The 72,089-nt window shown below is 39.2% G+C and overlaps 3 protein-coding genes across 3 annotated transcripts in view; 2 read left to right on the plus strand and 1 right to left on the minus strand.

The window, feature by feature from the left end:
- Nucleotides 1-3,349: 3,349 nt before the first annotated feature.
- si:dkey-251i10.1 (uncharacterized protein LOC100038774 homolog) lies at nucleotides 3,350-5,750 on the minus strand. The gene is made up of 4 exons (XM_044370559.1): nucleotides 5,526-5,750; nucleotides 4,177-4,663; nucleotides 3,942-4,082; nucleotides 3,350-3,789 (listed from the first exon to the last, which is right to left on the minus strand). Exons 1-4 carry the CDS (start codon nucleotides 5,634-5,636, stop codon nucleotides 3,632-3,634), a joined length of 897 nt encoding a protein of 298 aa, XP_044226494.1. The 5' UTR covers nucleotides 5,637-5,750; the 3' UTR covers nucleotides 3,350-3,631.
- A 4,378-nt stretch (nucleotides 5,751-10,128) lies between these two features.
- LOC122996128 (GDNF family receptor alpha-4-like) lies at nucleotides 10,129-36,690 on the plus strand. The gene is made up of 8 exons (XM_044371693.1): nucleotides 10,129-10,678; nucleotides 21,711-21,977; nucleotides 22,115-22,207; nucleotides 22,309-22,678; nucleotides 28,710-28,819; nucleotides 29,340-29,474; nucleotides 30,867-31,003; nucleotides 33,707-36,690. Exons 1-8 carry the CDS (start codon nucleotides 10,624-10,626, stop codon nucleotides 33,905-33,907), a joined length of 1,368 nt encoding a protein of 455 aa, XP_044227628.1. The 5' UTR covers nucleotides 10,129-10,623; the 3' UTR covers nucleotides 33,908-36,690.
- Nucleotides 36,691-68,462: 31,772 nt separating this feature from the next.
- cdc23 (CDC23 (cell division cycle 23, yeast, homolog)) overlaps nucleotides 68,463-72,089 on the plus strand; it is a 6,237-nt gene continuing 2,610 nt past the window's right edge. Inside the window, exons 1-9 of the mRNA XM_044370642.1 lie at nucleotides 68,463-68,606; nucleotides 69,141-69,213; nucleotides 70,069-70,206; nucleotides 70,337-70,379; nucleotides 70,476-70,581; nucleotides 70,694-70,826; nucleotides 71,087-71,264; nucleotides 71,362-71,459; nucleotides 71,694-71,775. Coding sequence (XP_044226577.1) covers nucleotides 68,494-68,606; nucleotides 69,141-69,213; nucleotides 70,069-70,206; nucleotides 70,337-70,379; nucleotides 70,476-70,581; nucleotides 70,694-70,826; nucleotides 71,087-71,264; nucleotides 71,362-71,459; nucleotides 71,694-71,775 — 964 coding nt within the window. The 5' untranslated portion in view covers nucleotides 68,463-68,493. The remainder of the gene's footprint in view (nucleotides 68,607-69,140; nucleotides 69,214-70,068; nucleotides 70,207-70,336; nucleotides 70,380-70,475; nucleotides 70,582-70,693; nucleotides 70,827-71,086; nucleotides 71,265-71,361; nucleotides 71,460-71,693; nucleotides 71,776-72,089) is intronic.

Below are 72,089 nucleotides of genomic sequence, written 5' to 3' on the forward strand. Positions count from 1 at the left end.
AAACTGTGAAGACTTATCTTGCATATACTTTATACAGAAGTATTAAGCCTTAATACAAAAGACTAAAAAAAGTGTGGAAGAATAAACTGATTGTTGCTAAGTAAGGATGATTTTTGTAAATGTTACCAGCACTTTTTTTGTAATTTTCACTCTCTGAGGTATTGTACAAGTTCAAGCTGTTTGTGAAGTTTGATTATGAAGGAATAAAAACTAGTACTTTCCTGTACTTCACAGAAAGTCTTGTTGCTGTTTTTCTTTGTTTCTGTTCTTTCTCCTGACAGTTTTCATGTGGTTTCTCATGAATAAGCTGTCCAGAAATATATACAAAAAAAAAAAAACAAGTTCACAGTTTATGCAATAAGGCGTATGACTTTTAACGGAGCTGCTCTGATAAAAACAACAAACTGACATCAAATGAATCCATAAAGCCAGATAGATAGATAGATGTTATTCTTGAAATTAATACAATCAACTACAGGAACTGTTGTAGCTAAATTAAGCTCATAAATAATATTAGTCCGGGCTGGATTGTATCCCAGAATGCATTGGGCAGAAGGCAGGAAACACCATAGACAGACTGCCAGTCCATTACAAAACCAACACCTATTAATAAACAATTACAGTCACATTTCTTTTTCACACCTACGGGCATTTCAAGTGTGCAGCTCACTTGACTCTCATGTGTTTGGGACAGTGGGAGGAAACTGAAGCAACCAATATGTAAACTCCACACAGAAAAGATTTTCCAGGAGCCAAAGCCGGAGTCCGTCCTGCTCACGGATGAGGTGATTGTTTTAACCTCTGAGCTGCCGTACAGCTCTACACTGACGGGTCTGAGGCCTTCTTTAATTCGCTGTCACTGTTTTGCACTCTGACCTGGAACACCATTGATATTATCTTTTATTGACACTCAGATTCACTGCAAGATTAACCAAGCAATGAGTCTTAAACTGTACTGTTACTCCTACAAATAAATAATAATCAGCATCATCACAAAATGACATAAATAATAAAAATATCTACATTAATAGTGACGTACAGTTAAGATTAAATTAATGTCATCCAATGTCAGCAAGGCTGATAATATAACTTAGTCAACTTTAAATTTGATATTAAATTGTTTTACAATCGGTAATAATGTTTTATGATGCTACGCAGTTGAGGCTCCTTACACTGAAGTTATAATCTGGTTACATTAGAGAGTGAAGAAGGGGCCTTAAAGAAGATAAAGAAGCTCTGTATTGTATTCTGATGCTGGAGTTGGGCTGCATTGAAATGTTGGTTTGAAAGATTTATTTGGTGAAAGTGTTTATGAATTCAGAATGAGCTCATTTGAGGAGAACAATGGATGCTTCCCACTGGCTTAGCTTTTTCTTTTTTTTCTTTTTTTCCTTTTCTCTTTTGTTTTCAGGACTCATTCATTTTTCTTCGCTTTCAAGTTTATATATTATGGCTGAAACCACACATTGTCAACATCAATGAAAAACACAGTCGGCAGCCTAATTATCAAAATGATTTGTGATTTTTTTTAAAAAAATACAAATTTTTCATTGTATATAAAGTTAACTGCTGTTAAAATGTACTATTTTAGAAAGTCTATGACACACGAACCATCAGTGTTAGAGGTGAATTCATTAAAGTATATAAATGATTAATTAGCTGCTTTGTGGCCACCTTAATAACCAGACACTGTTCATTTATTTAAGCAGTACTATTCTTTATTTAGTGATGGTTTTAATGCATTATATTGTCAGGTGTTCATCTATTTTGTACAAGGGAATGGGGGCAAAACAGCACAACACCCAAAATATGTATTTAACATCTCTAGACTTTGATTTACATTTCATAAAAGCAGCAGAACAGTGTTCAAGTGTATTGTGTTGCAATGAATTATAGCACAGGTGAACACGCTGTTACCTGATATCACTAAATATACTGATAGGGAGACACTTCAGATGTTTTTGTTTTGTTTCTTTGCTCCCTTGAGTTTTCACTCCTCATTGCATCGCGTTGGTTCATCGACTGAACACGACACGCCTACTACATGGTCAGGTTCAGGCATGAGGAGTGACTGGTTCGGGTAAGAATATCCGAGGGGGTGTCAGTTGTAAAGTGGGTGTGTCGTGTAGTCTGCAAGACTGCAGATGGATCTTTTCTCCCTCATTGAGAAACACGAGCATGCGCAGAGAGCACGGGAGCGCGCGTGATTCACCCTTAAGCTTGAGACACGCGCCCCCTGCTGTGAGTCTTAAGTATTTCGGGCCAAGAGGAGGATTAAATCTGAGGCCTGTACCTTGGGACTTCCGTGTTTGTGTAGTGTCACCCCTGATGTCTTCTCCTTGAGCCGACATTGTAGCGGAATAAAGATTTCCTGGTTTGCAGTATCGTAAAACATTAAAAATATATATTCTACGTGACCATAAACAACGTGTAAAGCTTGTAGGAAGTAATGTACCTGTGAATGGAGAGCTCAAACTATTTAATCTATTACATTAAATCTGATAACATCAATTTACAGACGCCTGTTTTTTGTTATCTTGCATCACATCTACTCTAGCGCAAATCAAATAGGCGTGTTTGACTCAAGCTTGTAAGCTCACTGGGTGTACATATATGACTAATTCAAACATCTAACCCAACCTTTACCACCCACTGCATCTGTCACACCTTTTGATCATGTGTTCTAACAAGTTTGTCAGCTTTGTTCGTGCTCTGTGTGTCAAATTTCATACCGCATTTAATATGTAGTAGTGACTGCTGTTGAAATATTTTCACACACTGCTTCAGTCTTGAGGAATACATTTAGTGTAATGCCACTAGATGTATTTTCATTATTGTGAATTGTAGGGTTGGTGTCAAAATCTCACTTTTTCATTATGATCATAAGATTTTGGGTATCCACTCACATCTTCATCAACTTATGACTACAAAAATGTAGTTCTTTTTATATTGAATGCCTCCCAAGAGCTAGTCTACATTTCCTTGCAGTTTGTGGTCAATAACTTAAACTGCATCCCTTGAAGACATTTAGATTTGGTCAGGATCACAACCGAAACATCAAGTTTGGTTAGTTATTTTTAAAAATCACAAATTTAACAATTAAGAAAAACAAAAAACAAAACAAAAACACTGTCTGCTGCTGACTATCAATTTCTTGTTTTCATGAGACCAAACACTCAAGTGTTCAACTCTACAATCCTAGTAGTGAGCGCGGTCAGACCAGGAAGGCTCAGGAGGAGATAAGCGTGAGTAAATATAGCAGTTGGGTGTAATCCACTTCGTGCATTTCATTATCCAGTGAGTGCTCATCTCATGCTATCACAGTAGAGGAGACAGTTAACATCAATGGTTTAGAGTTTGTTCCCCAGAATAGATTTATTCAAGTTGGGACCATACAAACCTAGTGAATGACAGGAGGAGGAGGTATCAGATATTTCTTTTAACAGGAATGACATTGGTTTAGAGGGTGTGGAACGTTTAAAATCAAAGATGCACAACGTACAGCCATTGCCCACAGCTAGTGGTGAGACACTATAGTTTGTTCCCATAAATAAGGCAGAATGCTGAGTCCATAGAAATGGAAAGTTATTACATTTAGCCGAATTGGACAGTGATGTGACAACATGAAGAATTAGATGACTTTCTTCAGCTCATCGTACAACACCAGCACGAAGGCGCCACCCATGCCTCTGAGCACGTTGGACCAGGCTCCCTTGAAGAAAGCCTTGCCACCTTCGTCGCGTGCAATCTTACGCCAGCAATCAATGGTCCCGGTGTACATGATGTCAGCTGAGGAAGGAGAGAAGAGAGTAAGTTAGACAAAAGCAGCAGAAATAAAAATTTGGTGCAGTGTAAAGGCGTGGCGGCATCACAAAAATTACATCCGAGTGATGTAATTTAATTGGACTGAAAACACTTCTATAGATTACAAATAAACTTACCTCCTTTGCGTCCAGACTGCATCATCATACGTCTACGGACAGTGTCGAAGGGGTATGAGGTGAGGCCAGCAACAGCTGTCACAGTCTGAGCAATTGCCCAGCTCACCAATATGTGGGTGTTCTTGGGGTCTGGGAGCATACCTGTAAACACAGAGGAATAAAGATATTAGATCTGAGTTACGGCCACATTTCTTAAGAAGGAAAAAAAAGTCAGAATGCATAAAACTCAACATACCCTTAGCTGTGTCATAGATGCCAAAGTAAGCCGCCCTGTAGATGATGATGCCCTGCACAGACACATTGAAGCCCTGGTACAAGCCTCTAAGACCATCAGACTTGAAGATCTTCACCAGGCAGTCACCCAGACCATTGAACTCTCTCCCAGCTCCAGCCTTTCCCACATCTGCAGCCAGACGGGTACGGGCGAAGTCGAGGGGGTACACAAAGCAGAGAGAAGTGGCTCCGGCTGCGCCACCAGAGGCCAGGTTACCGGCAAAGTACCTCCAGAACTGGGTGCGCTTGTCAACGCCATCAAGGAAGATCTTCTTGTACTTGTCCTTGAAGGCGAAGTTGAGGGCCTGGGTGGGGAAATACCTGATGACATTAGCAAGGTTACCTCTCCAGAAGGAAAGGACTCCCTGCTCCTTGGGGATACGGACAATACAGTCCATGATGCCCTTATACTGCTTATCTGCGGTGATCTGCTTACTGGCATGCTGGACCTGGAACGATGAAAAAGAAAGACCAGTTAGGTGTGAAATAGGGAAGCCAATTAACTGATGAGCATGTGACAACCACAAGGTCTCCTTGTTGTGACCTTGGTGCATGTTTAAGCTATAAAGCTTGCTGCAAAATCTACATACAAATGCAATTTGACAGAGCCATCAGTGTTTACTAGCAATCAATAATAATGGCTGCTATGCGGAGTTTTGATCTACCAATCAATTAATAACCAATTAATGAAACATCTAATAAAAATAATAAAATGGCAAGACAGGTCAGAGCGAGTGTAGGAAGGTTTAGAAACAATGTCTTCGAGCAGGCTCAACAGAAAAGGATGTAAAAGCCATTGACCCGGGTATGAATGACTGTTGCCGGGCCTTGCTACAACCATCTCACTTAGCGTCAAGTACATTAGCCAACGAAACCATTTCACTAACATTATAAAAGCAAAAATATACTCGACGTGCTGTGCTGTTGTGACTGCCTATACAATAGTAAAGTTGTAAATAAATTAGAGAAGTTTACTGCTGTTTGTACATAATGTCCCAATGTCATTACAGGCGTTTGTCCTTTGTTAGCTACATCAAGCTAAGGTTACCGTGGGAAAGCTAACGTTAGCATCCCGGCTCGTGTAGGTCATTTCCCCATCCCATGATGACCTTAAACCCTAATGCCCAAGACTCATTTAGTTTCGTGAATTATACGTTGACAACAACGCATACTACTCAGCTGCTTAAAAATGCTGAGACTGCGGATTTGCGATGACAGGCCCGTAAAGATGAGTGCTTAATTATCTTGAATAGCATGTTAGCAGCTAACCGGCTAAGGCGGTTGAACCTCCCGGAAGGCAGCAGATTTTACCTGAAGGAGAAGCTTCACTCTCTCGATTGGAGCGACGGCTGTTTTGGAGATGGCAGCCGAGATACCACCGGCCAAGAAGTCCTTGGCGAATGAAACCGCTGTCTCGCTCATGGTGCTATGTTCTTGATGTGCCTTTTCAGATAACCAGTACACACAACACCCCCACTGCCCTCTAAAGCTGATGGCCTGCACCGACGAAATGGCCGATTGCTAAGCGCCGTTGCGGATTTATGCAACACAATAGCTCGCGATACAATGCGGGAACTGTGATTTGAGCGTATTGGTCGATCCCTAAACGTCACATCCTTCACCAATTAAAAAGCGACATACGTCACTGCGTACTTTCATATGCCCTAGGCCAGTAAATCCTGATAATATTAAAACTACAAGTGAAATAACTTAATTTATACAATAAAACAGACTGTGAGGACTTGCTGTTCGGTTTGCAGCTTAGAGTTTAAATCTCATCACGCCCACAGATCATAGACAGCGGCTCTGCATTTACAGATTTGCGCTATTAATACTGGAGGAAAGTCATAGGGTCAGAGCTCAGTGTGCGGAGGACTGAAATCCCTCAATCATCATCAATAATCAGCTTTAACTGTGTAGACAAGGTGTAAGTTGACAAAGTAATTAATACCATTAAACAAATCTCAGCGAATGTACCGAGCAGAAAACTAAAATAACATTCCTCTGAATTAACATGTCTTATATAACCTAACAGGGCTATAATAAAGTAGTAACTGCTAACAGATGAGCTGTTGTTGGATTTTTTCAGCTTGTGTCTATTTTATGCGTGTGCTGTTTGTGCTGTTAGCAAAACCTGCGAGTTAGCCTCTTGAATGTCACATGTTTCACCTTCAAAATGTTCTCGAGCAACATATAGTGTCATGTCTACACCTGTTCAGCTGGAGCCACAAGTGGATGAGCTCATTTGTTGGCTAACCTGCAAGGTCCTAGGTTTTTACAGACAGATAATATATGTTAATGTGTGTCTTTTATAACGACAAGTGCAGCAAAGGTACTGAAATTCTAAAAGTTTTATTCATATAGTTTAGGTTTGATCAAAGTTGGCCACTAGATGGTGACAAGAGACTTAAAGTTTTCTCTTTATTTAGCTGAAGAGCACAGGCCTAGATACACATACATTACAAATGAGACTGGAATGTTAAAAGATTATGTAACATTGATTTAACTGAAAATATAAAGAGAATAGTGAGACTATCCACAAAAAATAAAAGGATGCGAGGGAAGCGTAATTCATTCTAATGGTATTGTTACATAGTTTCTATTATTTAAATGACTGATTTGACATATTGTTGACTTACCAATGGTCTCAATATTTTGACAATGTAATGTTACCATAGTGGAGCATATGTTCCTGTGACAGTTTATGAAACTACTTGTGTTTATTAGTTAATGTTTTCCATCTTTCATCTTTTTTGTCAGTGCTTTCGTTGCTGCTAGATTCACTGGTTGGGTAAAAATCCAGCTGACCTACTACATATAACTGGTATCCTTGATTTTGCCAGTGTTGTACTGACATATTTTAACTGTGGTAACTGGGTTTCTGGGGGGAAGAGAGGGGGGATACTTTGTGTCTGAGTTTTTTTTTATTCAGCCTGTAAAGTGTGCAGAGACCCCTGGGGTGATATTGCACTAGAAATAAAGTTGAAGCTGAAGTTGTTTCAAGCCCCATTGAAGAACAGACCCAGAGGCAGAATATGATGCCTCATTATGATGCCAGAATGTAGATAACTATAAGAGTAATGAAAATGTATTGAATATAGTTGTCTCCTAGGTTTTGTTGATTATTATACCAAACCATGTTTAGTGGAACCACACAAAACTCAGACTGCTCTAATTAAAACAAAGGCTGTACAGTGAGGTATTTATCCCGGCTCTGGGGCAGGATGGTGTCCAGATGTGGGTGTCTGATCACAACTGGACTCCCATGAGTTCGCCTATAAGGCCAAGAGAGGGAATGAGGATGCTGTGGCATGCCTCCTTCACTCCCTCCTACAACACTTGGAATCACCCAGCAACTTCACCAGACTCCTCTTCATTGACTTCAGCTCTGCTTTTAACACCATTCAACGCCGCCAGATGATCAAGAAACTCCAGTATCTCAACACCCCCCCATTTCTCATCCACTGTGTACAAAACTTTCTCAGTGACAGACCAGTTAGTTAGAGTGGAGCACTGTAACAACCTTAACCTCCATTACCAACAATGGAGCCCCACAAGGCTGTGTCCTGAGCCACTTCCTGTATAAATTCTACACCAATGACTGTATCAGCCCCTGACTCATCACCACATACTTCAAGTACTCTGATGACTCTGCCACACTTGCACTCCTTAATGACAATAACTGTTTTGGGCTACAAAGACTCCATCTCCCACTTCGCACAGTGGTTCAAGAACAATTACTTGCAGCTGAATGTAACAAAGACAGAAGAACTGTTCTTTAACACTTCCAGCACACACAGCACAGCCTGCAGCTCCACCTACAACCCCACCTGCATCAATAATGAAACTATTGAGATGGTGGAGAGCTTCAAATATCTTGGACTCACTTTGGACAATAAACTGAGCTTTGAACAACACATCACTGACATCCACAAACGCTGCCAACATAGCTGCCAACTTTCTGTTGCCCCCCCACCCCTCCGCCCCACCCCACCTTCTGCTACTGCTCTATAAAAGTATAATTCAACCCATTCTTCTCTACTGTTCCTCCTGTTTCTTCACCATGTTAACTGCCTCCAATAGGAACAAACTCGCTGCGCAACATTGTACCATTGTAACATGACCCCATGCACCTCCTCTATCCATTTTTCACACTGCTTCCATCTGGTCACAGATACAGATCCCTGGCCTGGAAACGAGCACGTTATGACAGGAGTTTTGTCTCCTCTGCCATAGCATTGCTCAACAAAATACCTCGATGACTGTTACTTTTTTTTATATGTGCAATGTATATGTTTATGAGTGGGGATGCATCTCACATGGATGTCTCTCATGTAGTTATGTTGTGGATGTGTACTGTATTATGTATGTATGTATTTATGTGAGGCTCCATACAGACGGTGGCAACACATTTCCTTAAAGGACAATCTATCAATCTATCTATCTATCTATCAATCTATCTATCTATCTATCTATCTATCTATCTATCTATCTATCTATCTATCTATCTATCTATTAGGCCAATGCTCACATAACTGGAGTATTACGGTCTGTATAGTAGCCTGTGCATGTCTTATTTCATGCACAGTGTTGACCACAGGGAGGAGCTGCTGTGTTATCATGTAGTCAGAGTCAAACCTCCTCCTCCTCTGATGATGAAGACTGCCACCTCCAACCACAGACCAACTTCTAAAGCTGGAATGGGAGAAGACTTGACTTTGCTGAGAGCACACTTTGAGCAAGTTGTTCAATGTTATTCACTCACATACTGTGCAATATTTTGTGTGATTTGTGAAGAAACTTTAGCAAGAACATAATTTTTACTTTCAGTGGAGTGAAGGTCTTCCCGCTGCCATGGTTACTATTGATAACCATACCTTATTGTGTGCCTTTGCTTTGTTGTTCTTGTTTGGGCGGATGTGAATGTTAATGACAGTCACTGTCCACTTGTATTTCTTATTGCCACTTGAGCATCCAGTTGAGCAGGATGTGTAAATTAATCCACTAATCCCTCTGCTGTCTTTTAATTACAGTGAGGACAACAGGTCATCAGCTTGCACTTTGCAGTTTTTAATTGCTCTTGTTCTCTTTTTGTGAGAGGCAGCAGTGGGTTTATTTAATCATATTATGAGTGCAGTATTTTCTCTACACATTCTGTAATTTCATAACAGAGAAATGTTTCAAACAAACATCTATAAAAGACTGCAAAGTGAAAAAAAAAAATCAATTTTGAGTGACTTTTTAAAAAGTAGATGAGATCAGCAATCATTTTTGTGGATTGATTTTTTTTTAACTGAACCCAGAATGAGGTTTTGTAACGCTTTGTTTCCTTCAGAAGGCACAAACAAAAATGACTTCTGCTGTGTGTGAGAACTATCCACTATCCCACAGGTAGGCTGCGGCAGTTGAACAAGTGGAGATTTCACAGTCCCAGTCCTGCTGTAAGCTGATATGAATGGAAAAGGCTTTGGGGCTGCAGACTGGTCTCAAGGCAGAGGAGGAGAGGGGACATATTTAATTTAACATTTAGGCTCACCTCAGCAGACACATAAAGGCACATATGACGGGGGAGAAAAAAAACAAGCCAATTATTTATAACAAAAAACATGGTCCTATCAGATAATGCTAAATGGAAACAGAAGACAGTTTTTGTTGTTGCTTTATTTCTTTATAGAATGCAGAGTTCAATCAGTGGATGTTTATATTGAACAGTGTCAGCATTTAAAACCATTAAACCACAAAAAAAAAAAAAGAAAAACATGGATGAGTGAGTGTTAATGCTGTTGATCTGCTACACACATCAAAGTAATTGACTTTTAATACAACCAGTTACACCTTCTGTTGACAATCATGTTGATGACTAAACTTATGAGCAGGCTGCTACAACCTAGCTGTTCTCCTGCAGGAATCATTTTAACATCCCATGGGCTTATTCAGTCCTTTTAGGGGCCAATCACATTGCGCCTTTAATAGAGATGCGCCATGCAGTCTCCGAGTCTCTCTGATCTTAACTCTGGCTGGACAACTGTGGAGCTGCAGCGCAACCACATGCATGCGCAAATGCGACACGGCTCGCACTTGAAGACTAGTGGAAATCAGCAGCAGGGAAACTTTTTGGGATAAATGTGTTTTTTCTGAGTACTACTGTTTCAAATCTGCCGAATGCGTTCATTAGAGATGAATATAAGAAACATAAATGGGACAACAAAAATCGCGAGAACTTGAATCGCTCCAGTTGTGTGCACGGTTGAGTTTTGCCAACTTTGTGTAGCGCTGTAAACCCATCCGATCTGTGTCAGTCCGTGCGGGCGCAGCAGCAGCAGCAGAGCAGGCTGGATGTGGCAGGAGACGGGTCATTGAGCTGCAGCGAGCCGGGTGCGAGTTTCCCCCAGAACCCTAACTCTCTCCAATGTTACCGGACAGGATGATGATCATTGGACTTCTGCTCAATGTTTTCTCTCATGGTAAGGACATTTCTCATCTCTCACAGCAGGTCTCTGTGTTTTAGGTGTAGAGGATAACCCACCGTGCATGTATGCTGTTGAGATTTTATAATTTAGTCTGTTAAATCTGCTGGTGTAAAGCTCAGAGTGTGTGTTTCCTTTTGGAAAATATTTTGTTTTCCAGTATCAGGAACTTTGGAAAAAGATGCATGTTTGGCAGAGATTTTCCTGCATCTGTCTGCTGGAGAGCAACAATTATAGCTTATAACAAAGCCCCCATCCCAAATGCACACGATGACACTGGATTTCAGTTATTCAGTTATTTCATATTTTACTCCATATTATTTAGACTCCCCACACTCTGATAATGAGTAAATCATACAGTGGTAACTTTTTTGTAAATTTACTAGGGACAGTTTTTTTTAGAAGAAAAAAAAGGAATAAAGTTGGAAAGATTGAGTGTCTAAAATAACAAATGAGAACACTATTCTAGGCTTGAGTGAAACTTTCAAGTCAACCCTCAAAATGATATTAAACAGGTCCAACCATAAAATCAGGTTCATTCATTATCTAAGAGCAGCCTTACATTTTACATCTGGATGACATCATACGCTCAGGTCTGTTCTTTCTGCCCTGGATGGCTTCCAAAGAGAGCTGTTCATCTCCCAAATATTGATTAGACTGTCCCAGATCATGGAAATATCACGCATGAAATTTTAACTAAATGGTGTTCTCCTTTATGCGAAAGCTTTTCGGTTACAACATCTGTAAATCAGTGACATTTTACATGAAATGTGCATTAGAATTTGATAGGATAGATTAAATATGACAGCAAAAAATGTAACTTGTCGGACTTCATGACTTCATGGCAGTAACATAACTGACCAGTTTGCAGTTTTAGTGTTTTATATAATATATAATTTTAGGCACTTTTATTGATCAAATGGACAAAAGCGGGAGAAAGAAGGTGCAGTAGCTGTCTGTGATATATTAAATAAATTTTTATTTATGTGCTCCTCTTCTGCCACATCCACACATACAGTACCAGTCAAAAGTTTGGACACACTTTGTCATTCAAGTGAATGGGAAGGTGTGTCCAAACTTTTGACTGGGACTGTATAAAGCTTTGCAAAATGAGTTATAATCATTGAAATCGATAACTTGACTGTGGCTGGGTAAGAAATCTTCCAGTGGATCTTTGGTTATTGATATTGAATTATGTCATTTTTGGTCACAAGTTTTTTTCTAAAAGGAGCGGAAATGTTTTATCAGTATTTGAATGTGATGGCAGGTCATGTGTCCTGATCCACTGTTAACACAGACAACATGAAATAGTCTTCATATAAAACACAGCTTCTCTAATGGCTTCAGCTGGAGTGCTCTCTTCACTGCAGCACCACACGCAAATACTGTAATTGTTCTGATTTTTTTCAGTGTGCTTGTAGTACGGCAGGGGAGGGGGTGGGGGGGCTTCAGCATTCAGGAAAATTCAGATAATGTCAGGTAAGGCTGCCCATTAGAGATTAGTATCATAAAATGATAAATGCTTTCTTCTGAATGTCAAACCTTTCAGGCAGCTGGTATATCATCCTGTGTGTCAAGCCCACCTGTCAGGCATTTGTGGAAACACACCAAGCAAAGCAGTGCTATTTAATTGAGATCTGAGTCATTACAAATGCAAATTACAGTAGATAAAGTGCCATGCCATTATACCTAATTGCAAAAGAAATTATTGGATTTAGATTTTGTTAACTGACACCATTAAAGAAAACTTCAGCAGAAGTGGAAAAGTGAAATCTGTACAGAACTCCCTAGACTTTAGTCTGGTTTTCAATAAATCATTGTAAAGCTGCTTGTCAGTCTACTAGAAATGTAGTCTGTTAAGGCCTATAGAGCTGTTTTGTATAAACAGCTCCTGTATACTGGATTTCTATTTCATGCAATGTTATTTTGACCTTGTAATATATCTGACCTTGTACAACTCACCTTAACAATGTCACTGTAACAGTGGGAGCAGCTATAGATGTAGCCTTTCTAAAATGTCTGTCACCGCTGACAATCCACAGGGCTCTGGGCTAAAACTCCTCACTGCAGGACTTCATACTTTGCATCAAACTACATAAGGAAAGAGATTTATAAGCTGTTATTTCATCCGATATGTGCCACTGATTTGACCTAATACTCAAATTACATATCAGTTATTCTCTACCACCTATGTTTTATTGTTTGCATGCATTGTTGCATTCATCTGTTTCCAAATGAATAACAGTGCAGCGGAAAGACATCTCACAAATAATGCATGAGATCACTATGAATGGCCATACTGTACCTTTGACAGATAAATCAATGGAAAGCTAGCTGAATGACATTAAACCCTACTTTGACCCTTTGCTGCAAGGCCTTTGTGGATTATTCCTAAAGTCCCAGAACAGACCGCAACTGGTGATTGAGTGTTGCTATTTTGGTACTTCATTTAGTGGACGTGATTGAGCCGTAACATGAGTGTCATAAATTTCTTAGAGCTCATTTCAGGCTGAGGAAAGTTACACAGGTCTTAGGTGGATTCTGCATCTGCATGCTTGAGCTGTTTCTATTCAGGGTTTGACTATTTGATATACACGCTGAGGGGTTTGCATGCCCTGACCTCCTGTGCTCAGGTTTATTCAAGCCTTGGCTTCTTTATCTTCCCCACTGTGCGATGGACTCTTCTCTTTTCATTCTCTTTGTGCTGAGGCATTGTCTTTATACACTGTGTTCCTGTAATTCAGTTTCGTTGAGGACGACAGCACACAAAGATTAAATTGGCAACATGCCCATTGGACATTAGATAAAAAAAACAAAATGTACTGTCTGAATATGCAATTATTTCAAATATTTGATGTTTTACTTTAAAGAAATCATTTTAATTAAAATTCTCTTAAACATCAAAATCTGCATTTCTGAATGACACATAGGCTACTCAATTCACTGTGAAGCTGCTCTGCAAAGGCAATACTCACTTTGCTTAATGTTAATTTGTTACATTTATATCAATGTGTCATTTCCAGTTATACTTCACATGTTTGTGTGTGCTCTGCATCTTGATTGACATGCACACACTTGATGGCACCAACCATGTTTGCAAAAATCTACGGCCCAATGGAAACCGTCCTTGTTGGTTCGATATGTGTGTCACTTTCTTGCCAAGAAATGATTTGGCACATCGTAATTTAGGACTGCACCAGGCAGCAGAAGGCAGAAGCCTGAAATATTTACATAGCTCCAGACACCCTGACTGGTTGATGCGGCACCTGATGCAAGTATGCATTTTACCTGGAGTACAGAGGAAGGATGTAGCCTGCGTGATGTGGCTGCACAATCCAGCGCCACAGCTCATTAAACAGGGCCATTATCCATGTACTGGATGCACTGGGCAGCTGTTGATTCAGAACATGAAATGATGATTCTTGTACATAATATAGAGTTGTTAGCTTTAGTGATGCCTTAATATTGGATATTTGGAGCCTTACTACATGCATTCAGAATGCTAAACAAGCTGTATGAAGATGTATTTGGAACTAGTTCTTACTCATCTCAGTTGTTTTGGGAAAAGCTACTCTGCTTATTCTTTTTGGGTGGTCCCATCTCTGTTGTAAGCCACAATAATGAGAATGGTCACCCCTTGAGTTATTTATTCCTCACTGCTGTGCATCTTGTTGAAAGCTGCACATAACTCCAGGGCTGGAGTTGTCTCTGTGGGGTGTGTGCCTAAAAACTGATTAAAGCAAGTGTAACTGTGCTGTGCTTTTCAGAGTCTTAGTCACACAGAGATACACTCTTGTTAGCTTGTACAAATTGAGGAGTAAACAAAGGTGTAATTTACTCACGCTTGCAATGCAATTCCTAGCAATTTTGGGCTCAGGGTACAGTATGTGAAACTTTGTTACAACTATAACTTTTTGGAAAGAAGTTAGCAGGGCACTTGCCTCAGCCGATGTATGATTAAATTAAATTGCAGCTTTTTGTGAAGACAGGGTATTTTTACAGGGGGAATAAAAGAACTCAAGGTGTTCTTTGAAGTGGACTTTCTATTTGTCTTCTGCTTGTTATTGTGTGTGACTGTATGTGTGTTCTTCACTGACATGTTCTTGCCGCCATCAGTGTGGTTCTGATGTGATTGTGTGAGGAAAGCCACAGTAGCCGCCAGTGAAAAGATGTGGGATGGACACAGTATGGAGAAATTTTGGATGATTTGGCCAAAATTGGAGGCAGAGAATTTGAAGAGAATAATGAAATCCAGCAGGCACAGTATTCTGGGGGGATTCAGGAGAAAGGAGTTGTAAAGATGAGGGATCATAACGCACAGAAAAATGGAAAAAAAACTTTTAAGTGTAATACAAGTTATTATGAAAAGGGAGTGCAGATTAACTTGTTTACTCAACAATAATTGTTTGGAGGTATTGGGAAGCTGTTTTGTACAATAAATGGCTGCAGTGTAGGTTATCTGTTCATGTGAAAATTAACTTTGAATGCTTGGAAATCAACAATACCAAATGCATCTGTTGTGTATTGACAGCCTAAGTTTATCCCTTTTGAGATACGGTCACATCCACCTTGTGTTACGTACATATGTTTTCCTCTGACCTGAGTTTGCAACAAAATACATGCCCATGTCAAATTCTCGCTGGTCTCATGTTTCCTCATTATTAGTTGTTTTACCAAATAGTAGAATGAGTATACAACAAAACTGGTGATGAGGTAATGCACTCTCGTGTTGTATTTGTTATTTTTGGTAGAAAGTCTGAGTTTAACGAGTTCTTCGCAGGTGTACAGTGTGAGGCTAGCTGGGCAACTGCGCAAGCTAGCTACTGCAGTGTAGACAAGATAGCACCAGAATGGAGGACAGTGCTGCTGTGGCGAAAAGAGGAATCTCCGCAGTGGAAAAGAGACTTAATAAAATTAGAAGGAAAGGATTGTGTCAGGACCACAAAATAACATAAGGGCAGTAAGTCAAAGGCTGCCCGAGAGGCACAACAGCTGCATAAGTTGCCCTTTGAGTCCAAAAACAAGGCAGCAGCTGGCAAGCCGTGCTACCATTGTGGGAAAACAGGGCACCAGGCATAAGAGTGTTGGTGTAAGGACTTAGACTGCAGAAACTGTGTGAAGAAACGTGCCTGTAAAAATAAAAAGACCCAGACATACAAACAGCACACTGAGATGAAGTGACTTCCACAGAAACATGTGAATAAGATGGAGCATGAACAGGACAAGCAGAGTGACTGTTAGTCTGATGATGAAGATACAGTGCAGGTTTTATCTGTTATGGACAATGATGATGGATACTCGGTACTCAATACTGGTATCAGAAGCTGTTTACAAGGAGAAGATGCAGCACCTTACTCTTCGAGTGACCAAGTTGAAATTAAGGACCTACACTGGTGAGGCTACTCCAGTGTTAGGAGTTGTGGATGTGACAGTGGAACACAAGAAGCAGAAAAAGATTCTTCCACTGTATATCATTCAAGGAAACCATTCAGCTCTGCTAGGCTGCAGGTGACTGGTAAAGCTCAGACTGAACTGGCAAGAAGTGTTCCTGGTTAATGATGGAGACACGGCCCCCTACAGGAGATCTTGAAGAAGCACTCCAGAGTTTTTGATGGAGAACTTGGCAGCATGAAGGATATCATGATTAAGTAGTATTGGAACCAATGAGCACAAGTGGGACTACATTGGCTACACCGATTGTTCCAGTCATAAAAGGATGGGGCTTCAAGAATCTGTGGTGATTTAAGTCACTGTGACTGTAGAGCAGTATCTATTATCCTTCATTACCCCTCTTTTCAGGTCGACAGAAGAAACTGTCGACCATAGTGACACAGAAAGGTCTGTACAGGTACTGGAGGCTCCCTTTTGGCATTACCTTTGCTCTAGCACTTTTCAGCAAAAGGCAAAGGACCAGATTTTGAGTGGGCTACCTCGGGTTCAGTTCTACCAGGATGACCTGCTTATCACAGGACCAGATGAGCAGTTGCACTTAAGGAACCTGGATGCGATACTACAAAGGCTGGGGGAATATGGTCTGAGAGCCCGGAAAGACAAGTGTGAGTTTTTTTTAACCTTCTGTCAAGTACCTGGGACACATAATTGACAGCACTAGACTCTACAAGGCACCATCAAAGGTGAAGACTATTGTGGAGGCTCCATCCCCGAGGAATGTGAGTCAGTTGAGATCATTCCTTGGCCTGTTGACATACTATGCAAAATTCATGCTACTGATGGACCATCATCCTCTCATTGCTATCTTTGGTCCTCATATTGGCATCCTGTTGTTTGTGATTGGTCGTAGGCAGCAATGGGCTCTGTTATTGTCCGCCCACCAGTATGACATCAAGTATAGGAAGGTGGACCGGCACATGAATGCTGACAGGCTCTCAAGGCTCCCATTGACTGTTGCACACACTGAGCGAACACAAGCTGAGACCTTCTACTTCAAGGAAGAGACTTCAGTAACTTCGACTCATGAAAAAACACACACACACACACTGACCCAGTCATGTCTGAGGTTATGGACATCGTCACTTGTGGGAGGAGAGGACAGATGACCCTGAGCTTGAAGCCTTACCTGGTGAGATTAAATAAGGAACTGTAAATTATGAAAAGATATTCCAATAGAGTCCCAGAATATAAATATAGACCTGGAAATGTGCATGATACTTCCCCTTTAATGTCTCTTAAGAGAAACTTATGGTGCCATGTTTTTAATCCAGCCTTGCTGTGTGAAATAAAGGCATTTTAATTATTAGAATGAGATGGGGTCACTCATTTGGAGATTTTTTGTTTATTTTTAGGCTTGGACCTAATCTACTAGTTGCTAATGTTAACAAAGACCTCCCTTTCAGTAGCCATCTGCTCTGTCCAATGTTTATATATTTTTTTAATTTAGTGGCTTGAATCAAAATTAAAATAGGCATTCTGGCAGGGAAATCATCATTACTTTTGACTTACAAACATGTGCTCTATTGTGCTTCAGTTTACTTGCTGCCATGTTTTCCAGTATGGTCAATTAGTGCATCTACTTTCACATTAATTCTACAATAATTGGGATACTATATCCCATTTACACAAACCAGGATAAAATTATATCCAGCAAAACTCAAATATTTTAGTCATCATCGGTCAATTCTGGTCTACACAGACACAGAACCAAAGTCACCAGATGCAAAAGAAGACCATAGCAGACTTTTATGTGGAATATTAATGTGCATGTAAATACACTGTATGTACAGCCCAGTTAGGACTTCACTGGTTTTACTGCAGGTGAGGTGAATGAGTGCAAAGACAAGTCACAGGAAAGTATATCCAGTCTCATTTTTGCCTCCTTGAGCCTGTGACTTCCTTCCAAGAAGTCCCTTCTGTTACGATCCCCAAACACACTTCACATCAGAGTCACACTCTCCTGCCACGGTCTCCTCTCACATGAAATTACTACACAACAATCTGGACGCACTGCTGCCCATCCCACACGTTTGAAAGGACGGAAGAGAAATTCGCCAAACTGATCCACTCCCTGTGAACGTTGGTGTGCGGCTTTGCCATTTATGGTGTTAACCTTCCTCAGCTTTGCCTCACATATTCTATTAATCAACCCAGTGAGAAATCAATAAAGTGTATTACGGCTCACATATCACAGTAATTCATCTCCTGTTCAGTTTTCTTTCCTTTCTTTTTTTTCTTCTTTAAAAACACACTGCTCACTTAGACCAACCATTCCCTTAACCCATTTCACAGGTTTCTATGGATCATGGTTGTGGACCGTCTGGTTATGGATCTCAGGTTTCCATGGATCATGGTTGTAGACTGCCTGCTGCCGTGGTCCTGCTTGATGTGGCATGGGGCCTGCTATTATTACTATCAGTCATATTTCTATTGTTATTATTTTTATTGTTATTATTGCTGTTGCTGTGCTTCTCTGTGTCTCTCTCTCCCCTTTCTCCCTCCCTCTCTCTCTCTCAACCCAACTGGTTGAGGCAGATGGCCGCCCACCTAGAGCCCGGTTCTGCTTGAGGTGTCTTCCCATTAAAGGGGAGTTTTTCCTTGCCGCTGTCACAAGTGCTTGCTCATGTAGGAATGTTGGGTCTCTGTGAATTAAAGAGCAGAGTCTAGACCTGCTCTATGTGAAAAGTGCACTGAGATAAAGTCTGTTGTGGTTTGGTGCTATATTAAAAAAAATTGACTTGACTTGACTTGACTTAACCCAGACTTTTACTTTAACAATTTGTTGCACCTCAAACAGATTGGTGTGAGCACATTGTCTCTTAATCATCATGACATTATATAATGTTCAAGTTATTAAAATAATTATGACCTGTCTACTGGACAAGATTTAACAGAGCTGCTTGGCATTTTATAGGTTTTGGTTATTTGTGTGTGTGTGCGTGCGTGTGTGTGTGTGTGTGTGTGTGTGTGTGTGTGTGTGTGTGTGTGTGTGTGTGTGAGAGAGAGAGAGAGAGAGAGAGAGAGAGAGTACGCACAAAGGAAGTCTCTGAAAATAAAATTGCTGATAGTCTCTCTTTATCAGTGGTAAGCCTGAGGGAGCAAACACTGAGAAGGAATAATGAATAAACTGTTCACTGCCCAAACAGGAGATTACATGAAGCCTGTTTAAACTGCAGCTAAACACAGTGGGATTCAATGCTTTAATGTAATTATCAAGGTATCATGATACATAGATAAGCAGACAGACATGTAATCATCACTTTTATACACCTTGGGGAGCTGCGACTGTGAATATGACTCATTGCCCTGTGTGTTACTAGTGTTTTTTCCCACCTCTCCTTTTGGAGTCACTGCAGTATCCTTGGCAGGTTTCCTGCAGCGGCGATGAAGCGTAGCCTCTGTTTATGATATGTCTCACGCCAAAGTGAGATGTGGACCTCATGTGGCGTCTGAGATTGCAAAATATGCAGCAGCAGAATTGGATTGCAGCCGCGCTTTGTGCCGCCAGTCAGCAGGAGCTTAATCGAAGTGTGTGACCGATCTAACACAATGCTGTGTGTGTTTGTATATGAGCTTGTGTGATGTGTATGTTAATGTGCTGAAGCATAAGTACATGTGAGGATGAAATAGGTACGGATATTTGTTAATGGACATGAATTCAGTTCAAACATTTACTCCATTTCCAACTCCAGTTGGACAAAATAATTTTTTAAAATGTTTGTCCACCTACTCCTTAAAAATGACAGGATATAATAAATTAATGAGACAAAGCGGAAAACGTGTGTGTATATTGCCTACCAAGCTATTTTCTTTCTCAGTCTGGAATCACTGTGTAAAAAGTATAATTTGTGGCGACAATTATGTGTCACATTTGAGAAAATTAATTTCCTGAAATGCTCCATCAAAATGCATTTTTATGAAGAGGGCTTTCACTTTCTTTCTTTCATCTCCCTCAAGCTGCTACTGGCCTTCCAGCATTATGTTTTTATGGGGCAACAATCAGTATTATGAGATGATTTGTAGTCTTTCCACTTCTAGTTATTCTGGAGAGAACACTGCCAATCAAAACACCCTTAATGCTTAATTACTATGGACCAACATGACATGTTTTTCTACTGAGAGAAATGTCATTGCTGATATGCAACACATTTGTACTCATAACGTAAAGATATTAATCCTTTTCAAGACATATACAGCAGATATAATTCTACAATACCTTCAAGCAGCATAGTTTGTAGGTGTAACGTGCTGATTCATCTATCAGATAAAAATGTTGTGTCTGAGGGAATGTCAGTGAAAACATCCTCATAATGGACATTTGAGTTGAATCCAGACAGAGGCTCAAGCTGAAAACAAAATTGGAAACAAACTGGTTGGTTTGGTAGGAAATAATTGCTAAATTGGTTACATGTAGAGACAGTGTCTGCCATTGGTATAAGACTTGTTCTAAATGAAAGGGACCTTGTTGCAAAAGGTTTTGCTTCCAGCTGTTCATGTGTCCTTCTACAATGATATCAGAAGTGCTTTTGTACAAGTTAGTTTGTGTTTATGCCAGTATGGCATGAATAAGATGAGAAACTCAACGTGCAGAGACTTGAAGAAACTCCACATTTTCTTGAGAAATCTAATCCATTACAGTGAACATCAAGTGTAGTACTTGCAGGAAGTACTTCCAGGAAGACTAGGCATCCGACACTTGAGAGTTGGCTGTCGAGAAGCATCCTTTTTGATGCAGGAAACTACCAAATTCACTTTCCACAACATCCTTATTTATTCATCTTTTAGGTTTTATTTTTCTGACCAGCTAAATTCAATTCAATTCAATTCAATAATCTTTATTGTCCCTGGAGGGAAATTCTGGTGCAGTATGAAAAAACAAGGGAGAAACATTCTGTGCATACAAAAACAACAAAAACACTGTCAACAACAAGTAACAAGAAACATACTGTACAGACGGCAACAACAAAAACACTGTCAACAACAAGTAACAAGAAACATACTGTACAGACGGCAACAACAAAAACACTGTCAAGAACAAGTAATGGCAAACATCAGGTTTACAAGGTGCTGTGAGTAAAAAAGTGTAAGTAGTGCAATGTACAAAGTGCAACACTATGAGGTGGACTATAATTAATGGTTAATGGCAGCAATTGCCTTAGGAATTGCTCCACACAGTACACTGAAACTCTCAGTAGTTCAAACTACAAAAGAAAAAATGATGGTGCATTAATAAAAAGGCAAAGGTGCAAGAGTTCGTACTTGGTCAACAAGGAGCCCAAATGAGAAGATGACGACACAATTCTGATGATTATAATCATAACATAATCCTATAGTGTTGTTAAATTATCCAGGAGACTCCTGTGTTTTTATGGTTTCCCCCACGTTGCTTCTCTATTACACTTGTGTCCTTTCAATTTAATCTTCCTTATTGGATATTATAGTAACCTGCTGTGCAGTGGAAGGACTGAATGGTGGTATCATAAACCCACCTACTTAGCACAATACACTAACACACATATTGGTGGTAATGTTGACAACCAGCAGCTTTGTCCACTAACAGTATCCACCTCTCCTTTAGGAAGCGTGCCAGTGTCTGCGTCCCTAGACTGTCTGGTGGCGGAGCAGGGCTGCATCCAGGAGCAGTCCTGCATGGTCCTCTACCGACTGCTGGAGTACTGCGCAGCTGAGGAGGCGGTGTCACCCCTCGGCCCAGACGCCCGTTTGGAGTGCCTAGAGGCCCAGAATTCCTTGCAACGTTATCGCCCCCTTCAAGTTTGCAAGTGTCAGCGTGGCTCTCGCAGGGAGGAACACTGCCTCAGGGTGTACTGGACAGTGAGATTTGCAGGTGGGTTGAAGCATTGGCATCTGTGTGTGTGCATGCATGTATGTGTGTGTGTGTGTGTGTGTGTGTATGCGTGTGGGGTGCTTTTTGAGTTCTCACCTGCATAAGCAATGTAATAATGCTTTTCACTACTATTTTAGCATACGATGAGTATGAAGTGTCCCCATATGAAGAACTGAAGTTAAATTTGGTGAGAAACATTGAGATGTCACGTATGGCCTCCATCATGGCAGGTACCACTACAAATACTTAAAAGTTTGCCACAAAAATAACTGTATGTCACAATTTTTATTTCCTGAAATACATACCTCTGTTTTCCTCCTACAACTCCCAGCTTCGTCTCTTTCTGTGGATGGTCAAAACCAGTGTCTGAAGGCGGCCCAGGACTGTGGCCTGTATGAGAAATGTGGCTCCCTGCGGTCAGAATATGTTGTAGCCTGCACCAAGCGAGCAACAGTCTCTGACAACAGCTGTAACCGTCAGAAATGCCACAAAGCTCTACGGCGTTTCCTGGAGCGCGTGCCAGAGGAGTACAGCTTCGCATTGCTCTTCTGCCCCTGCTCTGATACTCTGTGTGGGGAGCGCCGGAGGAAAACGATCGTCCCATCGTGTTCCTATGAGGAGAATGTGAGAGGGGAGGAGAAAGTGGGCAAGCCCAACTGCCTCAACCTGCAGAATTACTGCTCAAGAGACGAGCTGTGTAGGTAAGAAGGTTGTTTGGGTGTATTGATGCAGTACATCAAGTGCCCTTGATAAGGGTCTTTCAGTATAGAACAACACAGAACAAAATAAATGCAACAGTAAAGGCACACTGTCGAGTTTTTGACCACTAGTGGCACCATGGAGCAGTGTTTTGATGAGCGGGTACCAGTTTTGTTTTTGGCACACATGCATATGTACGGCCATTAGCATGTTAGCTATGTTATACACATCTCAGCTAACTGAAGAGGTCAGTAAATCTGTAGTGCACGCATACGTATACTATTATATCTGTTGGTTTTACACTATTCTAGTGATCACCACAATGATAGAAACACGCTAAGAAACATAGCAATGTACCAGAACATTTATTGTAGTGGAATAAAAGCAGGTGACAATTCTTTCGGACCACAAAAACTCAAGAAGGATTATTTTTTTTAGACAAAAAATAGGAATGGAGGGCTCAAAGTAGTTTGCATTAAATGGTGATAATCTATATATTTTATAATTACAATGTATCAAATGATGATGTCGAATGCGAGAAGGATCACTGGTGGTGCTGAACCTAGAGAGGATTATCACCTGACAATGCAGCTCTCTTTGCTTTATGGAGCTTTATAATGATTTTCAGCTCATTGTTTAACCGTCTGGTTGCAACTTCGCTGTTTTGGTTCAAAAACAAGCACTCAAATGACACACACTATAATCGCTATTGCTGCTGACATATATAGACAATGATTTAATACAGTCTGAGAGCGGCAGAGCGCTAGGTGCTACGACATGATACGCTCCAATAAAGGGACAAATACATAGGCTCAGCATTAAAGCATAGTTCATAATAACACAACAGCTTCACCAGAACATGATAAGAGCAATGCACAGACACAGTATATAATAATAAATAAATGTGTCTTACCTTCATGTAGTTACCAAGCTTCGAAGGGGTTTGCTTTTCTCCTCAACTTTGTAAATCACATTGTCAGAGTCCAGCTTCATTAGGATCTATTTCTCCGTCACCATCAGCATAAGTGCCTCCAAATTGTGCTGTGACATTCTGCTCCTGAAGTGATGCTTGATAAACTTCACTGTGGAGGAACTTCTTTCACATGCCACTTGTGTGCAGGAGAGGGTCAAAAAAAATTTGTAGGCCAAGCCTATTGTGTGATACACATAAACAAGTAAACAAGTTCAACTGCTTCAGGAGCAAATAGCAGCACAGTGCACAGTTCTTGCATGTTGCACATCTTTTGCTCACTGGATCAATATCTTCTTGATATATCTCCATCTGACTGTTCTCTTCCTCCCTCTCTGAGGCAACAGGCTGTGACAGTCTGATTGTGTATTCATTCAGTGGAGACCTTTTCAGAGTGTCCCAGTTTGTGGTGAGGTTTGACAACTCAGACTTTAAATTCAACTGTTGCATCTTCATCAAATGTAAGTAGGCTTTAACTTACACTATGTCCTGAAGTGCATTTCGGGGGTAATCCATTGGCTTTTGTCATTGGGAAATTATGAGGATCCAGTCACGATTGATCAGCATAAAGTTTCCCATGCTGCAGGAACCGACGACGCACACATTCCAGTGCTGTATTGAGAATTATGTTGTGGACATAAGTCCTATAGGCTGCCAATGAGTCTGTAGATGTGTCCTCTGCATCACCAGACTCCCCTGACATAGTGTTTCTTTTCCTGATGTGTTTTGCTGGCAATGCGGCCTGCACTTCCATTTAAATTCCTCACTTTGAAATATTTTGTTTACCCATTTCATAAAATTGTCTGCAGCTTCTTTCATGGTGTCAGTAAGTCTCTGACAAAGGCAAAGTCAGTGTTAAATTGCACAGGAACACCTGTGCAGTCAAAAATGTCTCGTACTTTAAAAGTGACTCTGCGAAGGTGTGTGCTTTTAGATGCACAGGTGGTTTAAAGTGAGAACTATCTTGAATCTTGAACAATGTCTCAACGAGGGCCACATACAAAACATTGTCTGGCTGGGTGAATGATCTGAATATCTTCTTCAGTGCAGCATCCTTGAAAGACCATCTTGTTTCACCTATTAGTGAAATCCTTCGGTGTTGGGGGTTCCCACTGACACCTTCCTAAACATTCATTTGCTGATATGAGTCACAAATAAACACTGCAATGTCATTAACCAACCCAAATAATGATGCTGTTGCTATCACGACACCTGTAGTTTCAGCCATAACCAGATTGAGAACATGGGCATAGCACCACACATGAACTTGGCTTGGGGCTTCCTTCGACAGCCATGCAGAGATCCCCCTGTATTGTCCCTGCAAATTTGTGGCCCCATCTGTTGAGTTTCCAATGCACTTCTTCACATCAATTTTGCAAGAGTTCAAAGTCTGTTTAAGCAGTTTTAGAAAGTCTTCCCCTGCTAATGATTCTCATTTGACAACTGCCAGTAGCTTCTCGTGAATGCTGTAGCAGACTACAACACTGCAATAATATTTTGATGTTATGTCTTGTGTTGTATTGATTTGTACTGAATACATTCCAGCCTGGATGACATCAGAAGAAACACTCTCTTTGATTAGCTGCCGGATAGACTCCACAACTGAATTCACAGTTATTTTGGATATTAATGTCACTAATGAACCTCTTCCCTTGCCCGCCTTGCTTTTCTCAAAGCACTCCTGTACATGCTGCTCTAAACAACTGTCACAAGTATTTCCAAAAAGTTCCCATGATGATCAACCGACATGTCAGCTAATGAGTATGCAGCCTCAGATTTATTACCATGTGAGTGGACACTTGCCTATCAGTTTTGCTGTGTTTAACAAACACTCTAGAACTTGTTGCCTCTTGTGCACTTGTTCTTGACGGGCTGACATTTGATTTGAATCAAGCAAACTTTCGATGTCTGCTTGGCTTACCCATGAAAAGTATGTCATTACACATTCCATATGAGTAACAGTTTTTTCATGCTCATTTAGCCTCTGATGTAAGTGCCTCCAATTGTTACATCTGTCAATGAAGGGATTTGTCTTAGTCTTTTTACAAAATGCCAGGCATTCTGCACAAATTAAAGAATGATTCTCAGCACAATAGCTGACCCATTTATGTTGTGATCCATCTTTGCGGCAAAATGCCTTCTTGATTGGTTTGTCAGCCGAATAATGTGGGTGAAACTTGAAAAACAATTCCAGTGTGTTGGAATTTGGGCGCCTGAATAATTCGTATTGAGCATCCTCTGAAGCCACACTTGCACCTGCTGCTCCGCTATCCCCTCATGCTTCAGTTGCCTCCGGCTCCGGTAATCCACTTTTCAAGGCTATTTGTTGTTTATCGTCAGTTTCTGCCACAAGTCCAGTGCTCAAGTTTGATTCTTCAGCCTCTTCCTCTTGTTTGTTTCCCTCGTTGTCTTGTTTGTCTCCCTGGTCTGGCTCTGCGACAAGTTTAATGTCTAAGTCATTGCCCCAGCTAATGTTAGCGCTGCTAGCTAAAGCAGCACTGTTGGTGACCCTAGCTACACTTCCGCAGGTGTAGCACATTTTTCACTCTCAGTCAACAGAGCTTTCTTTGGTTTTTCTCTCTTTTTCTCTGCCCCCTCCCCCATTTGGTCATTTGGTGCCTCAATTCATTTTCTTTTAGCCTGTTGTAAATTTCATACCAGCTCAATTGCCGGTTTCTGCCCTCAACTGACCTCTCCACTAGCTACATCGAGGGGATCATTGAAGAATGTGTTCATTAAAGGGTGCAATGGGGCCAATTTCAAATGTTTTGGGCTGCATCCATAAAATAACTTTTTGAATCAAAATTATCAAAGACAAAATTATTATTTATTATTATTATTATTTTTATCAATGCAATGATCCGTTCTGAGCAGCTCAAGCAGCCCATAGTTGGGTGGGCCTTCTGGCATTTGCCCATTTCCAGATGGCCAATCCGTCACTGTTGGTAACAGATTTAAAACAAAACAAAAGAGAGGAGCTCTAACTACAGTTGACATGAGGTTCTTCTGTTCTGCATGCATGGCTACCATGTGTTTCCTCTTAAGAGTGTGGGAAAAGCACAGAAACACTCACCACCTTTGTGTAGTGTCTTCAGTTTCAGCCCAAGATACACAGTATTACACACTCATTGAAAAGTGTTCCAAAGATTTTGCTCCCCTCAAGTATGTTAACGGAGTGGACAAAATATTAGGAACAACATTTGATATAATGCACTCCAGTACACCGCCACCACCCACTACGTCCTCAATAATAAACATAAAGTAGAATTATCACCTTTCTGACAATGTCAACAAAAACTTAAAAACATTTAAGCTTTGTGAATGTAGGATTTATTATTTTATTTTATTATTTATTATTAAGCTGTTGTATTGGATTGCATTAGATTGCAAAGGTGTACCTAATGAAGTAGCCAGTGACTGCTTTTGATTACTTATGAAATGTCTGAGTGATTCAGCTATAAATTACAAGTAACATTGGTTTCGACTGTGTGTGCACGTTTCATAGATTAATTGTGGACATCGTGAACATTGGGCAACCTCTAAGATACTGTTGGCACTGAGGATATTATTCACACCATCAATACTAATCATTTTAAACAAGTAAAATTGTTTTGAAAAAACTGCTAGGATTACAATGCAATACTACTATTACAATTAAAATTTTGCATACCACAGAAGAAAATTTTTGATTAGGTTCCCAAAGACACCGCCATATTTGGCGCAATCATCCACTCCCATGGTTTCTCATACCACTGTTATGCTGACTATACCCAGCTCTTCCTGACGTTCCCGCCGGAAAACTACACAGTCTCGGCTTGGATCTCGTCATGCCTTGCTGATATATCGGCATGGATGAAAGAATGCCACCTTCAACTCAATTTCTCTAAGACCGAGCTCCTTGTCATCCAAGCCAGTCCCTCTATACAACAAAACATCAGCATCCAGCTCGAATCAACCCAACTCAACCCAACTGTCAGTTTGCCCTATACAACATCAGGAAGATCAGACCCTACTTGTCTGAGCATGCAGCACAACTCCTGGTACAGACTCGTAATATCACGCATTGACTACTGCAACTCCTTACTGGCAGGCCTCCCCGCATGTACGGTCAAACCTCTGTAGATGATCCAGAATGCAGCGGCATGGTCTTCAACCAGCCCAAAACAACACATGTCACCCCGCTGTTGATATCCCTCCACTGGCTCCCAGTTGCTGCCCGCATCAAATTCAAAACCCTGACACTCGCTCACAAAACAGCAACTAAAACAGCTTCTTGCCCACCTGAACTCCCTCATTCAGGTCTACGCTCCTTCCTGCTCACTATGCTCTGCCAATGAAAGGCACCTGGTACACCACAACAGGGCCCTAGCCCAACAGTTGCTAGCTAGACTCTTCTCCTCTGTAGTTCCCCGGTGGTGGAACAAGTTACCAAACTCTGTTCGATCTGCAGAGTCCCTTTCAATTAAAAAGAGACTAAAGACCCAGCTCTTTCGTAAACACCTCTGCACTTGATGGACTGAAGGTAGAGAAAAAAACACAAATGCAAAAAAAAATCTGCTTCTATGCACTCTATGCGTTGCCTCTGTGCACTGTCTGTTGGCATCTACGTCCTGTTGGACTCAAATGTAGCTTTATGGCACTTACTCGTGTTGTTCTCTCCTGACTAGATCCCTACTTGTGTTGTATCAGCTCTCAGATGTATGTTGCTTTGGATAAAAGCATCTGCTAAATTAAATTGTAAATTGTAGGTGGGTGGTGTGGGCGACTGTGGCTGCCCAGGAGGGCCACCATTACTGGCTTTAAAAACTAAGAGCAGGAAAACAACTGCCATTTTTAATACAACATATGGTTTTAATACAAGTGCATAGCTATCTCTTTCTCTGTTTTTTGTTTTGTGCTCTTGTAGTATCTTCCGGTTTGTGTTGTTTTTGTTTTAGCTCGATCCCGAATCTGAAAATAAAATTGTTAACACTTTAAAATGCACACTCTCCTCCCAGTGCTGACACATGAAAAACTGTCTTTACTTCTGTGTTTCTGTATGTGTTTTTGTGTTTGTGCATCAGATCCCGCTTTGCTGATTTCCAACACAACTGCCAGCCTTCCCCTGTGTCTCCCTCTGGCTGTATGCGAGAGAGCAGAGCCATGTGCCTGAAGGCCTACGCTGGACTCATAGGTGAGTTGGAGGAAAAGAAATAGAGACTGAAAGATGGAATAGTTAAAAAAATAGATATAGAGCCACTCAGGGGACTCGTTATTGGAAATCATCAGTAGGTGTCTAAGAGTGATATTTTACTTATATAATTTTTATTTTGTTGCAGAAAATAACTCTACAGAGGTTCATAAATAGTCAACTGCTATAGCTGCTGCACTGGGGATCCAGTAAGCTTTAAAAAAACTTGAATTAAAAATTGCATTTCCAATAGCTCTACAGAAAGATCCAGGTAATATTATTTCCTGTTTCCCACGCTGTATTTTTCAGAAAGTAATTTTGTGTACCTGCAGTTATCAATATCAATAGCTGCAAAACTGGTGACACTGGATCCCCAGGGCAACTAATATTGTTGGTAGGCTGTGTCGCACCTTCCACAGAAGTGTGTTCTGAAAATGAAAATCTTATGGCTAAGTGAAATATTACTTTCAAAGTTTTCAAAGTTGCACTTGTAATATGACTTTTGTCTTCTTTCTATAACCAGGCACCATCATGACTCCCAACTATGTGAGCAACAGCAGCACAGAGGTATCCCAGTGGTGCACATGTGATGGAAGTGGCAACGAATGGCAGGGCTGTCAGCGTATCCTGCACATGTTCAACAACAATATATGTCTGCGTGAGTAAAGAGTCATGTGGCAGACTGTACAATGCACGTACAGGGCTGCTTGTACTTAGCAAGTCACAAAGACAAATATGTCAAAGGTCCAAAACTTGAGATGAACGTATGTAAATATGCTACCTGCAAGTCAAATGCCAGGGCTTCAACCTGCTCTGAACACTTCATTTGCAAAGTTACCTCTACTTCCTCCTTGTGATGATGTCAGATTTTAACGTAGCCTTTGTTGCTAAGGCTGTTGTTAAAAGTCTGCCAAGGGGCAGCTTCTGGAAGCTAACCAATCAGAACAGAGTGGGCTTATCGGGAGGAGAGCCTTAAAGAGAGAGGAGCTAAAACGGCCTGTTTCGGACAGAGGCTGAACCGAGGGTCATGAAGTATAAGATAAATAAAGACTTTTTTTGAACTGTAAATCCTGCATAGATATTCCAGTATAGCCACAGAATAAAAATATAGATCAGTAAATGTGCATGATACGTCCCCTTTAACTTTCTAGATCTTTAAACTACAGCAAAGATGAGGGTGCGTCTAGTGTCACGCAACCATGATTATAATATATATACTGTGTATATGAAACAAATATGAATATGTTAATTGAAAATTAATACAGGAGCTATTTATTATTATTACACTTGGTTGTATTGAAACAAGTATCTAAGAGTTTTAAGTAGAAGCATGAACATTTTATTATTCATACAACTCAATCCAGTAATTTGAGTGACAGAATATTTCCAAACATCTGACACACTGCTCATTTTGATGTCAAGCAGCTCGTCTGCTATTGCTGTCAGTTCCTCCTGTGTCAAGATAATGACAGAGGAAATGTTAGCTTTTTTCTGTCAAACACTAAACTGATCTCGAGATGTGTTTTTTAATGTGCATAATACAGAATTCAAATGTGCCATTATTGATAGAGAGTGCGAACCACTGTACCGTAAAGTTTTCAGATAAATAAATGAACACCAAGAGACATTCTCCCTTGAGTATGGCTTGCTGCCAAATGTGAATGTGGTTTCCAAGTTCTTGTGTAGTCAATGAATCCTTTCTCCAGATCTGATAAACATAAAGTGGCTTCTTGTTGAACTGCTGCCAAACCAGCAGGGGTGTAAAGAGCACCAAAAGATCCTATTCAAGAAGTAAAGTAATTCAGTCACTATAAAATGTACAGTATGTGTTGATATGTACGGTCTTTACCGTGTAAAACTAAAATAATGAGAGTCAGAAGCCTAAATAGAAATACAAGTTAGTTTAAAAGGTAATATTCTGATGATCATTGTCAGCTTTAGCTTGAGCTGTAGCATCTTCTGCTTATAAATTCACAATATTTTAGTGATGCTTCAAGGATGAGTAATGATGTGAACCCAGTGAAGATGGTCCCTGCTGGTTTTCTTTCAGGCGGTGCCATCAGCTCCATGGGAATCTCCGCACCTCCTCCTGTGGAAAACACTCCGGTGCCAGCTTCTCAGCCCTCCACACGCGTCTATAAGGAGAGGGTTCACGTCAGCGTTAACACTCTCCCTGAATTCAACAGCGTAAGAGCTCTCTGCTTCTTCGCTGTCACACCATATGCTAGTGTTAGACATTTTCTACAAGCTGAACTGAAGAAGTGGTTGACTGTATATCAGGTGGTAACACTGAGGTATCACAAGGGACTGCAGCAGTGAGTTGGGCGCAGCAGCTCCCTCAGATTATTTCTCTCCCCTTCCCTCTCATTGTGGTTGAGGATTAACTGTAGGTGTTTACAGCATTAGACTCAACCCTTACTTATAATATTCATGTATGCACACCCATCTGCTCCATATTCCCCATTTTCTCACCATCCTAATCCTCCTCATTCTGCATCTCCTCTTCCCACAATCCTCTATTGCACCAAAACCCTGCCACTGGTGGCCTGCATTTGACACCCAGATATAAAGTTCATTTAAGGATGACGCGTTTCTTAATTATTATGTAGCACTATGAAATCATACTGTAATGCTAGCAAAAAAGTTAAAGTCTCCCGAAAGTGTCCTAGTTTCAAATGTGTTGCACCTCTGACCACATCCAACATCACGATGGATGTGGTTGGTTGTGGTCAAAAGTGTGCTCTGTTGCACCTGTGACCACCCAACAATGACATCAGTGTACTGACACACCCTGGAGTACACTTCTATATCTCTGCAGCAAGCTGAGAAGCAAGATTTTCTTTGCTCTTTAAAAATCACAAAACGGGAAAAATAAATCTCTTTGTCTTTAAAGTCAATTGACTTGTACCTCTTAACTTACTGAAGTACTTGCATTTATCAATGTTAAAAAAGACTAGGTCAAAACTTAGTATATGGTTGGACCATGTATAAAACTCTAGAGGGCTTTTAGTTGGTACGCTGCCTGGTTATCATCAGACATCGCAGCATTTTTAAGATGTTTGTTTTTATGTAAATTTTAGTTTATTTATTTGTATCGCACTTTTCATACAGCAGTTGTAACTCAAGTTACTGTAAATGTAATAAAAACATTAAAAAAACTTAAATACATTGCACCAGATTTTGGGTGTCAGACTATACAGTGCTGTTGTAAGAAGGGTTGAGTTAAGATTTAAGCTATTTTTTTTTATATGTCTTATATATTATTTCACTTACCCACAACCTGAAAAATAGTTTAGATGCAGTAACTATGAAGTTAATCATTAATGCTAAGTGTAAATGACCCCAGTAAATGTGTTTCATGTGTGTAAAGTTTGCATTGATAAATGTATTTGTTACATTGCTTTTATTTTATTTACCATGAACATGGAAATGCTTTATTTTGAAATGACACTAGACCTATGTAATGTGTGGGAAGTGACAGGAAGCTACACTGACGGCGCACAGATCCTCTCTTCTCAAATAGGTGTTATTTGGATAAACTGACCACATATTGGGAATCTAAATGGTTAGTTTCTCACCTGAAAACAAATATTAAAACTTAACAAAGTGACATATTAACAGTCCAACAGTGAAAATGACAGCTTAATCTCCACAGTTGCTGCTTGCTGTTGGTTGGTGCGAAATGCATGCTGGGATACTTAGCTTCGGCGGCCTTCAGCGGACCAATGATGTCACTTTAGTCAGTCAGTCAATCACTCAGTGACTCAAGTATCGATGGGGAGGACTCTTTCCTGCTTATAGTGGAGAGCGTTACTGTATTTACTCTATCTGTACCCCCTCCCCCCCCCCCACACACACACACAGTTTGGTTTGGCCCTTTTTCAGCTGCAAATATGACTTCATGTGGAGTGGCCCTGTGTTTGTATTTATGACAGCATTAAACCTCAGAAACATATTTTGTCAGACATGTTGGCTTTGAGCCGAGTAACTATCAGAGAGTTTTTAGTGCTGACCTTGAAATGGGATTTCTGCCAATACACTGTTATTGTTTTCTTAGCCACAATGATGAAACTAATGGAGATAAAGACGGTCACGGTTATGCTTTAAGGGTCGATGAATGAGTCAAATTCAAAATCTAAGTTACTGGAGGTGTGTTTTTGCCCTTAATTCCTTTAGCGTGCTTACAGTCTAACTACAGTGTGCAGGAGCCTTGCATGCATGATTTCTTTTTATAGTTTCCTCCCAATCAGCATTAAAGTTAGATAATGTATAAGGAATGTAAGTAAGGAATCATTTTGCTCCATTTGCGCTGATTATACCATCTCTTAGTGTTTCATGCACAAGGAGGCCTCTCGGTTTGAGTTTATTTATTTTGCACAAGTTAAAATCAAACAAATACACACTAACAACATGAAAAAAATTGATGTGAAGGAAGAAGAAAAAAACCTAGGAGGCTTATTGATTACTACCTAATACTACCTACTAATAATATATGTACATACTTAAAAGAAAAACAAAGTCACATTATTGACCCCAATCTAAGCAACAACATCTCAGCAACATCTCAGCAACAACATAATTCACAATAATACAAAAATTCAAATATTACCAAAGAAATTAATCAATACTTATATTGACACCATGTCAAAATGACATTATTAGCTTCACAAATTTTGTATTTGTTGCGAGGCTATTGTGAAAAAACAAGTGATGCATACTGGGTGTGATACAGTAGGTCAGTCCTCCCTGTTTCGTCTGTAGCTTTAGGATATTTTCATATGTTGTTTTAAATTCTGTGTTGTATGTTTCTTCAAGTTTACATCCTGAACTCCCCTCCATGCTTCACCTCCTCTGTTAATTGGAAAAATCACTCTTCCCCTACTCTTTCAGATGGAGGACAGCGAGGAAGAGGAGCAGGAGGAAGCAGAAAGCGAGGAATTCAACGTAATCCCGCCGTACTCTGAGAAGGACTCTAACATTGAATCAGGGGCTACAAGGAGTCAGCGGGGAGCAGCTGTCCGAGCAGTACCCATGTTTCCATTAATGCTGCTGCCAACGCTTATCCTGGACTGGGAGTGTTGGAGCTACTGAAGGCTCCGTCTTCCTTCCCATCCTACGCTCACATTTTACACCCGCTACCACTTTCAAATCCATCACAGCCCTCAGAACAAACCACAGAGGACAGCTGCAAAGAAGAAGAAATGGAAAAGCTACTTCTTAACATTTCCTTTTCTTTTTTCATTTTCACAATGTCCCCCTGCCTTTATTTTATGATTCTGTTTCTCCTATCACTGCCTCCTCAAGAGTTAAAAGATATCAGTAGTCTTGCAGTATCTGTCATATCTTCGCTGGAGTCCTCTCCGGTGAAAGGAAGGGAACAACGTGAGCAGATATATGAGTGCATGGGTGAATTGAGAAGTGCTGTCTGGGCAAATACTCTATCTAGAGTCTGCTTCACACTCATAGTACATCCCCTCTTTTAACAAGAAGCACATTGCCCAAGGCCACATTCACCACATGTGCTCCCGAAAACCATAACCAGTCTTCTCTACTGCAACCAAGCCCGAGCATGGCTTTTGATTTCTATTTCATGACTCATGTCACATCCGTTTCTCCTTTGCCCCTTCGGCTCTTCCTCTCCCTCCTTCATAGTATGGTTCAGCAAGTAATCCACTTTACAACAAGCTAATAAGAGACTGCACCACTCTTAAACCGCTTTGTACCATTAAAAATACTTTTTAAAATTGCACCAATTTAAAAAAGTGATAAGACACGTTATCACATTATGCTTGAGAGATCTTACGTCTTTTCAGGCTTCTCACTTTATGCACCAAAAAGCAGAGTGCAGCAGTCATTCTGTTCTGCTTCTTTTGTTAACACGCCACTTAGTGTTATTCCTACCGGGGTGAATGGCTGAGAATTCAACCACGGGCAAAAGCAATGAGATCAAACTCTATTGTAGAAATGAAGAGCGAAGAAAAGCAACATAAGCAATTACAGCACAATTCAAATTGCTCAGCATGCAGGGAAAGTCTGGAGTAAGGCTCAGGGGAGGAAATAGCCAATTTGCTGCTGTCATACCCTCTCACTTTTTTGTCCTTAGGAGATGTGTTTTTAGTGCTCCTTCCCTTCATCATGTGCTTTAAGACGTTGTGAGAGCGAGATGCAGAGATAGGGACGGACACAGGAGGCTGTAAAGCCTGCTGGCTGCTCTGATCATTGAGCAGCACATTGAGCCATTATCTCTGCCTGAAATATCTTTTGCTGATGTTAATGATTTTTTCTCTTATGGCTCATTTTCTTGTGAAATTACGCAGCTGCGAGGACGTAGGTGAAGAGAAGTATAGTGAAGATTTTTTAAAGGGACAAACTTATAATTTTGAGGATGAGTTTGCAGCAATTAGAGGTCTGAGCTCTGTGAGGGAAACTTTCTAACTTTACTGCTTCATGAGGTCTCTGATGACTCAAATGATCATTTGATTGTGGTTATGTGTTCATTTTTATTGAGCAGTGAAATGTGAATATTTCACAAAGCAGTCCACTTACCTGACCGTCTTCAAGCAGATCAGAACAGAACATTTCTAAAGATGTATCACAAAAAAAAAAGGTTTACTGTAGATGTCAAAGGAGCACAGCTCTACATGCTCATCAAATCCCACAGCAGACTGACTATAAATGTTGTTGGTAGTATGTTTTAATGAAGCTTAAATGTCTGAATATCACTTGAGGAGGCAGTATGGCCCCACTAACTTTTTCACCCTCGCTACTGGACTTGTTTACATGATGGGTTACTGACATGAAGACTTAACTTTTGATAAGGACAGACTGTATAAAGGCAGAAACGCACTGGAAGCATATGAGCCGTGCTTTTGCAAATGCAGGTATATATATATATATATATACATATATATATATATATATATATATATATGTCAAACTTGGTTCAGAAGTCAGTGTAGGAGGAAAATGGATGTTGTAAGGTTAGAGGACCTGCAGTGACCATTACCCACTTCAGAGCAAAATGACATCATGCAGGTTTTTCACCGCAGTCTTGTTGAGAGTTCGGCTATAGGAAGCTAAAAAAGTGGATGAGGAAAACGCCGGTTAACAAAGCTCTGAAGTGTGACTGCAAGCGGCATGAAAAAAATAACATGTTTTGAACTTTGGATTGAATATTTGAGTCTTGCTGAACAAACCAACTGGTTTCCAAATACATGAACCGGAACCTGACCACTGCAGAGATGTATTGATAGATAAACATGCTTAAGAAACATAATCCATCTCAGTGTCGTAGTGCAGTATCCGTGATGCTGCTAATTCAAATCTTGTAACTAAAGCATCAAATTGTCAATAATTGCATCCAGTGCGCTCTGGCCTTAATGACTGAATGTGAGTTTACATGTATTTTCACATTTCATTACATCTGTTTATATTTGTAGACTATGTAAACTAAACATTTGCATCAAACATGGCTTGTATTTTGATGAGTTAATGAATTAAAAAAAAAAAAGCTTATTCATCCACAAATCAAATTCTTAAAAAAATATATGTGAATATCGTCAAGTTAGGCAGTTTTTAGATTGTATCTTGATCCATTTGAGAGACTATGTACAGTAATATGTTTCACATGCTAACCTTGTTTTTAAAACATATCAAACATGCCAAATGATTTTGACTATGATGTGTGATAACTGTGTAATTTTGTGACATAGCAGAACAGTGTGCCGGTTTGTTAAAAGAAGAATAAAAAGCCACATTGGCAATTTCCATGTCTAACAGAAAGAAATGCCTTTTAATTACCAAGAAATGACTTCTGTGTGTTGTATGAACTTGTAGCATTTTAACATTTTCTTCTCTTTTCACAAGTGGTCCAGGAGAAGACTAATAAACCAATCCTGATGGGATTGGAAGAAATTTAATGTCAATTTCAGTGCAAATTGGTGTGTTAATCAGTTGAATTTTAAATACATGGTTAAATATATAACTTCAAAGCTATTTGGACTTAAACTTTAATTTACATAAATTACTGAATGGTTCAGAAATTAAACGATAAATCATTGGTTTTTACTCACTCACTGCCACTTTGAATGAACTGAGCCAAGACTCTTGTGTTTATACTTTACTTCTGACTGACGGAGGTGATTACAGGGTTGTGGGGCTTCTACATCCAAAATGACACCACTGTGGCAGGAACAAGCTACAGTGAAATGATTTAAAGAAAAAGGAAAAAGAGGTTGTAACGGAAACTGGCTTCAGCCTGCACTTTAATTATAAAAAGTGCAGCATGAGGGCCCTGGGACTTTGTTTTTTGTGTCCAAATTCAGCCAACTGTCTACGAAGTTAAGTTATGCTTTATTAATCCCCCTGAGGAAAAATTATCTTCTGTATTTTTACCACCCCAGGTATTTAGGAGCAGTGGGCAGCCACCAGACTCTAGTCCTGAGGCCAAAGCCTAAAAGAACGTTTTTTCTTTTACAAATCACACACAACTTTAGATTAATTTTTTTTCCTGGTATCCATTGGTTTCTGTTCATTTCTCTATGGTATAAAAAATCAATGAACAACTCTCGAAACTTGCTTCAGTTCCGTAATTCATCACAATAAACACTAAATCTGTGTTCATTTTTGGTGTGAGGTAATGCCGAGCAGAGAGAGATCTGCTCTTAAACTCCATTATCATGCAATGATGATATAACGTTGACAAAATAAAAAAAAGAAAAGCTCAGGTGTAACTAATAACATTAACAATGGATCTGTTCTATTCAAGCGTCCCATTAAGTCATGAGTGTGACAGTGATGCATAAAACCAGGACCCTAAACTGAGGCAGCTAAATGAAATTCAGCCATCGTTTTATTATTTACACCTGTGCTTTTCTTACTGTGCATGTCAAATGTGGTCTTTGAAAATGGCCTATTAATGCCCACTGCAAGTTTCAAGAGTCAACTAATTGATTTTTAGTTATCTTCCCCTCTCCATGAAAAGCTGAAAGCCAAATAGTTGTCATGGTAAACTGTAATTTTACTTCTGTGTCCGGGGCTGAAATGTAATAGCATTTTTATTTGAGCTCTGTTAACAGTGACAAATCTTTCCATCACTGTTCTAGCAGTCATTATTTTTGACTGCCGTTAGTTTTTTTTTTTTTTTTTTAAGTTACATGATTGCTGAGAAGTAATGCAGTAATGACTTTTCAAATTTCACCAGTGTGCTAATTGTTTTTCTAACTCTATTGAAATGAATGGAATCCAACGGCTGCCTGGGACAGTAAATACAACCAAAAATCATCAAAAACATGGCATCTATTTGATCAGCAAAAATAGAAAAGTTTATATGATTTTTTTGCGAAAACTTGCAAACACACTGATAAGGTCATTTAAGGGCAACAGCAACACTACTACAGGCTTAGCATTTTTTTAAATTTGGGCTGTGAGGAATAAGATGCAAACACAGGGGAGAGAACAACACTTCCAAACACCTCTATCTATGTGAGGCGACAGTAATCAACTGAGCCACTGTGCTTCCCCAGGAGGCACTCGAGCAGCCTCATATCCCAGCACCATCCCCACAATATAAAAGATAAGCAGTTATGTTAATTATCAATGCATTCATTTGCAGATAATCCTATGTCAACATACAGTACTTGTCTTCACATATTACATGGCCTGTATTAATATGAACTCAGGCATGAACTCAGAATCATACTGCACAAAGGAAAATTAGGTTTTCTTATTAATATGATAATTTGTGCAGCAAGAAACTCCGCTCTCTAATCAGATCACCCACTTAGTTTCTCTCCAGTTTCTAACATTGTATACTGTTCTTGTTCTCGACTTCCAGAGAATGTGTCTGACATGCCACTGTGTAAACATGAGCAAGATTTACCTAAAAAGTTTTCAAAAAGCACAAATCTTACATACTTCTGTCAGTGAAATTAGACCTGCATACTAAAATGATGCTGTCAGGACATTTAAGTTCAGGGTAGTATACGGACAAAGTTGGTCCAGATCCAGAGGGAATCAGGTATAAAAAAAATTAAGTAAGAACCATGACGTGGTGTGTAAGGCTGATATATTATCTGTGATTCTACTGCTTCATTGATTTGGACTGTAGGCCTGTACAAATCTGTCAGTGGGAAGGAAACACTATGCAGGCAGCTGGAGAAGTAGGTTACTGGAGAGGAGGTTGAGTTCAGCCTCCTACAGCTCAGTCTACAATGTCATTGTCATCATTGTCAGCACTCACTTCCTTTAGGCGTGTTAGGATTTTATTAAGATTGTAATTTTACACTCCAAATATTTTTAGTGATTTTACTTTTTCTTTGACGATACACTTTACCAGTTTTCATAATTTAATTTGAACAAACCCTAAAAGGGCGCCTCTGTCCCTTTGCCAGGGCTATCTAATTTCTGATGAGTTTTTCAAATAATGCTCCAAACAGAAAATCACACTTGGCTGGTATTAAATTGAGTGATACAACATGTTTTAACATTTGCAGCCAGGACCCAGCCCCCTAACTTGTTAGCCAGTGGACTGATCTTAACAGTTAAAAGTATTATTTTCTCTTTGTCCATTATGAATGCCATTTATTCATCTATCTGTCTCCCTCTGTTTCCTCTGTTTATTCCACTTCCTGTCATTGCAAACCCTGCCATTGACATTTGAAATGTCACAGTAGGAAAAGCACAAGTGTAAAGAATACAATTAATTATGTCTGAATTCCATTTAGCTGCTTGAGTTTCAGGGTCCTGTGCATCGTTAATGTCATTAATAACATCTGTGCGTTTCCTACTCTGACAAGTCAAAACATCTGCTGTGAAAAAGACTTATTATCCTCTGTGAAGCTGCTACTCTAGTCCATCACCTGACAATTCTACTATTAATTTACTATTATTCATCTCTTTGACATTTCTCTGTTTTGCCTGCCAGTCTGTATGACCCCTAGTTTGTTTTTCTGACTGATTTTCATTCCTAGGATTTCTGATACCTCACAACAGCTTTTCAGTTATATTCATGGATTAACATTACCCAAACAAAACCAAAATTTATGTTAAATATCTTCTGATTCAATATATCACCTCGATAGGTGGATGAGAGTTCAGAATTAACAATACAGTAACTGTATTGTTGGCTACAATGAATAGCAGTCGATCTCACATCTCACATCGATATTACAGACAAACACACTTTAAAAATGGCAACAGCTACTTTTGCAGCATTTGCAAAAAATAAAATAATTTAACATCATTACAGATAAAAAATCTAGACTGAACAGAATGACAGTTTTCAAACATGGTATTTAGAGTGAAAGAAGACAGGGATGGACAACATTGTGCCCTGGAGGGTCAAGTGACTGCAGGCTGTCATCACAGTAAAAAACAACAGTACACAATTTCACTGATTAGCAAGCTCTGGGTTTTTTGTTAAAAGGGCACCATTTCAACTCTGATTTACATGTAGACAATCATACTCTTATTTATTGAAGTCTAAGTTTGAGATTTGTTTTTTAAAGGTGGTAGAGCAAATGGTTCTTTAAAGGTTGTGGATGTTGTTTTGTTTGCAAGTTCGACATTTTCTGTTAAAATGATGTGCTGCTGGACTCTTCATACTTTTAGTGAGTGATGTTTGCTAACGGGGCGTTGCATTGCTTTTACATTGAATTGCATTTTGTGAAAGTGCTCTGAAGGCAGTGGTAGTAGTTTTTTGTTTTGCTTTTTTGAGAGTGCCTCCTTAGGTTCTATAACTTGAACTGTGCAACAAGTTTTTAGCCATATTGTTTCTTTCTAAAGCAACACAGTGCTCTAAACATACATTTATATATTCAAATTAAGCTTCAGTTCACTTCAGTTCTGTTTTCTTAAACTTAAAATTCATTGATTGGAAAAGTTTCTGTGGACAATGAATAAGCAATTTTTGCAGTGCAGTGAAGTTCAACAATGAAACTGAACAGAAGTCTTACTTGTATATTTTTTTTTGTGTTGTTGCCCATCATGATTTGTCTGGCAAAAATTGCTTCATGTGTCATTATTGTGGTAATTTTCTGAACCTGAACATCTCATCAGACCGGTTACCTCCCACCAGTTCACAGAGCTGGTTCACCTGCTGTCTCCAGACTGCTACATGCAGAGAGCAACATAGCTCCTGATATAACTATAACGTGTGCAAAGCTCTACTTCTCTTCGTACTACACTGAAAAATAAAGTATGTGAGGAACAATTTCAGACTTATTTTTTCATTAATGCCTTTTGATAAGTTTACCCCTGCTTGATGATGTACAGTCAAATTTACAATACTAGGATTTTCACATTGGATTGTGCACATTATTCCTAATTGCATCATTAAATAGTCAATTCTTACTTCCCCCAAATGACTAAACTCAGAGAAAAAGACTGTAATCACATTCTGTGGCCTTAAGACTTTCTGCAGAAATAACAACAGTCACCACACCTGTACATACCATACCTGTGGAGCACATTTCTTCCAGACAAATAAAGAATGATGGCGCGCAATTATTTTCATCCATGTGTGGGAGACCTTGATTTTAATGTGCTCTGACATTTTGCAAGGAAAATAGGCCTACTCAGTTTATAATGATTGCAAGTTACAAAGGAAGAAGTTCCCCCCGATGTGAATCTGTGACTGCAGGTTTTCAGCAATTCTGTGTGAGGTGAGAATTAATAATCACTTGTCACCTGTCAACACAGGATAAAAATGTTAACATAAAGGTGCCCTAATAGCTTTCTGCAATTACTTTAATGCTTTGTGCTCTATTTCAAATTCTATATTTAATTTTCTATAGTCTATTAATTATGAGCAGATTGTACATTATCGGGTCATATAATAACAGTATACTGTAATGTCTCAGCTTCATGCTGTGTAATTATCACTGCTTAATTACAGTTATTTATATATTCACACCACCAGAAAAATATCAGTGCATATTATTTCACACGTAAACATAACTGATAGCACTTTAAAGATTTAGCTGTAACTTCTGAAGCAAACAAAAAAGTAACACACCAAGTATAATATCCTGGCTCTTGGTTGATGGCATGTATGCAGGGAACTATTGTGAGTAAACGAATAAGTATCTTCAAATCAAGGGCTTAAAGTGGAAAAACACATGAGAGTCTAATTTAACCATAACACAGAGTCTGGGTGTCTTTAACTGCCTGTTAAAATCTAAAAAAGGTGTACAAAGATAAAATAGTCATAAATAAGAGACCAGTTTTAATCATCAAGATTAAGGACGGAGGAAGGGATTTTATTGTAATGTACTCAGACATATGCTGAAGATTTCTACTGCCATGGATATACTGCTCTATTATTTGAAAATTATTCAATAAAGCATTTAAAATGTGTGGTATCATCCAAAAATAATCATCTAGAGAAAACAAAGCTAAACAACATTGTATTGTTAAAATGTTGTGCCTCATATGCTACTTCTTGCTGGTCCAAATCTTTCTAAACTTACAGTCCTACAGTCCATATTTTCCATTAGGTCATTCTCATCTCGGCCAACAGAATGTGTTCATCTCATCCTTTCTTGTCATTATCCACACAGCTTCCAAGTCTGGCTGACTGAGTTGTTACACAGCACTTTATCTGTGAGGGCTGTTACAGGGCTGTTAGGACAGCCGTGTAATGTCCAAAGCATCAACCTGGAGCTAGAAAGGCTTTTGTTGTTTGATGATTTCAGGTTGATGAGCTCAATTAAATATTATTTGTTGTTTGGCACTGACAAATCACTTGTCTGCTTTTAGTATGTCTTGAAGTGATAAAAATGACGTGGTTGACAGGCTGCACTCAGTTATCCCCTTTGTAATTGTGCTTGACTCTGCATGTGTGTGTGTGTTTGTGGTTATAATTCATTGTTATTGTTGGGACACAAATTTGTTTTCATGGTGACATTTTGAGACTCCATTTTGAGAACATATTAACCATTATTTTAAAGTACAGACTTGGTTGTGGGTTGTTACAATAATGATTAGGTTAAGGGTTAAAGATCTGGGGTCATGGAGAAAATGATAATGATTTGGGTTAGTTAATACATGTGTTCACAAGCACTGTAAATCAACATGTGTGTGCATGTGTGTGTGTGCATTCTTGTAAGTATGAGTGTGTCAGTGTTTTCAGAGCTCAAATGTCATTGAACTTGTATTCCACCTGTTGTGACATTTCTCTCTCCTCCTCTAACTCTCCTAATGGTCAAACTGGATGAATGCTATTGAAACTCGGATATGCTTTTAGCTTATTTTTTGTTAAAATAAAACAAATAGAAAATGTTTTTCCAGTTTCTTTTAATAACATACTGGCATATTTTCTTACTTGGATGGACTTAGATAAAAAAGTATTGCTGTTTTGAATAAGTCACATTGGGAAAAATCAAGTATTACAACTGAAAATGTACGAAGCAGTTTAATATAAATGTTTATTATCATTCTCACTGCAAGTGCTGACTATAGAGCTGTCATTTATGTCTGAAACTCCGGGACTCTGCACTAATGTGTTTTTGCCAAACCTCAGTTTGCCTCTGTTTGCAAAAATGAAATCTAGCAAACAGTTCTCCCCGCAATGACAAACAAATGCTCAAAGACACAACGCCTCACTGAATACACCTCAGACTGCGGCTAAATATTTGAGAAAGTGGCAATTTACAAAATTTCTTCCATATGGACAGTTGCAACCCTCACTGTATTTGTTGCATATAAACATTGCCCTACAGTGAAACACAACCGCTGTAACTACAAGCCTGCCAGGCTGCTAAAGTCAACACATTTTAGGAAATGAGTTTTCCTGAGAACTCTGAAAAGCAGATTTTGTTTTGTGGACACAACTTTATATGGACATTGTGTTTGTTTACCATGGAAGGATTATGTGATGATGCCATAAATTGATAATAGAACATTTATAAGCTAAGGGCCAGTCTGATTTTATGGACTATATGAGCTGTAGCTGCAATGAAACGGGTCATTGAGCATGTGGTGTAATGGATAGTTTTTAGTGATGTCAGCATGAAGTTGACTGTTGTGTTTGGAGGGTTTTGATTCCTCTCTGTGGAAAAAAAAATGACAGAGAGACTTTTAGGTTTTGAAACGGATGTAAAAATGTTAACTGATGATGAACTCATGAGTTTAATGATTCATGGGAGGATATTGTGGCAATTCCTATCACAGAAGGACTGACCTGAGAACAGGTTTGGTTTCTCCACAGCTCCATTCAGCTGAGTTTCTTCATGTCTGCACAGTTCAGCTTCTGACCCTGCTTTACCTCCTTCTGTATTTGTTCCATAAACATTTATTTTCCCTGATGGCCCTGTGGCCTAAGTTGCACCTGCCCTAGTACATCCCATCATGTCTGAGCTCTAACTGTGCCTGTTGGCTGCGTCTCTTTGGCTTAATTTGCATCCTGCTGCAAATGTCCTGCACCACTGACTTTAGACTCCGGTGTGTTGCGTTTCATTTGCAGCAGTATCGTAACACACTTAAAGGAAAACTTTTTGGGACATTTTGTGAAATACATTTATTCTCTTTCTTGCCAAAAGTTAGGTGAGAGGATTGATACCACTCTGTTTAGTGAAAATGGTATCAATCTTCTCATCTTATTCTGCAAGAAAGCAAATAAGTGTATTTCACAAAATGTCAAACCTTTCTATTACACCTTCTAAATATTTTGAAAAGGTTAATCTCCCCTGTCAATACAAAGCCCCACCAGGACGGCTTCTGCTCCTTAACATTTAAGTTTTCTAAAACCTTCTGCAGTGATGATATCCAAACGCCTGACAATTTCAATCTAAATCTATCTATTTTCTTACCTCCTAAGTTAAAAATGTAATTTATATACTGAGTGAGCATGCAGTAAAACTTATATTTGATTATATTCATTGACTGAATTTACAATTGGTTTCCTCTGTGCTGAGTGTGCTCATCTTTCACACATCTTTTTCACAAGAGACCCAACTACCACGCATAAAAATCTGGCTTTAGAAGTATTGGCGCTTTCTTGATACTTAACTTTAAAAAACAACAACTTTTTTCCCCCTCTACATTTAGGCTCATAAATTTCCAATACGATAATACTGACACACTTTACACTATCACCCCCACTACTAAAAACATGGAGATAAAGCAGTGGAGTAGTCCTTTAAAAATAGTCTCACTATATGCGGACCAAATCTGTCCCCAACCAGTCTATCAAACCAGATATCTGAGGTGACATTTCAGACACCACTGCTCTGATTTTGATGAGGGATGATGCGTCATTATATTCTGTTCTGTCCTTGTCAGGCAACTATAATTAAGGGAAGTGGTCCCCAACCCTCTGACACATGCATGCACGCACACGCACACACACACACACACACACACACACACACACGCACACACACACACACACACACACGCACACACACACACACACACACACACACACACACACACACACACCTGAACAACCAGTTCATTGTTATTTATTTTGTGTGTGAACATGCAACAGTTCGTATTTTGATGACCAACCATAAAGCTGCTTTAACAGAAAGGTTTTAAAACAAATAAGTTACAATATTTTACGTATTTTATGTAAAATGCACAGTTCTGCAGATGCAGAGTTCTTGTTCCTACCAAAGTTTCAAACAGTTTTGAATGAATTCAGTAGCATTTAGTCTTGAAGAAGATATTCTGAACTGACAGTACAAAGGGATTTATCCATCTCAAATAGCATTAAAATGTCTTTTATGGGGTATTGAATTTTACTTTACATCTCACTTAATATCTCTGAATTTTCCGGTTGTTAAAATTTTCTAGTCAAGTTTTGAACAGGCCAAAGCAATTCCACATTTAACATTTTTTTCTTGTTCTGTGAAATATCTTCTAATATACAACAAAGAGCTCAAATAGCTTTGGCACATTGCAGCGATGGCACACATAAATTGATATTAGACTAAGAAAAGTTTTCTAAGCTTTGACTATTAACCTGCACAGAAATGACACATAGAAATGTTTGTAAAAACGATCGATAAGAGTAGAAAAGCTCTACAATACAGACAGGGAGAAGAAGGCAGCGAGGGGGACATGAGCCAGCCAAAACACAGCTGCTGGCTGAATAAAAAGAACCGAGTGATGAGAGGAAACAAGAGAGAGGAGCAATTCCCACAGACTCTATCAAACATAAGACTGAGAAAACAGGCGAGTGTGTGAGTTGTAGCAGACCTTCACTTTTTTCCCTACGATACTCCATTACAGAGAGAATTCAAGAGTGAGAATCCAATGCAAGCAGACCCAAAAGGGACTGTGTGAGAAGAGAAAGTAAAACGTACAAGGAGAAACCAATGTCTTAGTTTATTTTTCTACGAAACAATACTGCATATCTTATAGTTGGTCAAAAGCAGGAAGGCGAGGGACTGAGAGGATGCAGAATGGCAGTTTTTGGAAGGGGTGTTGATGGTGGTGATAGGGTGGTGGTGGAGGAGGGTGAAGGAAATGTTTCTGTGACAGAGTGTAGTGAGAGACACGAGGCAACAGATGGAGAGAAGAGGCCCAGAGAGGCTGACAGCAGTGATACTTCAGAGAGAGAGGAGGCAGTGTGGGGGCTAAGGGGGTGAAGCCCTGTGTCCACCGAATCATAACCTTATTAGGTGAAGCAATAATATGACAATCTATTGATATGTATGAGGCTATTATGCTTGAGGTTGTGGTATTGCAAATGTGCTGGTACAAAACGAATGACAATTCTGATTTAATATTTAAGCGGTAATGGTATTTTTTTCACCTGTGATTTCATTTGTGTTTAGTGCTGAGAGAGCATATGTCCTAATGTCTCATCATCTGCCAAATTGCTTGCTTCACAACAATGTAGGGGCATAATGTCTGTGCTTGAAGAGAAGGGAGATAGAAAGAGAAAGGGAGGAGGGAGGAGGAGGAAAATGAAGATGAAGTGTTTGATGTATGTCTTTAGAACAAGAGTGGACTTAATGATAAAACACTGCCAATGAATAAGTGCCAGTGGACAGGGCAGGACTGTCAGCGTAAGCATAAAAGGTGATGAGTGAGAGCTTTGCACTGTTAAACCTTCATGCTCCAGGATGCACAGTGATGGAGGCACAGAGGAGGCCTGTGAATATAAAACATAGCCGTAATTAAGTGCTTGCATAAAAGCGGCAGCACCCACTCTGTTTGGCCACCAATGAAAAAACATGATTTGTTCCTGAATCAGAAACCTCAATTTCAGTAAATAGTCTACAGCGTGCTAAAAATGTGACCAGAATCAAAGACTTGTTTACAATTTCAGTCAATGAAACTCAGCATGTTTAATCTCTCTTCATTATTTCACCAAATTTATGAAACAACTTCTATTCAAATCAGTTGTAGATGTGACATGACTGTATGATGGCAGATATAGAAAACTGTTATTTATTTAGCATTCATGTTGCTACATGTCAGGTTGTAATTTTCATGCAAACATCACTGATTCAGAGTTTTTCTTCAACATGTCTTCTGTGAGCAACTTTATATGAAAGAGGTTAATAAATCAGCCTCAGAATCAGCGGTTGCTGATTTGAAGTGGTGTGTGTGCGTGTGTGTGTGTGTGTGTGTGTGTGTGTGTGTTCATGTATTAACCACATTATGAGGACAATAATCTACACAGTCACATTGTGGGGACTCAGCTCCCATCTGGGGACATAAAGGTTAAGGTTAGGGTTGGGGCTTGGCAAGTAACATTTATGGTTGAGGTTAGGCCTTCAGGGTATGAAAGAAGGTCAATTTAATGTTCTCACAACTAAGAAAGTTGTTTTGGAGGTATGTATTAGGTTAAAAAAATCTAAATCAACATTGTAAACTACTCCATTTTCAAATTAATATGATTCCTATTCACTATTACAGTCCAATCCAACAAGTCCTTTCAAACCAAATGCGTTGTTTGACCATGTGCACTCCTGAACAACACAAAGGGGATTTTCTAATGGCCACAGTGGCATGGCCTCCAGTAGATAACATTCAGTGTCAACGAGCAGTAAAAAGTGAAAGTCAAAACTCAACACTAAAATGTATTATTTTTGTTCATGAAGTCAACTGTCTGTCGTTAGGAAAAATAAACACAATGACTGTGTTGTATATAACAATGTATAAATCATTATCCGTTACATAAAATTCATTTTATTTTATTCATTTCAACAGGAGGGCTTAATTTCCCTCCGTAAATGTCATAGCTATGAGTTGCCACTATGCGTGGTTGTTTATCAGCTTTATAGTCTGCTCTTACTCAATGTAGATAACAATTATAACACTACACAAATATGTAAATATATTATTATAAGTTTTCGTTATCTAACATTGTACAGGGGTTTATGTTTTATGTATAATTCTGCAAATTGTAATAATTAGGCTATGACATGTATGAGGATCTATATCCAGATGGGTTGGTCTGAGTCAAAAGTCTCACATCATTTTTTTAAGACCACTGCTGCAAGTTATCAAAACAAGTTTTCATTTTAGCCAACAGCCACTTGTATCAGACTTAAAAAACTGCTTTGAATATATTACCATGTATAATGAAGTCAGTGTTTTAAAGTTCTGTCAATATCTTGTTTTGCATTTGGTTTTGAATTCATTTTCACTGACTTGTAAAAACCTTTTGGATGAGAAACTCAAAATTTCTACCTTAATATAAGCACATCAGGATATCTCAGATATTGAAAACTGAGTTTGTGGGGAAAAAAATGAGTTTTGTCAGCGTTTGTTTATTTGTACGCTTTGTACTTTAAATTTGTTATTCCATCCAGGTGAGTACATCATATATTTTCATATATTTTGCTCATGTATGATCACAGTGATTTCCACTACATTAATAAAATGAAACAGTGTTGTACGTGGTACAACATTTATGTCCCCCTCTGGATTTATTGTAATAACTCTGGTGTCAACATTTCATTTTGACCAATACTTTGGTTTATGATCAAATACCTACAGAACTAATGACATTCTCATCAGCCTCAGCTGTACTTTGTACTTTTAGTGCAAATTATCAGTCATTACTTACACACTCAACTCAGGAGGTAAACTTGTAAAACATTATACCTGCTAAACATCAACATGTTGGCAACATCACTGTGAGCATGTTACCATGCTGATGTTAGCATTTAACTCAAAGCATCACTATACAGTCTCACAGAGCTACTAGCATGGCTGGAGACTCTTTGTCATGTTTAATGAAGTAGATTCACACTTGTTTATATTTCACCTTGAGGTTTTAAAATCCACTTTGAGATTTAAAGTACTTATACTGATACAACACAATTTTACACACATATAAGCACAAACACACATGCACACACTCACAACGTGGAAAAAAACAACAACATACTGCCACAGTTACCTTTGCCTACACACAAAACCCAACCGTTATGATGTTGTAAATGCCAGCCAGAGTGTGTCTCTGATGATGTCACTGCAATTACTTCTGTTAGACTGACATGACAGCCCTTTGTTCTCCCAAACACTTGACAATATATCCATATGTCACCATTAATCCCTGAAAGATACAATTTTGGAGCTGTAAATGCATTTTCATGTGTATTAGTTGGTGATTTTGGTGATTTTTTCATCTAATATCAGTAAGAGTCAGTTCAGGTCAGATGCCATCTGATTATAGGCTGCCTTTTTGCCTTAGAGTACACCGAGGCTATCGGTCAGACCTTAAAAGTCTACAGTCCAGTAGCTTGAGGTTAAGCACTTACTCGCTATTGAAACTAGCACAATGGCAGAGGCGCTTTTTGAGAATTTTGCTTTGCGGGTAAATTATGCAACTTAATGGATTCATCTCTGCTCTCCTCTGCTGAGATAGATAGGAAGGAGAGAATACAGTGAAACGTCTGGGAATGTGGAGAATTACGGGGAGGGGGGGTGAAGGGATATATGAATAGGAGCGAAAGTAAGGAAGGAGAAGGGGAGATGGGATATCTCAGAGGTTAAGATACAGCCAAAGGCTTTAAAGCTGTAAATCCTGCTTTCCTTTAAGAGATGTGCATTTATTCTTCTTTCTCCCTCTTACTCTCCCCCCTTTCCACCCTTCCCCCGATCATACACACATAAATACAGACACTAACATAAATGCACTAACACACTCCAACAGATGAACCACTGCACTACTCATAAAATCTAGCCATTCTTAAGGAATAGCCTCAAGTATTAGTACAGAAATATGCTCTCACGTTGATGACAAGGGAAGAGACTGTGGGTAACTCAGCTTTAATACCAGGAAATGATCATTTGAAGTACCTGTGAACTGAAGCCTTTCAGCTTATGCATCATAATGCTCAATTTCGTCCTTATTGAGCTCTTAACAATGTAGAATGATGAACTGCATCGCGAGATAATTCAGACTTTCCTGGTCACTCACAAAAAGACTAACATTCATCTTCAACTTGCTGAAACGTCTTTATGTTCTTTATGCACTAAGCCACAATTTTCCAACTTGCTCTTTATTTCATTGCTTACACTCACATTTTTTTAATACACACCTTCATCTTTAGCCTGTAACAAATAATATCCGAGAGGTGTGCCATGTGCAAAATTCGTACAAGTGCATGTAAGTGCAGGCACAAGTAATCTGAGGCACCTTGCATGAATTTGTTGGGGTTAATTGGTCCAAAAAGAAGCAAGCAAGGAAAATGCAGATGGCAGCAAACAACATGACAAAATGCAATGGAGAAAAACAATCTTTCTTTCATGTAGTACTTTGTGAAAATTTGGCCTCATGGCTTCAAGTTCACTGATTGTCCTCTCTCTTAAATTCTTAGTTTGTATGTACAGACGTGATGATGTCTTTCATATTCAAATCAGATCAGCACATGATGTCAGTTGGCAACAGAGCAGTGGATAGCTTATTTCCTTGGACGACAGCTGGCGACACAGTGAGGAACAGTCGTCTTGACAAGTCAAGATGAACAAATCTTGGCAGAAGTAATAACTTATATAAAAGTAAAATAAGTGAAATTCTAAAACATTAATCAAATCTGATGGCAGTAGTATACTATGTTAGAATATCAGACTAAATGATGTGCACATAAATTAAACTGACATGCTGATACAATAGTGTGAGTGGCAATATGGAACAAAAGGTATGAAATGTGACTGGGTAGTTCGGTTTGTGTATGAGCATCACTCATTTTAATGTGCAAATAAAGCGTGTAAAGAAGGTATTGGTGGCATTGTTTGGGGTTAGTGACAAGACTTGTAAAGAAATAAATGCCTTCTTTCTGATGGTAAACAGTCAAGTCACTGCAAAAAAAACTAATTTTAGTTAACTTTCTCAACAGTAACTGAATGACAAGTTTCTGGCATGGAAAAATCATAATTTTAAAGTTAGATTGCAGGATATTGGGTTTTCTATGACTAGTGAAGGCAAAGTTTTGATAACAAAGTCTGATAACAGTGTGTGGAAAGTGTTGGAGATAGAGGGAGTTGGAGTGGAGTGTGTACAGATTAAGAGTGGTATTAATTCTGACCCATAATCTCTCTGCCTCTGTAATTGAGGTCGCACACCAAGGGAGGCTGAGTTTAGAGAGAGGACTGGCTTTCTGCTTTACTAAGCTCTAAGGATGGAGCAAACACACAGAAATGAACTGAGGGGATGCAATCCTCCCCGGACCTTCTGGAGTTTCTGTTTAGAGACAAAGTGAGGGAAGGCAGCCAGGGACAAACTGAGGACAACCTCAATAAAGCTCAACAGACATAAAGTGCGGTCAAATTAAACACAAGACTAGGGAGATTTAGTCAGAGTGAAGTCTAACTTGAGCCCAACTATTCTGAAACTCAGCAGTGTTTTTCAATATAACATAAAGAAATATCAATAGATAACGTGCGTCCAGGATATTAAACGCATAAAAAAATAAAAGAGAGCACCAGAAAAAAAAATTTCAACAAGTTCTGGACATGCGAAAGTTGGTCTTATGTTTGCATTTGAGATCAAGACCAAGCTGCAAAAATAAAAACACATTTCCCCTCCTTGGAGAAAGCCACAGCTACAATAACCCCTCCTGGAGTGTTACCTCCCATAATGAAGACCTCAAAACCGAAGAAAAAGCATCCCATCATACTTAAACTGTATTTAGTTTGACATTGTGCTCGTATGTGGTCACATCCCATCAATTCTACCCGCTGCCTCTGCTCTTAGTTTCTCAGCGTCCAAAACTTCACTCCTCTATTTGTTCTGTTCTTCAGCATCTGTCTGAGATCAATATTGTAATAACTGGAGAGGAGAAAGCCTCATCATAATCAATAAGAGCAATGTATAGCTAGGCAGAGGTAGACAGAGAGAAATCATTGTGCCCAACAGCAGAGCTGAATGTTTCTGACACCTCATTCATTACACTATTGAATAATCCATCTGTCACAGCCGCAAAAGAACAGAAGAACGGAGTAAGCTCTGGTGGGAACACATCTGCAGGCGCTCGCAGCTGGAGGAAGACCTACAGAGAGCCTCATATTTGCTTTGATTAAATAGAAGACACATATGCTTAAGAATATATTAATGTATCTGCAGGAGTCAGGCCTCAAGTGTCAGAGTAAAGTCTCAAGTCACAAGACTTCATTTGGAAATTGGAGGTCAATTCATTGTGATGTATTTTCGATAAGTATTATATATAATATATATACTGAGACACATTACATTCCTGTGCTGTCTTATCTGTTTGTATTGTTTGGGGATTTGACAGGACAAAACTAAAGACTTGAATGTTTTTGCCTTCAAGACTCAAATCAGGTCAAGTATAAAATAAGTCAAGTCTCACAGCTCTGCAAAACAATAATAGAGGGCAAATCATGACAAAACACATCTAGAATGTAATAGTTTTTTCATACATTATTAATATATGAGTGCTGCGGTGAAATATTGCAAATATTTTCTGTCTTGGGAGACAGTGGGAGTCTGTGTACTCTGTTTTGAGAAATGTTGATTGGCTCTTAGGGTCAAAACTGTGACGGGTGAGAATCTCAATAAAGCCAGCTCAAAACAGAGAAACTTTATGTACTTTATGTCCATTAAAACCTTTGGATTTATTGTCCCACTACTACACTATTCCAACTGATACATCCTTCAGGTATCTTTCTGCAGCTGTGTCTAATAAACAGCAAACTTGCAAAACTTCTAATAAACAACTCCGCAGATATTTACTGAAGTTTGAAAATAAATCAGTCACTTCTCACTGCTTGAGGTGGCAACAGCATGCAGAAAGTTTGGGGTTTCTGCTTTTAAGAGAGCTGTTTCTTTCTTTAAAAGTTTATCCATTGACAGTGACATCTGTTCACTAAACCCTAAGGTATGAAAAAATCCATGCTCCTTAGCGTCTTATCAATTGCCACCAAAACACTGAATCCTGGTTCTAGTTTCTGGGGACAAGTAGGACACATACTGATGATGTGATGTTATCAAAGCAGCTTTGGGAGTTTTTCTTTTTTTGCTTGATCTTCAGATGGGATCAAATTTGGCTTCTCTTTGGTTAAAATGATTGCAGCTCCCACACACACAAGTGACACCCACCTTCAATGAAATCATTACACCCTGAACACGGACGCTGAGGTGGCAGGAGAAATATTCAGACATAAGATGCAAAGTCATCAGCTCAGATCCACATATGTCTGTCAGACAGAATGAAACACTTCTTAAGAATTGCTCTTGGGGAGCCTGGAGGGCCTGTCAGTTGACTTTGGTGCGCTTTAAACTCAGGGCTAATAAGGATGTGCTGTTGGGAATTTGTGTGCATGACAGCTAAGCAGAAAGGCAGGCTTTGATTAGCTACGGGTCCCGTGCAAAGGGAATCATTGCACAGAGACCAGACGTAAACCTGAACTGAAAGGGGAAGAAAGGTTCAAATACTGCAGAGGTTCAAGATGGTTTAAGAAAATTAAAGCGCACAAGCAGCATCTTCGCTGACTAGATTTGGTGCATTTTAAGGTCAATCTCAAGGTCAAAGACTTCTCACCACTTACAAAAACAACAGAAATGTTTTGGTTCACTATAAATCATTCTGAGATAACACAGACATTACTCATGCATTGCTTACATGTCCGTGACAGCCGTGGCAAACTCATCAGGAGTACAATCATGCCAAACACCATAGAGACCTGTGTGGCATCTCAGCCAATCACAGCATGTGAAATCGATTGAGGGTGTCAAAGTGGATTATGCAGACCAAAGAACAAGTTATCATCTGGATAACATAAGATCAACTTGTACCTGTAAACTAGCTTTGGCAGTGAAGGGGAGAATGCCCTCGTTAACACATGAAATGTGACAGAGAACGATCAGAGAACACATGAGGGAGTCAGACCTGGTCTAGTCCAGTGTTACTTTCAGTCTATTTCACACAAAGAGGAACTCATTAAGATGTTTTGATTTGTTTTGATTGAGGGTTGCAAAGTTTACACTGTGACCACTTTGGGAAATATAGAGAATCAATGTCAAAACAGCAGTAATAACAAAGATGAGGAATTGTTGTAATAACATCAGCTCAGGGCTGAAATAATTTCATCTATTAGTAAGCCATTCTGACAGTTTTAGAGTTAATTGACACAAATGTCACCTGTATGTTTGCACCCTGTCATCTCGCTAGATCAGCTGATGTCATCATTGTAAAGTAGAATTATGTACACGTTACCTTTCATCATTTTGATTCAACTAAAGCAACAATAAATCATTTATGAAGGTTTGTAACATCTGGAAGAACTCTTTATTTCAGAATGATATAAAAACATAGTAATGAAGAAGCCTATGAAAATAAATGAAAACACATAAAACATTGCTGTCAGTGTCAGTTCACAGTTGCAGAATATGCCTGCAATTATCATGTCAGTAGTTTTGGTGGAAGAATATGACTGTTTGTGTCTTCCTGAGCATGAAAATATACCTTTACAGCACATTTTGCTCAGTTTGTCTCCTATACTGCAGCATAGTTGATGTGGTAGTTCGTACACTGTGCTTCCCTTTCAACTAACTGACATTACCATTGATTGTGTTAGAAGACTAAGGTATGTATTACACTGACAATACAAGCATGGTGACTTTATTGTGTGTAAATAAATGGGATTATAATGGAAGAGAAAGGTAAAACCTCAGCCAGAGGTCAATCCACATCTACCACTTAGACCTTGCGTCCTTTGTCATCCAGCTGATCCATCATTAGCAGGATTGACATGAACTGACCTCAAGGGAGACTGGGCTATGGCCTAATCCAATCAGGCCAACAGGAGGATGGTCTTCATCGTGTCACACTCACTGGCTGGGAGCTCGGGGAATGTACAGCCCAACGGGAGGATGTGTTGACACAGCCATTCCAGCTGTTTTTTACTTAGGGGCAGCAGGTGGCCAACGTCACAGAAGCCACTCGCCTCACTTATGGGTGATTTTAAACCAGTAAACCTCTCTGAAACATTGGATGATGATGTTTGGTATAGAACAGGCCTGTCCAGTTTGTAAGGTCAAGAGAGCAGTTTCAGAATACGTCAATCAGCTTCTAATGTAGAAAACAGCAACACCGCCAAGTTGTCTGCAGAGACTACAAGTCATGTTTTATGGATTAGGGACCTGCATACACCAAAAACATATTCTAGTGAATGGCTGTAAATCATAGAAGAGCTGCACTTTGCCTTCTCTTCTGTTCACTTCACTATCGTCTACAGCAGATAATGTCCAGTTCAGTTCAAAGAATGAAGAAGAATTTCCTCTATCATCCTCAAGTACTTCAGCTTGCTTAAAGACTGCATATCTAAAACGAGGCAGTCCTACAAGTCCATTAAATTTTTTCTCCCACGATGACTTCAACAGCAAAATATGGTGTAGTTCCAGGGTCAGCATGCAGCATTTATGCCTTATTAGACAGTGCGGAGAGGAGAGTGCGAAGAAATTTCGGAGAGAGACGTGGGAAGGGTTTGTTATAAAGGTCATGTTTTGGATTCAGATCGATCATTTGCACCTGGTTGAGCTCTACTTTCATTTCTTTTGCTTCCTCCTTACATCTGTGTCAATTAATCTTACTGAAGAAAAGGTAATTTGTTGTTTTTTTTCCTCATGCCTCTATGCTAGCGTGACTTAAGAGCTCCTGACAGAGCAAGTGACAAGATGACAGTCTGGGGTACGAGTAAAAAGGCGGTGAGAGATTCTTCTGGACAGCTCCATAGTACTTGTTATTCCTCTAATGCATAATGATTCTGGAGCTGTTTACTCCCTGAACTTTAATTGGCACAGCTCATGTAGATGTGCAATGATTTACAATAAGGATCAAGAATGCAAATAAAGTAAAACGGGGACATGTTCCAAAAGCCACTGTGTTCCCTTGACTCCCTGTCACAACTACTAATGCTGAAATTGTATGTATGAATATATATATATGTATGCATTTCTGACTGTTTTATAACGCAGATTTTCTGACATAGCAATTATTCATAAATGTCTCTATCAACATGGAAAATATTTTCAAGCAGCAGTCAATCAAAAATTCTTTCAGCTATTAAGAGATGCCCTGTAGGCCTGGGTTTGTTACCTTAAAAACAGCTGAAAAACCTCACTGTGCCACAGAGACGAAAGAAGTCAAAGGAAAGGGAAAATTACCAACAGAGAGCAGCTGTGATTTACCCCAACAAAATTGTGAGGAAGATGTACAAATAATACAAGAGCAGCCAGGCCAGCGAGTGCAGACAGATGGCAACATCTCAAAGCAAAATGAGAGGAAGAAATATGAGTGCAAGTACAGCAAAGAAAGATGATGCAATAAAGCTCTGACACTACAGAAAAAGATGGAAGTAGAAGAAGGAGATGGATGGACGGAGGGTGAAATAAACTAGAAATCAGCGGAAAAATGTTGTTTTTTTTTTTTTTTAAATGCTGGATGGCGAGCAGCCCTTCAAAATCACACATTTACAGGAGATAGAGACATGGAGAAATAGAAGAGGAGAGGTGGAAGCACAGAAGTGGGTGGGTGGCCATCAGTGCACAAGCTCGAAGCAATGAAACATTACGCCGGGATAATGAAGATGGTTCTGCTCGGTCACACTCCACATTAGCCCAGAGTCGGGCCGACCCCAAAGTGTCAACAAGTTAATAGACTGGGTATCAGTGACTCTTTCACACTACTGCTCCCCACCACAAACACCAATTATTTACAGGAATTTTGTGGATAAATAAACATAGATATCTCTACATGGAAATTAATAACACGGCCAGAGACCCAGCACAGCCAAGGGTGTGAACATTAATGAGTGTGCAGAATTGTTGATTGCCACAAGTGTGTGGGCCACTGGTGTGACAAGAGACATTACACACTGTTGGTGTTTAATGGTGTTTCAGTCTAAAAAAAACACAAAGGTAAGACATATGATGTCAGCTAAAGGTCTTGGTGCTTCTTTGTCAAAGGTCTTTTGTTCTGTGTGGATGGAAAATTTGAACATTGGGCAATACTTTTTTGTTTAAAGTCACAGTATGAAACACAGTGTAAAAAAAAATAGCATATTGTTATTTTGTTCTATAATTTTATGTATTTTTTTAAAGATGGTGGAGGAGGATATAATGTAAGGAGTGATTGTTCAAAAATGAAAATCAGTGGGGTGTTAGGTAGTGAGAGAAAGGCATATTTATTTGATGGGAGGATGTGGAGTCCTTTTTTTTTATTTAGTTGGTGTTTTTGTTTGGCTACAGGTGCAGTGTTTGCTCCCAACTAAAATACTGTTTACCCTGTAAAAACAATCTGATTTTGATATAAAAGATAGATTAGTTAGACTACAGTATACTGTAAAAAGAGTTAATATGGTAGAAAGAAAAAGTCATGCATTTTATATATATTAAATTATTTAGTGTTATGACCTGTAAAGCATCCATCCTCGGTCCTACAACAAGAATTAAGCTTTCCCCTTGTACAAAAACCATCTTCTACAATACAAAGATATCTAATGTTCATTCTAAATCCCAGTCTTTGAGGTGTTGGTTGCCTCCTGAGGGAAGTGCTCAGTTAGAAGTCATTCAGTTTTTTGAGTCCAGGCTGAACAACGTGATTCATTGCAGGACTCTGTACACAATGAACGCGATTTAGTGCGATACATTCCAATGGCATTACGATGAAGACTAGCTGGTTGCAGCTCCGTCTCAATCCTTTAACTTTTAACCCAAAGCCTCTAAGCCATGAATTTTTAATTTTTCAATCACTGATGAAATATACCATTCTTTTGCCTCCACATAACAAACGCATGAACAATGTGTGATCTTGTACAGACTAGAGTTGAGAAAGTAACAGGCACATGGCACATTTGTGAGCACTGAATGGATTCTTATTTTGGCTCAGAAGGTGTTTCTTTAATATTTATGTAATATGTGACAGTGGCAAAACAGTCTGCCACGTTATTATGTCAAAATTTACCAGCTGTCTAATTATAAATGCAAATATAATCTCGAGGGACTCAAAATCTCACAGTTAATTTTGATTCTAATGCGGTAAACATTCAAAAGAGGCAGCCATAAACAAGCCAAGCATCTCAAGTTTTTATTGGAGCGGAATTGAATAGAGGGGAAGCTCTTTAAGACTTGCAACCCTCTATCTTAAGCAATTAGTTGAAGATGGGATTGACAGCAGCAAGGAGCAGATGCAAAGAATGTGACAGGCAGCCAGCCACTCTCTAGTGTGCTACACCCAATGCTCTTAATGCTTTGGCTTGTACATAATTTTACAGATCAGCTATGATTATGTCGCTTATTAATTCAATAAGTCAGCTCCAGCTGACTGCTCTTTTATTAGTGCAGTATTTTACTAATTCACTCCACAAAAGCAGATGTGAATGATGCAAGTAAAGGAAAAGCAAAGGAGGAACAGAAAGGGAAGACAGAGACAGACCTTTGGCAAACTCTGCAGTAATTGCCTCGAGTCATTTAAAAAAAAGGGTTTTGAGGATGAAAAATTGATCCATAGATCTATTTAATCAAGAGCTGACTCAAGAGTTGTCCTTTAGCTGCAGACAAGACTGAAATAAAAAATGGGATACTACAAAGATGTTACATTTTTTGACATTCAGAGGGGTGCCACATTAATTGAGCATATCAGCGGCCTCCATTATTAGATCATAATCACGTCACATGATAAAAGCTTTATGAGGCTGTTATGATGAGTTTGGTTCAAGGGTTTTCAGAATGTACATTATTTATTGCTTGGGGTTATATATTTGTTTTGCTTCTGAAACATCAGACAAAAACAATGCAATCACATCACAACTGCATCATAAAATGCCGCTACTATGACCTTGTTGTGAGTAGATTTAAATTGTGATGTACTGATATTGAAGTTTGTTTTCTTTTTATTAGATTGTAAAACCAAAACATGAATTGTGAGATCACTGTGAATTGCACACTCCCGTCCCAGTGTTGACACATGAAAAATTAATTTCTCCTCCTCTTCCACTACTTCTTTCTGTCTCTCTGTGTGTGTCCGTGTGTGTGTGTGTGTGTGACAATATGCAGTCAAACCTAAATAATACATGGATGGCTTCCATCCAATACTGGGAGAAAAGCTCTTTATTTTTTCTCAAGAGTGTCATTCTTTAATAAATTCTGGACATTTTGGTGGTAAAAAATAAAAAAGTCTTCCTGATGTGGTGTGTAGAGATGTACAAGAAAATCATTAGCAAATCATTTTGTTTTTCTTTTGTTGTGTCATCGTCTTTGATGAGCTCATTTGAATGACAGGTGCTATATGAATAAATTCAACTCTTTAGAATTTAAACCAAAAGGTCAGTCACATGCTCTCGATTGAGCTTTATTAACCACAATAAATCCAAACCACAGAAAGTAGAAACAGAATAGACATTTCCCCTCTCTTACTGTTAAGTATGAGTATCTTAGCTGATAACCTTTAAAATATGTAAAACCCCATAATTATGAGGAAGGGTAGCCACCTTGTATATGTAAAAAATGTCACTCAAAACTAAAATTTAACTTGATATGCAACCGTAGATCAAAGTCTTTCTGAACATCATTTCTACAAAAACTCAAAGCAGTGAGTCTGTTTTTAAATCAGCTGTCGAGTCATCTTAATGATTCCTTTGTCCTTGTTCACATATTATCAGTTTTTTATTATTTTGCTTGGTTTTTAATTAATTTTGTTTCAAGGCCACTATGTGTATTTTAGAGTGAAAAACAAAGACAGAGAAGGAGAGGAAGGCATGTTTTTTGTGTTTTTTTTAGTTTCCAAATGAATATAGCTTCCTTCCTTTTAAAATCTCAAAGTGTTTTGCCATGTACAAGCACAAATGACGCCACAAACAGTCTGAACCGAAGGGATAAAGTAGTGGCATAATGGGGACTCAGTGATGTTTCGCCTTTCTTCAAGCCTTGATGAGGTCTTCAGCATTCTGCTTCTTCTGGGCCTTGATCTCAAAAAGAGCAGTTCACTGTCAGCCGTTGCAATGATACACATATCTTCACACACAACGATGTGCTGTGTGTGATGTTTTCGTGTCAGTGAGTTCATCAAGTGTCCCAAGCTGGAGGGAACACAACCCAATTTATGCACTTGAAACACTCCCTGAGAGAACCAGTGTGACATGGTCAGACAGTCCCAGCAGAGCCTTTAGAAGCAGGCGGTGAGCATCAGTGTTTGACATAAACGCTGCTCGAGTGTTTTGGCCACTGGGGCATGTCATCTGTTGCTTGTCGTTAGGGAGCTCAAAAGTCAGATTGGTGTGGTTAATGTTACCAAACACGATAACAGTGCTTAGCGTGGGAACCTTCAGTTGAGGAGATGAGGTGAGCCAGTTCACAAAAGAAGGCAGTGGCTTCTAGCAGGGCGTAAATGTCGGTTGCAACAATGAAAATGAACTCTACTCAGGAGGAAGAATGGACTCTATGTGAGTTTCCAGTGAGGAGAACAAAACTGTTAAATGCTATGTGCAGATGTGGCGGCAGCAGTGTGTAACCATGACCTGAATGACCTCACCTTTAAATTAAAAGGGTATTTCAGTTCACCTGTCAGGGTGAAAAATAGTGTGGTCTGCAGGGGTCATTTCCACCTCTGGTGCAGATGAGTGTTTTTGGTCTGAGTAGTTTCATTTTTTACCCAAGCAGTTGGGCGTTTAACCCCTTAAAGTATATATCTGGCAATTTTCTTTATTTTTCTCATTGTCAACAAATCTCATTCACAGAGCCAAACCAACAATTCCACTTACAAGATTTGTGCCTTAGACCTCCATTGTTGTCCAAAAACTATTAAAAACACTTCAATGAGAGTTAAAAAGTGATTGCTGTTATTCGTCTTTGGAGCCATTTCTAAACAAACAACCTTGACCAAACTTTTTGTGGTGAAGGAATATGTCACCCAGTGCAGCAGTGTGACTCATTGACATGTTTTTAATGGAGTTCGCTGGACAATAACAGAAGTCTACAGCACGGAGGTATACAATATATCAGACTTTGGATACACACAATACAGTTCATTGTTGGTTTGGCTCTGCACAGGAGATTTGGTGACAATATTCCATAACATAGGCCTATATATTCTGTATCAGCTCTTCACTGAAGCTGCATGATATTTACACTGAATGAAATATTCAAATCTGAGAGTTCATGTTTTTGTGTCTGCACCTTTTCATCAAATGGAAATATTCTAGATGTCTAATGCATTATTTCACACAGAATTCTTATTGTGTATGAAATATGTGGTATTTTTTTAAACCAATGTATCACAACCAGAATTTAAAAGGAAGTTCTGTGAGTTTGAACAGTGTTGAAATGACTGACCCACAGGCAGGTCAGCGAGGTTTAAAGGGTCAACATAGCCATGCCAGTTGCTGAGGCTAGAGAGGTCAAATCTTTTGACCTCAGTGTTGATTTCTAGACTCCTGGGTACCTAGAAGGGAGATGTTCTCAAAATTGTGTATGAACTTTGATGTTTAGTTGTCCCAAGTAACCACGTATGACAAGTTGGTTGGCACATTACATCTACACTGATTTTGGATGGTATCATCTTCAGTCTCTGCTACAGTAAGCAACACTTTGTTTTCTAACCTGGTCAACTGATTTTGTCAGTTAATTTTTGAAGCCATTCGATGGACAAAAGAGCCAACTTGCAAGAGTTGACCACTTTGTAAGGGCGTAATAGCAACACACATGTTTGATCCCTTTCATTCATTACCTGAGTGCATTGCACCATTTGGTGGAGGGAGCAGAGAACATGTAGTCCTGTTATAAATTAATAATATCTCTTCTGGGTTTCATGGAGGAAAGAGAATTGATATTAGAACTCATGTATAAAGTCATGAATCATAAAATATTAAATAATGTATATACATAGCCTTGGGTGCAACAACCCATCATCTTCATCCACACTCTGCGCTGCCATTTCTGACCTGAATCACATGTTGATAATTATGTTTGACTGGCTTATTACATATCTAAATTCATCCATGCGCTATAACTCCTACAGTTGACCAGGGACCCAGTGATATGAAATTATTAAAAACCTGTACTCAGTGAAGCTCGGGGCATGATGTTTTTTTTCAGTTTCAGTTAGAATATGATGTAGTGTCTGGTTTAAATCAAGGGAGCCTCAGACTGACTAACTATAATTTGTTGTTACCAGATGGTAACATGAGTGCTACCAACTCACTAAAGTACAGAGCCACAATCCATATTGCTCAAAGGAGAGCAAGAAGGGTATCGCATTACAGGAAATAATAACACTGGTGTAAAAGCACATCGCTGACAGAGATTTTCCATATGAATTAGTTAGCTACATGTTCCCAGTGTTGGCCGGGTGGTGGTGAGGGGGGAGGGGTTGCACGTAACATTAGATTTATTGTGTCTGCTCCCGCTCCTCTCAGCACCTGTCCCAAAAGGCAAATTAATCCCATACCCAAAACATATCCCTCTCTCCCCCTCTGAGCACAGACATGACACATCTGTCTCAGCCATTATCCATGGCCTGACATGTTTCTGGGACACATCATGTGCCACCTTGACATGAAGGATGTGGTTACTGCAACGCTCTGCCTGACTGGCAGAACTTTTTTTTTTTTTTTTGCAGTAGGCTATCCCCCTCCCTTTCTTCCTCACGTCTCTCCCCTTATAACCTCTATCAAAACATTTTCTTCATGGTAAAGAATAGACAACAGAGAGAGCAGAAAAATGTCAGACTTTCTCATTTTTCCACAATGTCATGATGATTAAAAAAAAAAAATCCAATAAATACAATCCAGTGCAGACCAGTGTGTGACTGTGAAGGCAGTGTGGTGCAGTGCCCAGTGCTCAGGTGGTGGCTGCCCTGATAAGACACGGCTGTTGGCTGTTCTCAGTCCAGCTAAACAACATTAACAGTGGCCAATCACAGGGTCCTGTGCTGGGCCCTGAAGATCGAAACTACAGGGACTGAGCATGCCTGCAAACTCGCCTTTTCACGCTTACTCACACAAACGTAACAGATGCACAGAAATGTTTTGCTTTAAGGGGAAAATATTGCTGCATTTCTGCTTGGAAATATGTTTTTTTTTCTGCCTCAGACATTTTTGCTGATATTATTTTCAAGCTCTTTCTTGCTATCTCCCCAAACCATTGAGGCAAATCTCCACCATCTAATGCCACTTGGATACAGAGCTGCAACGTGAAATAAGAGAAGAAAAAAAAGTAAGAGTATCCAGTCAACTTTTCAGAGGAGGAGTACACACTTTCTGGTTCGCAGCAGATAAAACCTCAACCACATAAAGCTCATCAAACCTTTGATCTTTGAGAGATAAACTGAGAAGCGTTCACTTTTATTATAGCCCTAGTGATGCAAGTGATTCCGTAGCTCAGGAAGTAAATGTTACTCCCACACTTTTGATTGTGCCTGTGCTTTCAGATTCCAAGGTTCCTGTTGAGAGTTTGGACAGTGAGAGGGACGGTAATGCTCCAGATGTTCCTGTCACATGTGGTAGGCTGAAAAACTCTCACTTAGCTGTGTAAGATGGGATCTGTCACTGGCTGCTAAAACCTCAGATCTTCCAGCTACTGCTGAAACTTGTTGGACAGACCAGGGTTGGTTAGTTAGACCAGTGGGTACCTGGATAGAGTGTTTTTGTTTGTTTCATGGTTTATTTGTTGTGTTTTGCTTTAGGTTGCTTTAGTTTGCCAGTTCATTCTGCCTTTTTGAATTGCTCTGGCAATGCCTGTTCTCTTAATTTGCCCCTCAGGTACCAGGGTTGCTTAGAATGGGTGGGGTAAGTAGTAGTCCAAGGGTAGGATGAAGGTCATGTGTTGCGAATATTTAACTGGCATTTTAATGTGTTGTGGCCACAGAGCCATAACAGAGTCATAACAATACAAACACATATAATCTATAGTCATTGCCAGATTCACATATGTCACAATATTATTTTGATCTAAAAAGTGACTTTTGTTTTTTAAAAAAAAAACTCTACACATCAAAACAACAAATACTAGATTGAATAATTCTGCATGACATGGATTTTTTTTACAAACAGCTTTGGCTGCCAAGGTGAAAGCATATACACACAAAATAAATAAAAAAAACAATCAAGCACATTTTTGGCATTTTTCCCTTTCAATTACACAGCTGTCTCAAAATTCTGTCTCAGCAGCTCCATCATGCACTTCACTGCCCCATACCTGCAGGATATGTGTGTGTGTGTGGGATGTTTAAGTGGAGTATTATAGAGGCAAGGGAAAAAAGAGTGTGTGTGTATGTGTGTATGTGTGAGAGAATGAGAGAGAGAGAGAGAGAGAGAGAGAGAGAGAGACATGAGATGAGATGAAAACAAGAAAGCGGGGAAGGGCTGAGTGGAAGGGATGGCTTATGCACCTCTCTGCACCTCTTTCAACCTGCTCAGTGAGCCATGTGCTCGGCCTTGTAAACTGCAGCGCTACTTGATTACTTTGTCAGTCTTCTTAAGTAAGTGGCTTTTGCTCTGTGCAGAAAATAGGGAAACATGTCCAACAGAGGATGTCCAACAGAGAGTAGGAAATGCAGGAAGGTGAGAGGAGAGGCTGCATCGAAATGAAGGGAAAGTTATATTCTGCTATCTTGTTTTTTGACGTGCTGGATTTTATGGATCATATCAAACCAAACGACCAGAGCCTCAGTATCATATGAAACTTAATTGGAGGACTTATTCTCCCTCCACTGTGAATATAGTTTAAAAAAATCTGTCATCCATACATCTCCTTGAGGAGACCTGAGGTACCAGAGACAATTAATTTCTTACACCAAAGTCCCAGTTCAGTTCAAGCTAAATTCAAGCAATTAAGAAAGACATTTCAAACACGCTGCTCTTGAGGTACCTTTCAAGGACATAGGAAGAAATGGATGTGGACGGTCAACTTCTTTGTCAGGTTTGTAGAAGAATTCCAATAATACAAACAAATCTTCATAGTCCAGCACATTCAAGGACACAGATAATCAAAATCTCAACACAATGTTTAAAAGTTTTCAAAGAATACACTAGATATATTTTTTCGTGCTCCTACCGAAAGTGAATCCCATTAGACAGTGCCACCTCTAGGCAGAAATAGGTAAGTATGAGTGCTACATATGTATCCTCCATCCCCATCTTTCATCCCTATGCCTTGTGCTCACCAAAATGTTAAAGTTCAAATTTTATTGGCCGAGCAAAGTTGCAAACAAAGTGACACCTGCTCAAAAAAAAAAGAAAGAGTTTTTTTTTTAAAAACCAAAAGTTTAAAAAAACATATAATTGATATCTGAACATGTATCTGAAGAACAAAAGGTGCATTACAAAAAATGTGCCACGCCTACTGTTTAATGTGCACACAATATGCACCCCCATCATTACATAGATTTGCTGCATCATTAATACACACACGTATGTGATGTGTGGGAGGATATATAGTATGTACATGATAACAGGGATAGTAAATAGGTAAAATGTTGCTTAACTTAGCTCAACATTTACTTCAAGGATGAACTTAATTATTTGTGTGAAAAAGACAGACAGAAAATAATATTGTTCCCAAAGCTTTTTTGCATTGGAAAACTTTATTCTCTATGAGTCATATTCAATAACAGATCCTATAACATCATTAAATGCCAAATAACTGTTTGTTTCATAGACTATCTTAGCTGCCTTTTGAAGATTATTTATCCATATACAGCTGTTTCCTGTCATGAATCTGCTAGGGAAGTTTTTATTAAGAAAATAGCATCATATTGCGTGCTTGTTCTTCCCAAATGATACCAAGCTCATGTGTCCTACCTACCACTGAATCATCAATAAATGATAAAAAGGAGAGTGTGAGAGTTTATTGATTCAGCATTGGCTACATGTGTTCCTTTTGCTCTTCCTTTCTGATGGATGAGGCCACTGTGGACTTGAACCTGTACGAGGTCTGTGATCTAAAAACGCTTTGTGCTGTCTGTGGTCACTGTGTGCATGAAAGAGATCCAAGCCTTACAAGAGAAACATTTTGGCCAAACAATATTTGAAGAATGAGCCTTCTCTATGATCAAAGTGCATTTGGCAGCTGTCATGTGGGTTTTAGTGCCAGCTCAGCATGCACCTGTTGGTCTACTGTTTCAAGGGTGCCTTCTGGTCCTGGATTTACTGATTGTGATCCTTGTCATTACATACATTTGAGCCTTTGAAAGGAGTGGATTATAATTCCTCTCACTTACAACTGTGTTGTCTTTTTGACTCGGTGTGATTGAACTCTTCACTTCACTTTCAATTAATTCACTTTCATTATGTTACCTAAAGTGTGATACAAATCATATTATGCTTATGCTAATAATGATTATGGTTTTCAGAATATATGAATATATATGAAAGAATATTAATATTATGCATATTGGAAAAGACGCTGTTCTCTTACTTCTGTGCAGTGTGATAGAAATCCCAAACCCAATGACGCTCCGGATATTGACGGACAGGAACATGATGAGCCATGTCATTCCTGCACCAGTGAAGCCGGGGCGAGCAGAGAGGCCAGTGACAGGAGTTGGGCAGACAATCAAAAAAAAAAAGACACATCATTGGTACAAGAAAGAGTCATAATGTTTCTGCTCCTTCAAAACTTGGTACTGAGTTAGATGTTGATTAAGTGATTGCTGCTTCCACGCAAGAAAATGCAGATAATACTGACAGCAGGCTACAGCTGCAGGGTTCATCAAAAGCATAATGGTTTTATCCTGTTAAGGCTTGGACCCATTGATAGTGAATTATCTCATACTGATTATATGCTGGCGTTTTCTCAAGGCTTTGTTCATTTCCTCCAGAAGGTTGGGTTCTTAAGAAATACCTAAAAAATGATTGGATATAGTAAAATCTGTGGAAACAGTTTTAAAGTTAATGATGCAAATTAAATTCTGTGTGTGTTCTGCATCTAAATGAGATGTGAACCTGCAGAAAATTTGTCTTTTAAATAAGAAGTTACTGCACGGTGGCTGTAAGTGTTTTCTGAAAGTCAGGTCAACCCCACCTTATCCTTTATATCCTTGAAAGAGCTGTCAGGCAGGTTTGTGGTCGAAGTATTCAACAGCATAAGATCAGCATAGAGAAGGCTAAGAATAGATTGCAGGAAAGGGGTTTTGTTTCTGTATATAGTAACTGAGAAATTACACTGTAGGGGTCAGCAGCAAGCATTTGAAAACTGGAGGTCATGCTATTCCTGTGCAAATGCCGTATACCTGCATGATGACATGATGAAAATGAAGCTGCTGTTTGTAGTACCTGCTCCAAAAAATACCTTAAAACAGATGCTATGTTATGTTATGTTATGTTATGTTATGTTATGTTATGTTATGTTATGTTATGTTATGTTATGTTATGTTATGTTATGTCATGTTATGTAGTCTAGTCACAATTATTTAAATTAACATCCCATTGCTTTGTTCCACAGTTCATAGCAGTTATTCTGACCTGATCCTTTGGGTATAAACTTAAAAAGTCAGGGATAACCCTGCTCTGCTGCTGGGTTAAGCCCTGGGCTAATGGTGGGGATATCTCACATTTGAAGTTTTGAGTGTAAAATGACTGTAAGCTCAGGGCTAAACGAGCTGTAAGCCCTGGGTTAAGGGAGATCTCCAGATGAGAGTGAACAGCCCTGATGATGTTATGAAGTCTTTATCCAGCATGTGATTACAGGTGAAGAAAACAGATCAGTAGCCTATTCTCTCTGTTCTGAATGGATACAACACATTATATTTAATCCTATGAAGGTGCATGCTATGTTACTATTTGTAACTGTGGCATTGTTTACTGATTGAAATCAATGTAATTATGCTGTTCTTGAACGCCCTTGCTTGATAATGTTGTTTAAGGGCTGTTTTGATAAATTAGAATCATAAATAAGGTGTTTTCCTGACTACATTGACAGTGACCATTTTATTATTTTTTAGGGTAGGATTTTAAGTGATACATGAAGACAGGTAGTGTTTCTGTTTTGCAAATTTGCTGGAGTATGTATGGAATTTTGCTACTAAATAAGATTAATAACATACACATTTTCTTGACAGGCATTTTATCAAAAGTACCAAATAAACAAATTCACTGTGAGTTGATTAACTAATCTTCTGGTTTAAAAATAGATTAAGGTCACAGGAAAACTGTTATTTATTTATTTATTTGGAGGAAGAGGAAGTGACGTTGCTCTCGGTGGGCGGGACTAACACTTCGTAACTCCCACCAATCGCGTACTTGCTTGGTAAAATATGAAAATGGCGGCTCTCTGCACTGAGTTTGGGGACCTAGTGCAAATCAAGAAACAGCTCATATCGGCGATTTCGCTTTGTAAAGAAAGAGGACTTTTACACAGCGCGAAGTGGTGAGACTGACTGTCATAAATGTGCCTTTAACCGCTTTGTTTCTGTTCTGTTGCCTCAGTAACTAAGCGTTAACGCCAAGTGAGCAGCCTGTTAGCAACGTTAGCAGTGTCTCATTTTAATACAATATGCTGTTTGAATTCACACTAAATAACCTGTTAAAGTTATGTTCCAGTTCAGACCGCTGTTAAATGATTACCTACGTAAAATTTTCACAAGGATGGTGGTTTATATTGTGATATTATGGAAAGTAAAGTGCGCCCTGGGACCAAAACACCGTGAGCTAAAATAATCTTTGACTTCGCTGTCATATATTATCATTTGTACATAGATCATGCGTTAGTAATCAAGGTACATGGCGTGTATTGTTATTCCTTATTACTTGACCTCAATCTGTAGTTTGTTTGTAGTTTTTGATTACAAGATATAACTACTGGATCAAGTTAGAGAAATGTAATAACAGATAACCCTAAAGATCACCCTAACTGTAATCAGTAGCACAATTACGTCACATGCTTTCTGTGTTTACATTTTAGGGCTTCTGAACTGGCATTTGCTTTGGACCCTCTTCCCAAGGATGAATTACCCCCATCACAGCCTTTTACTGAGGTTTGTACACTGCCAGTGCCCAGGCTCCTCTGGGTTTCATTAGTTTTTTTTCTTTGTATCATTTGAAAGCCTTGATCATCTAGACTCCCATAATTAATTTCCCCTTAAAATGGTTTTAGGGTTCAAAAATCCTTTTATTCCATAGTGTATATCAATATAGAATAAAATGATAATTTGTTTGCTTGTTCCAGCTCTTCATTGAAGCTGTATGTTTACACTGGATTAAATATATACTATAACATACAACATCATGATTTTTTTCTCAATCAAATTCAGATATTCTATATGTCTTGTGTATAATTTGATACACATTTCTTCGAAATTCAGCCTGACCACGCACCAATGGTCCCCCAACCCAGTTGGATGTAAATCTTTGAAATCAATCAACAAATATATAGTTTTACTCTTTAATTAAACATCACTCCAACAGGAATAAATCGAATAAGCTATATCTTGCTCATTATTTAGTAGAATCAATTCTTCATCAGATTCATGGGATTTTTTTACAACATGAAATAATACAAAATGCATTTCAGCATTAAAAAATGAGAGTCAAATGTACACAAGCAAGAAAAGACAATAAGAAGTGCAGCGTTGCAGAACATATTGCATCTAATCAGCTTTTTCCCTCTCAAGAAGAGAAAGGTTATACTGCCCCCTGCTGACAGTTTTCTGTGTAGAAAAGAAAATTGACTCTTAATCTTGTTTTCTGACGTGGCCCATACAGTAAATACTTCATGAAAGCCATTTTGTTTTTCAGTTAGATGAATTGATTGTTTTACAGTAATGGAGATTACTTGATATTGGTGATTAGAATGACATTTCTTTCTAATTGTCTATCTGTCCCAAATACAGGAAGATGCACAAGACCTGGATGCACTTACACTGGCCAAATCTTACTTTGATCTGAAAGAGTATGACCGTGCTGCCTACTTTCTGAAAGGCTGCTGCAGTCAGAAGGCTTATTTCCTCTATATGTATTCTCGCTATCTGGTAAGAGTTTGTAAATATTTGACATGTCTACAATCCTTATAATGTCTTGATGTCATTTCATGTCAAGACTGCTTTCACTTTGATTGTAATGCCTGTGACTGATTCCGAAAGTGTCCTTCTTTGTCTACAGTCAGGTGAAAAAAAGAAAGACGATGAGACTGTTGACAGCCTGGGTGAGGACTTATCTGTTTGAGCCAATAATAGAGAACTGAAAGTAATTTTGCTTCCCTTTAACACTGAACATTTTTGTGTTTTCTGTGTGGTTGTAGGTCCTCTGGAGAAGGGTCAGGTGCGCAATGAAGCTCTGCGAGAGCTGAGGGTTGAACTCAGTAAGAAGCACAGTGCAGGAGAGTTGGATGGGTTCACCCTGTACCTGTAAGAACCTTCCTCCAAAGTGTAGATTTTATTTTTCTTCAGATTATGCAGAGAAATACAGGGAAATGCTCATAAACTGTATGTGTGTGTGTGTGTGTGTGTGTTAAAACAGGTATGGGGTGGTACTACGAAAGCTAGATCTGCTGAAGGAGGCAGTGGACGTGTTTGTTGAGGCAATTCATGCCCTTCCTCTTCACTGGGGAGCATGGCTGGAGCTCAGTAACCTTGTCACCAACATAGAAATGGTAGCTACCTTTTGTGTTTATGAAAACTGTTATTTTCTTCATCTACTCAGGTCCACAGTCACCATTTATGCCCAAAAATCAACCCTAGAAACACAGTCACATGATTTTTAAACTGTATTTTATGTCTCAGAACAAAACATGAAACAAAAAACCAAAACATATTTGATCAATGCAAAGAAACAGAAAAAAGCTCCGTCTCAGGTCATTTAAACAGACTTAAGTGATTCCACCTACTGTGGTCTTTTGTCCTCTCTCCCCAGCTGAAGTCACTGTCTCTGGCAGACTGCTGGATGAAAGACTTCTTCATGGCCCACATGTACACAGAGCTACAGATGATCAAAGAAGCGTTGCAGAAATATCAGAACCTCATCGAGGCTGGCTTCTCTAAGAGCACCTACATCATCTCACAAATTGCGGTCGCCTACCACAACATCAGAGGTTTATCTTTTACCTTTTCAATAAGAAATTTTCCTGTTAGAAGAATGTCTTGGGGATAGGTTGAGTCTTAACAATAGTCTGTCTGTCTGCATTTCAGATATTGACCAAGCTTTGGCTCTGTTCAATGAGCTGAGGGACCAGGATCCGTACCGCATTGACAACATGGACACCTTCTCCAACCTGCTTTACGTCAAAGTGAGTTCACCACTTGTAACATCATGCTTTATTGATTAGCATACTGGGTTCCCCTCTACAGGAACGTTATAGGTCTAAAGATTATCGACCACTAGCACTTTCAATGGACTAAATACTGTAAGGGTAGTACCCAGGACTGTCGGGAGTTGACAGATTTTCAGCACAGGACTGATGCTCTTGTGAAGACCCATTCTTTCTATTCCATAATTTCTATTGCTGATGGTTCTTCCACAGAGCATGAAGCCAGAGTTGAGCTACTTGGCCCACAACCTGGTGGAGATTGACAAGTACAGAGTGGAGACATGCTGTGTTATCGGTAAGTGTTGAACCTATCTGATCAACACCAATGCTGCTGTTTAAAGAAGCAGCGTTCTCCAGCACAATTTTTCATTGATTGATCGATTAGTTGATAAATCCAGAAAATGCATAATAACTTTGACAACTTATTGTTTGTAATCTATCCAAGTGCAAAACACGATGACTGGTAACTGGTTACATCTTCACAAGTGCTAATAGTGGCTATCGTTTCTCTTTTTTTACATTTAAAAATAATTTGTCAGTTGGTCACACAAAATGTTTTAAAATATAATTTTGAATGCTAAAACAATAATACAAAAATATACATATAAA

Source organism: Thunnus albacares, chromosome 13 (genome assembly GCF_914725855.1).
Source record: "Thunnus albacares chromosome 13, fThuAlb1.1, whole genome shotgun sequence".
Taxonomy (NCBI): domain Eukaryota; kingdom Metazoa; phylum Chordata; class Actinopteri; order Scombriformes; family Scombridae; genus Thunnus; species Thunnus albacares.

Excerpts from the sequence above, each read along its gene's own strand:
- si:dkey-251i10.1 (XM_044370559.1), bottom strand. The coding sequence starts at position 5,636 with ATGAGCGAGACAGCGGTTTCATTCGCCAAGGACTTCTTGGCCGGTGGT. Across the intron at positions 4,664-5,525 it reads GAGTGAAGCTTCTCCTTCAG|GTCCAGCATGCCAGTAAGCA; the intron begins GTAAAATCTGCT and ends TCATCGTTCCAG. Across the intron at positions 3,790-3,941 it reads GCAGTCTGGACGCAAAGGAG|CTGACATCATGTACACCGGG; the intron begins GTAAGTTTATTT and ends CTCCTTCCTCAG.
- LOC122996128 (XM_044371693.1), top strand. The coding sequence starts at position 10,624 with ATGTTACCGGACAGGATGATGATCATTGGACTTCTGCTCAATGTTTTC. Across the intron at positions 22,208-22,308 it reads TATGGCCTCCATCATGGCAG|CTTCGTCTCTTTCTGTGGAT; the intron begins GTACCACTACAA and ends TACAACTCCCAG. Across the intron at positions 22,679-28,709 it reads TCAAGAGACGAGCTGTGTAG|ATCCCGCTTTGCTGATTTCC; the intron begins GTAAGAAGGTTG and ends TTTGTGCATCAG.